The 60,948-nt window shown below is 38.6% G+C and overlaps 1 protein-coding gene across 1 annotated transcript; it reads right to left on the bottom strand.

Moving 5' to 3' along the window:
• Positions 1-11,288: 11,288 nt before the first annotated feature.
• LOC117327300 (thymidine phosphorylase-like) lies at positions 11,289-39,572 on the bottom strand. Its single transcript, XM_033884225.1, has 8 exons — positions 39,293-39,572; positions 24,452-24,654; positions 18,988-19,216; positions 18,443-18,561; positions 16,239-16,401; positions 15,780-16,007; positions 13,852-13,992; positions 11,289-13,267 (listed from the first exon to the last, which is right to left on the bottom strand). Exons 1-8 carry the CDS (start codon positions 39,414-39,416, stop codon positions 13,128-13,130), a joined length of 1,347 nt encoding a protein of 448 aa, XP_033740116.1. The 5' UTR covers positions 39,417-39,572; the 3' UTR covers positions 11,289-13,127.
• Positions 39,573-60,948: the final 21,376 nt, after the last annotated feature.

The following is a 60,948-nucleotide window of genomic DNA, read 5'->3' as shown; positions in this document are numbered from 1 at the left end:
ACTATTCTCAGTCAAATTATCATTTCAAACTTTATAAACTATCTGGTGATATGGAATTTCTAAATTTCATCAGTGGATGGCCAGTGTGATGATGAAATGGACTATGTGGCCTGTATCTGTTGGGATAAGGAAATTCAATATCATCATATGTTTATTCCATACAGTTTGTATGTTAAATTTTATTCAATTAGGATCTAAATGCCTATTCTGTCTTTTTGCTTTAAATAACTTTTTACCTATTTTAAAAGGCTAGAGTATTCTATTCATAAAACAAAATTAATACTAATCTAATGGAGCTGCCTCTTTGTTAAGCATTGAGATTGTAATATGTAATGTATTATATTATGTCCATGTTTGTACCATTGTGTATGTTACTGTTTTGGGAGAAGACTTATATAGGCTTTGCCTGCTGTCCAATCCTATTGTCCTTATGTCAATAAAATGTTTTGAAATTGAAATTGAATTATCAAGTCATATCGCTAAAAAAAAAAAAAAATAGTACACCGGAGCACGGTGCACTTACAATAGGGGTTCATATACACTTGCTGATATATTCGATGTAACTGGACTACATCAATATGGTGAGTGGGATATATTTAATATCCACATTTCTTTTAGGAATATTTCTCAGCGATGCCAGTACTTACCTAGTTGTTCTCTCTTCGACATTCGCTCTCCACGACTTTGACAAAGCTTTCCATCTCATTTTTTGTAAGAACGCCCCCTCTCGTCTTTTTCCTAATGAGTTCCAGAATGCTGTCGCCCATTGCACTATTGATACGGATGATGTTGCTCAGATGTTGAACAAAATCCAACTTAGTAGACTAGAATGAATTTATGCACCATGAAAGAAGCTTTTGGAAATTTACGTTGTTCAAAGACCGATATTCAACAAGACATCCACACTTTTACTTCTACTGACTACTGACTAGTCGTACATGGGTAGAATGCAGCTAATGACTATTCAGAAGTGTTCAGAATATATACATATATTTTAGATATTTACAAACATGATCAAATATCTATCATTTACCCACTGAATTAGATAAGCGGGGTTGGAGGGTAAGGCGGTGGTGTGGAATGTGGCGATGTCGCGATTGGGATGCGTGTGGATGTAGGGTATATCGGTAATGGGGTTGAGTGGCGGTGGGATGTGGCGGCAGGGACGGGTGTTGGCTTGGGGGTGTATCGGTGTTGGGGTAAGGGTGGTGTGCGATGTGAATATAGGGTATGTGGGTATTTGGGGATGACGTGGGGATATTGCGCGATGGGTGTGGGGGGGGGGGGGGAGGGAGGGAGTCGGTGGATGAGGGAGAATGGTGGTGATGGTTGTGGTTGTGGTGGTAGTGGTGTGGATGTGTGTGTGTGTGTGTGTGGGTGGGGGGGGGGGGGGGTCGGTGGGTGGTGGTGATGGTGGTGGTCGTGGTGTGTCTCTCTCTGTGTGTGTGGGGGGGGGGGGGGGGGGGGGGGGGGGGGGGGGAGGGGAGGTAGGAGTTCGCGGTGGTCGTGTAATAGTCTCTGTGTCTGTGTATATTATATTGTTGAATTATTGTAATAGGATCACAAACATTAACTTTCTTGAATATTATTAATAAGTCAGTGACAATGTCATTTGCCTTTGAAAATAACCCACTTCGATGAAGTTTCGGGGAGTGGCAAGGGAGGGACATATTTTTCAAAAATGTATTAAAAACTATTTCTTAACGATATACCATGATTTTATAATCGATGAATTATATCGTCCACATTGTTTGGTATTCTTTTAAAATATTAAAAATTTAATATAGATATATATATATATATATATTACAAAAATATCGTATTTTGATCATTTACAGGTCTTTAATTTCCGTAACATAGACTATAAGAGCATAATGATAAGTTGTTGTCAGACAAAATAATATTGCCCCAATTTCAAAACAATATCTGTCAAGTGAGTAGGAACGTATGGATGGCAATAGATGATAACGTTATTAAACAGAAATAACGCTACTTAAACGAAAATGAAAGTAGATTTCTGGAAAGATTTTTAATTACAATAAATTATGCAAATCGCTTATCGGAAATATTAATTAAACTTCTCTTTCATGTATTAGAATTGCAGATATAATAGCTATAAATTTTCAGCTGATATATTTACCTTTATTTTCTTGACAGGAGTTTGGGGGCCGCGGTGGCCGAGTGGTTAAGGTGTACCGACAATTTATCACTAGCCCTCCACCTCTGGGTTGCGAGTGTAACGGAAAGCGAAAGTAGGTCTTTTGGCGGGAAATGGAAAACGAAAGTAGACCTCGTCCGGCAGAAGCTTCAACGTTACGTCCCAGTAAAACATGTAAAAGACATAGATATCTATAATCACGTGGTACTTTCGTTAGTATAAATACAGGTGAGCTGAGCTGCTCGGGTTCCATTCTGATTCTGATTTCGACGAGTGAAGATCAGGGAACACTAGTAACGTTATACTATAGAATTGCATAGCATTACCATATACATAGGAAACAGTGTGGGCCTGAATAAGGCTGGAATACTAACACACTGTGGGGTTAGCGGATTGACAGGGTTACGGTACTGTACTTATATTATCACAGCGGTGATAGGGAGCCTGACAGTTGACTGTTGGCAGTGCACTGTTGGCAGGTTAGTGTACAGGTAACTCTGGGAGGCTGACCGACGTATAGCTAGCGGTCGGGTTGTTGTGTATATATGTGCGCATACAGGAGCTCGCTGCAAACAGCAGTGAGAACGGCGGTCTGACGGACTGGTGCTGTATGCGTGGTTAACATATACACAGGCTCTAGCAGAGTGCGTATTGCAGCGGTTTTACTAGTAACGCGGTAGCGGCATTCAGAATCCCTGTTGTTAGTAGTATAGATAATTACGTAGTGGTCAGACAACCACTGGATACAATCATACTCATTGTTTTTACGCCCGGGCGGCGTTACGCTCTTATAGCAGAACACATATATGTATATATTGTACTTAGGGTAATATGTAGTAAATATCTCGAATCCCAAGACGTGACTTGGTAACGAACCCCTTACACGTCACAAGATTTTGGTGGCAGCGGTGGGGATCCGATAATCTATGTATTTTTTACCCTTGGCTTTAGATAAAAGCTGTACTTTATATATAATAACAGTGTTTTGCTGTATTGCTAATTGTTGTTAAAATGGCTGAAGGAGGGTACGATAGTAAAGCTGTTGAGGCTGAGATAGAGAAACTTCGTGGGGAGCTTTCTCAAATACTGGATAGCGGTGTAGCAACCAACACAGCGCTCACTACTTCTACACCTTATGGCCCCCGGACCGGAGATGGGTGTAGACAGGATATGGATAACTCGGGCAGTGGTCGGAAGGACTATACCGACTATTATAGTAGCCCGAATTTCGGAAATTACGATAGGGATGGAGCGCGTGCTGGCCAGTATGATAAGGAAATGTATCAAGGAGTTGGTCCTGCACCACAGGATAGCTATCGTAATAACAGTCCTAGCAGGGGCTACCGTGTAGAGCAGCGTACGGATACCGGGAGAAAAACTGTTAATATAAAACCCGCGACGTACGATGGCTCCGGCTCATGGCGCGATTACCAGTCACATTTTGAGGCGTGTGCCAGTATTAACCAATGGACTATGGAACAGAAAGGATTGTTCTTGGCAGTATCATTGAGAGGACAAGCACAGGGAGTACTGGGTAATTTACCTGATGACCGGCAGCAACATTACTCTGTCCTGATTAAGTCTCTAGAGGACAGATTTGCGCCACCTCACCAGACGGAATTGTACCGTGCCCAATTACGGTCAAAAAGACAAAAAGCTGGGGAAACGTTGCCAGAGTTAGGACAGACAATACGCAGATTAACGACACTTGCGTATTCTACAGCACCAGCGGATGTGCTTGAAACACTGGCCAAAGAGCAGTTTATTGATGCTTTAAGTGACGGGGATTCGCGTATCAGAATAAAGCAATGCCGACCAAAGACCTTGAATGAAGCTGTACAGTTGGCGGTAGAGCTAGAGACATTTAAGCGAGCAGAAAAACGTAAGGATGACGGTACTGGTTTTCTGCGTCAAACTCTTACCGAAAATAACGAGAATGAGGACAGTACGGCTGGTAGCGAGCTGAAGTCCATGATAAAGACATTGACGGAACAGATGGAATCATTGCAGAAGGATGTCTCTAACCTGAAGTCTGGCACCGCTTCTGGAGAACGTAAGCGACCAAGGAAAGAGAACGGTGGTACTAAAGGCACCCAAACATTCCGTTGCTACTATTGCAACAAGGAGGGGCATATCAAGCGCAATTGTCCCAAGTTAAAGAAAAACTCCAACAAACAGGTCCCCGCCACGACCAGTGATAGCGATGATGCACGTCCAGTTGGAGCTGCCTCTTGTACTAAGGAGGCTGGTATGTTCATAAATGTGTCCATTCAAGGCAGTAAGGCTAACCTACTACTGGACACTGGGGCAACCGTTACGCTTATCTCGACCTCACTTTATGAGAAAATGATGGCTAGGCCAGCATTACACCAAGTTTCCCAGACAATCATTACAGCCAGCGGAGAGCCTTTAGATGTTAAAGGCAAAGGTAGATTCTCGCTGAACTTTGGCAACAACGAGAGGATGACAGATGCGGTTGTAGCCAAGATCAACGTTGATGGAATCCTGGGGTTGGATTTTCTCATGGATAATCGTTGCAGTGTAGACATGGACAAGAGTCAGATGATGATGGACGGCGTTATTGTGCCTACCCAATTTCGAGGAAAAGTAGGTTGTTACCGAGTGAGTGTGACTTCTAAAGTGGAACTCCCAGCGCGCAGCGAATTAATAATTCCTGGGCGTATCATAGTGCCCGATGGCATGTTGGAACCAACAAATGATCTCGTTCTTGAGGCATCAGAAAGTTTCCTGAAGTCAGATAGAGCACTAGTAGCCAGGTCTCTAGTCAAATACCAGCCTACTGTTCCGATCCGTATATTGAATACGGCTGATACACCACAGACAATCTATCCGGGTACTTGTGTTGCTAAGGCGACAGAGGGGGAATGTTTACAACAGAAGACAGGCCCGGAGGAAATGGGTGAGCAGCGACCAGACATCAAGCAATTGCTGGAACGATCAAAGACTCATTTAAGCGCAGAGGAAACAAGCCAGGCGGAGGAATTATTATTCCGGTACAGAGGTGTTTTTGCCGCCACAAACGCTGACTTCGGACGTACTGACAAAGTCAAACACCAAATAGACACAGGTATCGCGCGGCCTCTCAAACAACCAATGAGGCGCATTCCTGTGCATCAGTCAGAGGAAGTAGACAAACATGTAGAGGATATGTTGGAAAAGGGAGTCATTGAACACTCAACCAGCCCATGGTCCTCTGGTGTGGTATTGGTCAAAAAGAAAGATGGAACCACTCGTTTCTGCGTCGACTATCGTCGCCTTAACGATGTGACTGTCAAGGACGCATATCCGCTGCCGCGGATTGACGACTCGCTTGATAAGTTAGCAGGTTGCCATTGGTTCTCTACGCTCGATCTTTGCTCAGGCTATTGGCAGGTTGCAATGGACCCTAGAGATAAGCCAAAAACAGCATTTACCACCAGAAAGGGCTTGTTTCAATTTCGGGTGATGCCTTTTGGCTTATGCTGCGCACCAGCCACGTTTGAAAGGCTGATGGAATCTGTCTTGGCCGGGTTACAATGGGACATATGTCTGGTTTATTTAGACGATGTGATTGTTTTAGGTAAAACTTTCAATGAGATGCTGTTGAACCTTGGGAGAGTGTTTGATAGATTTCAGGCAGCAGGGTTAAAGTTGAAAACCAAGAAGTGTCATCTGTTTGCCAAACGGGTTGAGTTTCTTGGCCACATAATTTCCGACAAGGGGGTAGAGACAGACCCCAAGAAAACAGAGATCGTGAAGAAATGGCCAGAACCCTCAAGTGTAACGGAACTTCGGTCATTCCTGGGCCTGTGCAGTTACTATAGAAGGTTTATTGAAAACTTTGCAGGTATTGCCAAATGCTTGCATAAGCTCACTGAGAAGGGCAAGGCGTTTGACTGGAGCAAGGAATGCCAAGACGCATTTGATACCTTAAAGAACAGATTGGTGACAGCTCCGATTCTTGGACATCCACACTTTGACAAAGAATTTATTCTGGATACTGATGCCAGTAACAATGCTCTGGGAGCCGTTTTGTCACAGCGTGTTGATGGTAAGGAAATGGTCCTTGCATACGCCAGCCGCACATTGACCAAGAGCGAGAGACGGTACTGCGTCACCAGGAAAGAGCTTTTGGCAGTAGTACACTTCGTAAAGTATTTCAGACACTATCTGTACGGTCGAACATTCCTTGTGCGCACGGACCATAGCTCTTTACGGTGGCTGCTTAACTTCAAAGATCCGGAGGGCCAACTTGCCCGATGGCTAGAAGTGTTGAGCACCTACGACATGAGAATCGAACATCGGCGTGGAGTCCATCATGGCAATGCTGACGCTCTTAGCCGTATACCATGCAAGCAGTGTGGGTATCGTTCGGATTGGGAGAAACAGTCCCGGGGTGTCGTAAACACCGCAGTAGCTGCCAGCAACAAGAACATTGGACCTCAGTCATCAGAAACATCTTCCGTCATACAACAGCGACAGGCATCCGACAAAGACCTGTGTGTTGTAATAGAATGGCTTAAAGATGGCAAGAAACCATCCTTTGAGGATATCCAGAATCAGAACTTCGTGATCAAATCCCTGTGGTCACAATGGAATCAGCTCGTGTTGGATAAAGGTGTTTTATACAGAAGATGGGTCTCAGACAAATCCAATACAACGCTTCAAGCGGTAGTACCACTTGGTGAGAGAAGGGACATACTTCAACAATACCATGACGGTAGAACGGCAGGGCATTTGGGAGTTCGTAAGACTCTCTGTAAGATAAGGCAGGGGTATTACTGGCCTGGTCTGCAAGGGGATACTAGGAGGTATGTTGCCGGCTGTGAAATTTGCACCAGGCGCAAAAATCCAGTTCGGAAGAATAGAGCGCCAATGCAAATAGTCCAGTCAGGTTTCCCGATGGAGCGTATAGCCGTTGATATACTGACTGACTTACCTGAAACAGGAAACGGCAACCGGCATGTGTTAGTAGTTGGTGACTACTATACGAAATGGATGGAATGTTTCGCAATGCCTAACATGGAGACAACCACTATTGCGACTCTGATAGTGGAGGAGGTCATATCAAGGTTCGGCATGCCATACGCGATCCATTCTGACCAGGGCGCTCAGTTTGAGAGCAGGTTATTTGCAGAGATGTGCCAACTCCTTGGTACGAGAAAAACACGTACTTCACCGTATCATCCCCAGAGTGATGGTATGGTGGAAAGGTTCAACAAAACCTTGGTGACAATGCTTAGTGCATTTGTCAACGAGCATCACACAGACTGGGATGAAATGCTGCCGTACGTGACCATGGCATATCGTTCGGTTGAACAAGAAACCACGGGTTGCACTCCAAATTACCTGATGTTAGGGCGAGAAGTAACAACACCACTCGACATACAATATGAGATGCCAGTAGACGACAAATCCATACCTCAGAATGAATGGGTGTGGACACTTCAAGAACGCATGGAAGAAGCACATCGGTTTGTCAGGTTGCATACCGATGGCGAAATGAGGAGGCAGAAGAAATACCATGACCAAAAGGCTTACTGGAACCAGTACAAGCCAAATGACAGTGTTTTTGTCTTCTTTCCAAGAGTCAAACCAGGCAAATCTAGGAAGCTAACGTCCATGTGGCAGGGACCATTCAAGGTGATGGGGAAATGCACAGACGTTACATACAAGATACCTTGTGGGTACCGCGGAAAGCCGCAGGTTATACACGTGGACCGTATGAGGCGTCATCGGTCACAAGTATTACGCGGCGAGGAGCAAGTTGAAACTTCAAAGCACCAGGCAGATGAGGCCGGGCTTGAGTTATCGGAACACAAAATCGTTCCAGAATGCCAGGACTTAGCGGAGGACACTGATGTCGATACAGCCGTTGACTCGGGACTAGGACCAGAACATGGTCGCCCGCGTCGCAGCAGACATCCTCCGAGCTGGCACCGCGACTTTGTAGTATAGTCAGCTTATCAGAATATTCTCAACAAGAAGTTGGGAGTTCAGATCCAGTGACAGTAACAAATGACAGTTGTTTAAGGAGCAAGTAGTCCTTGTAGTTAGTTATTAAGATATTGTACAATGAAACTTTCACTTGTTCATAATTGGTATGTGGGGACACTTATACCCGGAGGCGTGGGTAATGTAACGGAAAGCGAAAGTAGGTCTTTTGGCGGGAAATGGAAAACGAAAGTAGACCTCGTCCGGCAGAAGCTTCAACGTTACGTCCCAGTAAAACATGTAAAAGACATAGATATCTATAATCACGTGGTACTTTCGTTAGTATAAATACAGGTGAGCTGAGCTGCTCGGGTTCCATTCTGATTCTGATTTCGACGAGTGAAGATCAGGGAACACTAGTAACGTTATACTATAGAATTGCATAGCATTACCATATACATAGGAAACAGTGTGGGCCTGAATAAGGCTGGAATACTAACACACTGTGGGGTTAGCGGATTGACAGGGTTACGGTACTGTACTTATATTATCACAGCGGTGATAGGGAGCCTGACAGTTGACTGTTGGCAGTGCACTGTTGGCAGGTTAGTGTACAGGTAACTCTGGGAGGCTGACCGACGTATAGCTAGCGGTCGGGTTGTTGTGTATATATGTGCGCATACAGGAGCTCGCTGCAAACAGCAGTGAGAACGGCGGTCTGACGGACTGGTGCTGTATGCGTGGTTAACATATACACAGGCTCTAGCAGAGTGCGTATTGCAGCGGTTTTACTAGTAACGCGGTAGCGGCATTCAGAATCCCTGTTGTTAGTAGTATAGATAATTACGTAGTGGTCAGACAACCACTGGATACAATCATACTCATTGTTTTTACGCCCGGGCGGCGTTACGCTCTTATAGCAGAACACATCTATGTATATATTGTACTTAGGGTAATATGTAGTAAATATCTCGAATCCCAAGACGTGACTTGGTAACGAACCCCTTACACGTCACACGAGTTCGAAACCTACGTGGGGCAGTTGCCAGGTACTGACCGTAGGCCGGTGGTTTTTCTCCGGGTACTCCGGCTTTCCTCCACCTCCAAAACCAGGCACGTCCTTAAATGACCCTGGCTGTTAATAGGACGTTAAACAAAAACAAACTTGACAAGAGCTAAAGCCGGAACATTTACGGGAAAACAACCCAGTTAAACAAGTTATGTTGAAATGTGTATTGTGTAATAATAATAGCGCTTTTGGATGAATTGATCTGATGAAAAACGAATTACTAATCACGGCATTCATGGGTAGTAAATACACACGGAAGTTTTCCTAAGCCTTATAAATATTAATTTTTAGTGTTCAGATATACCATTGACTATAAAATGCTTCATAATACCTACATATATTTACAACATGCTCACCTTCCTGTACAATATTTCCACACCGACCAAATAATATCCTCGCGATTCACTGGGTGTTAGCCAACTGTGATTCAAGCAGTTAAGACGTGTCTTTAAAAGCCCCATTCACACCGTAACTAAAAACTAGGTAGATCAAAAATAATTTCAAAAGGAATACTAGAAGTACGTTAAGTTGGACTATCCTTTATGAATGATCAACCAAGCGGAACATATTGCGAATTATACATACCTCTTAGGTCATAAAAAAGTCGAAGTTGATAATTTATGATAAAATCTTATATAATATCATTTCATCAGTTCATATTGCTATTAGCATAACGTATACAATTAATGATATTGTAAATTAAAAGTCTGTTAGACGTCACTTACATGGTCAGAGGATACCACTCGCACAGAAAAGTAACGTTTGAGTTCCTGGTGTGGGCACCTTTGCACGGACTCCTGCACGGGTGCTCTGATGTATGGGATTCATTAGAACCTTATTCTGCCTCAAGGAGTGTTAATGTATTTTTTTTTCATTCTTCTGTCAATAAGATGCAATCATGTGGAGGATTCTGACGTTTTCTGATATGCCTGATGAGGTCATACCAAAACAATGCTCAATGGGAAACATGCCTAGGCTATATAAAGGGACTGGGCATAAATATTATTGTGCCTTTTGTACCGTCCTTTGATATTGCAGGTGGTAGAAACTGCTGGTGGAGTTTTCAGTCCCCGAGGTTTACTTAAACCTGCTTATTATGTTTTAGTTTATTTGAATAGTGACACAATTCAAAGTTTACACATTAATGTTCCTTTAAAAAACAAATCCAATACCGATAATTAAGAAATTTATCGAATTATGGGCCTTTCTCATTCAGATTTTGACATTTCCTCCCACCTATTTTGAATGTTTGCTTCTGTACAGTCATACCAGAGTCATCTACACTCTCTTTCTTTTCTTTGAAATATATCACCAGACCGCCATATAGATTATGTCTCATCGCTATAAAGACGCCTTTCAAAGATGTGATTACATTAAATCATTAAGGAGTCGTTTTCACAACCATATTGTTCGTATTCATTTTTCCTGTTAGTTACGCTATGTTTGTTTTATATAATTTTCATAATGGGCTACAAGTCATTATTGCTTATTCATGTGATTGGATGCTTCAATAATAGACTGATAAACTGGAGAAATTGCACAATTCGTCATGAATTGCAATCACTGTTTAAGCTTTGATTACGGAAAATTACCAATATGTCTGTGGGAATAAAAAGCACTGTACAACACCGGACCATTGTTTGTTACGTTGACAGAATCGTTTTTTTTTCCTTTTAACAAATTGCTTTGTTCACTAATTTTACATCAGGTTCAAGAAATTATTAATTTGATTAAATTCATCAGATAACAAAAATGAAGCACATAAATCTTAACCTTTGCAATACAAATCAGAACTGTGCATATTCGCAATCGTGCGGGCTATGTGCCGTCAGATTTGACAGGGTCATCAGTCTCCTAGGCGGGAGTCGTTGATAAAGCAAAAGATCCATAACCTTCAAACATCTGGTCTCAATCCTTTGCATGCACATCTTTTTTTTCGCATTTTGTCTTCGTTTTGTCGGTTTTTAATTATTAGAATTAAAATTTCGTTTGATGAAGGTATTCTTTGATGACCATGTATTTATCGTTGCTGGTATCAGAGATATCGGGAATGTTTATCGCAAAGCAATTTAGCGAAATTTACAGAATGTATTTATTCTCGTTAACAATGACAATAAAACAATACAATCAAAATACAAAACAAGCGCTTTATTTCCATAACTTGGAAAAAAGGTATAATGATAATCAGAAAACAAAATCATAATTTGTGGCCTTCATAATAATCACAAACCTTCCATCATTCGAATTTATTTTGAATACTTACTGGTATTGAACTGATTAATTATGTTGAGCGTAAAGTTACAAACAATCTTCATAAGTTGAATTAAATGATTGTCATAAAGTACTAAATACGACCAATATGCGCAAACTTAAACACATAAACAAAACACCGAAGCAGTAATAAAGAGTATGGATACTCACTTAACACAAGTTAAATGGGATGATGTGATTCAAGGTACATGTGGTGAACAATTGAATCCAAACTGGTTTATCTTTTTGATACATTTATAATGATTTATTAAATATATATATATATATATATACAATGTATTATATTTGACTTGATTTTTTTGTTGACCTAAGACAGATCAAGAACTTTACCCGAGGTACAGATGTGTTCCTAATGTTGACGTCACAGCATAAACATTCACGCAACATAATTCACAAGTTACATATCTAGAACTTTTTGGCGTGAAATAACATGTCTTACCAATTGCTCACTGTCGCAAATCCTGTATTCATTAACAAACATACCCCCTTTAGCGTTGATAGATACATGACTGCCTTTGAGAATATGATACAAATTAAACTATATAAAATATTGATCTATTGGTCCATCATCCGCAGCCCAGAAGGATTGAGCAACTCATTAGAATGTAAAGAATACATTTCTCTCTTTGGGCACGTGATCAAGCAGGAGAGTTTGACAAATAAAAAATATGAATAGGAAACTATGTGTATGTATTAACACTTATTGGGATGCAGAGTTCAACTAGCACAGGATACTCAACTATAAATATTTAAAGATCATAAGTATCCATATATCATGAGAATAGAGCTTTATTCGAAAACTAAACACAATTAGTCAGGGAATTTTTCGGACAGGTGCGATAATTACGATATGACTGTACATTATACTGAGGTAAGTTAATGCATAATGAATTACATGACGGAGGAAAAGTGAAGCTTCATTTCGAGATGAATTACGCGAGGTTTTCCTTTTCCTTGATTAACTTTGAAAATTGAACTACAGTGTGTACGTCAAAGTTTTTTTGTCGATGACTGGAAGCCGATCACTATCAAAACTACAAAACCAAGAATCCCCAACTCCTTACTACAAAAACAACAAACAAGAAAGTTAAAACGAAAGTAGACTGGTAACTCACCGCTACAGATATTGATTACGACAAAACAACGTTTAACATATTTTGACAGCCTAAGAGATCATTAATTCTAGCTATTCTACCGACACTATATATATATATGAAATACAAAGTAACTTAAATGTATACCATGTGGCATGTATTTAATTCACACAAAACAATTGAAAACACACGTGATAATATGTTGTTGTCATTCGCCTGATTCGATCATATGTAACCAATCGGAATGAGTGGGAGGGAGTCGGCACAACGAAAAAATATATCTTGTACTTTGTACTCCCAAGGAACGCGGTGATATATATTTCAAATGAACCAAAGGAGGTACGTTTCAACCGTCATGCAATTCATTGTAAACCTGAGATTAAAATACACTCTGTATGCTTTAAACTTTAGCTGATGTATTTGTTTTTATTTCAGCACGCCTATGTCAGTTTTTTCCCAAACAACATCATGACGGGGCACATATCCATTATCCAACATCAATATTTTGAAGCGAGAATCTCTGCTGTTGTTAGAGTTAGCAGTATACATCACAGCCAATATTCTTATAAACGGTGACCACTTCATGTGAACACTTGGTGCCCTATGTGATGACCTTCATTACGCGTGATCCGTTTATGTTGGTCAGTTTCTGGTCACTGACCACTAAAGCCTTTTCTAACAGGGACAGTACCTCTGCAGGGATAGTGTCCGAATCGTGGTGGATATTAACCCATATATCACCTGTAACGAAATGACATCATTTTAAATCGGATTATATGTACCTATAATTAAACATACCAATCTTACATGTACATACCTATAATAACAAAACATTGTCTTTTGACCTAACCAATCATACAAAACTATAAAAAAGGACAGCATTGTCTCCTGACCTAAACAACTATTTATACCTATAAAACGATATTTCATTTTGACCTTAAGAATTATGTATATCTATGAAATGGCAATGTCGTTTGACGTTTTTGTAACACGTACCAATCTCCGTATAGGCCTAGTTACCATTATACTGAAGGTACATATATATGTAGGTTTGAAACTAGGGCCTGACAAATCATGTACACAACATACGTCTATTACGTTTTTGTAACACGTACTAATCTCCGTAAAGACCTAGTTATCATTATACTGGAGGTTTGAAACTAAGCCCTGACCGTTAGTAAAAATAACGTCCATTTGGAATATTTTGTGTTGAACTTTTGAAGTGAATTTAGGATGATTGTTGTTTTAATTATCCGTGTCCCGTGAAAATCGCTATAGACAGGTTTTTATTGTTTGTCAGTTTTATAGATTTCCAGATTGTTTACCTTTGTCAATAGTGTCACCAACACAAACTTGTAATATAAGGCCGACGCCGAACTGAATAGCGTCACCACTCTTGCTTCTGCCGGCACCAAGTTTACCAGAGGCAACCGCACACAGTTTCGAGTCGATTTCGTGGATGAATCCTGAAATAAATCAAATCTCATTGTGTATTGATTATATTCTTATTGCGGTTTATTCAATTGCACAAATAACACTAAGTCGCGTTAATATCTAATACACTCACCAATTATGAATCAAGGAGCAACATCCATATGGTTTGTTTGGATGCTATTAGGTCCCATCATATCAACACAGTAAGGTAATTTAAAGACGGTGTCCAAGAATTTTCGAGGCAATGACGGTCTTTTGTATAGTACCATCACATCGCAACGAAATATCATGACAAGGACGGGTGACACACCTACCGGACATATTAACATTAAGCTGACATTGGCAGAACCAGTCCATCAAGCCATATTGAAGTAAAGTAAGCCGATAGTGCCATTTATGTAGATTTAGTTTTTTCTCATCCAGAGCACATAACATAAAACCTTTATGATAGGGACAAATGCTAAACTAACAAGAGGCCCATGGGGCCTGTATCGCTCACCTGGTTGGATTAGACCAAATGTCAAAATATTGTTCATATTCAATTTGTTTAATTTGTAAATCTCAAACAATGCTATATATGGTTATAGTGTGGGAATCCGAACTGCTTTAAAGATTAATGAAGTCCAGACTCTCTAAGGTCTGAAAGACCTCAAGAATTGTTTTTAGAACATGCATTCATCACTTTATGACTAGTAGCGATTTAAAGGAATTACCACTATTTCCCCTATTGGGCCCCACCCCTTTGGCCCCTCAGGGGTCAGAGTCACCACTTACGCAAAATCTGTTCCCCTTCCCCCAAGGATGTGTCTGACCAAATTGGGTTCAAATCCATTCATAACTTTATGACTAGTAGCGATTTAAAGGAATTAACTCTATTTCCCCTATTGGGCCCCGTCCCTTTGGCCCCTTTGGGGTCAGAGCCACCATTTATGCAAAATCTGTTCCCCTTCCCCCAAGGATGTTTCTGGCCAAATTGGGTTCAAATCTATTCATAACTTTATGACTAGTAGCGATTTAAAGGAATTACCTCTATTTCCGCTATTGGGCCCCGCCCCTTTGGCCCCTCGGGGGTCAGAGTCACCATTTATGCAAAATCTGTTCCCCTTCCCCCAAGGATGTGTCTGACCAAATTGGGTTCAAATCCATTCATAACTTTATGACAAGTAGCGATTTAAATAAATTAACTCTATTTCCCCTATTGGGCCCCGTCACTTTGGGGTCAGAGCCACCATTTATGCAAAATCTCCTATTGGGCCCCTCCCCTTTGGCCCCTCAGGGGTCAGAGTCACCATTTATGCAAAATCTGTTCCCCTTCCCCCAAGGATGTTTCTGACTAAATTGGGTTCAAATCCATTCATAACTTTATGACTAGTAGCGATTCAAAGGAATTAACTCTATTTCCCCTATTGGGCCCCGCCCCTTTGGCCCCTCGGGGGTCAGAGCCACCATTTATGCAAAATCTGTTCCCCTTCCCCCAAGGATGTTTCTGGCCAAATTTGGTCAAAATCCAATTAGAACTTTTTGACTAGTAGCGATTTGAAGCAAATGTTGACGGACGGACGGACGGACGACGGACGACGGACGCTGCGCCATGACATAAGCTCACCGGACCTTTGGTCCAGGTGAGCTAAAAACTCAAAATAGTAGAGTGCCAAAGGAGACAGCAGACTGTTTAAAAGAAGAAATGGGGATAGCAGGCACAAGCATAACTCTTCCTCTAATGCAAAAATCTAGAAGCATATATGGTTTTACTGTAAACAGTTTCAACGAATACCTACGTAAGCGTAAGTCAAATAGTACAAAATGATAAACACAATACCTTTGTCCTCGCTTTTTAATCCCGTCACGTGTTTAGACTTGGGTAGAATGGTCCAAATATCAGTTTCAGGGTCACAAAGACGCTTTGCAGTATCTTCTGTGGCGCCCTGGGCAACAATCATTTTCCTGAAGCAGTCCATTGCCGCCCCATCACGTACACGTGCCTCCATTAAACTATGTGACTTCTCAATCGTCTCGGTCACACCAGCGCGAGACAATAATTGGCCACCTAGAATGAACACGGGCACATACAAATAATGGTCAGTTACAAACTAAGCAAACAATACACCTCTCAAAATACTCTCTCTCCCTAACCTTTTTTTAAAACAAATGTGTTACGTTATAAATAGAACGGAATGGACGTATTCTAATATATAATGTGACAAAAAGACAAAATAGTTGCAATGTGTCTTAGAAATTTACACTTAAATACATATCTCAATTTCATCTTTGTATGTACCCAATTGGTAGACGAGTTCCATGACGTCACTGGGCCCTTTATCGAGGAGACATTGGATGGACTCGGCTACCTCAAGAGAGTTACCAATCGCTTTACCAATGGGATTATTCATTTCAGTCAGCAATGCCACAGTGTTGATACCGAGACCGTTTGCAATATTGACCTAGATAAACAAATAAATATCAAATAAAATTTGATTTTAATGCTGCCTAAAGATAGATTTTAGACATCAAGAACGTTTCCTAAAACCGAATCTCCAGCGATATGAATTTTCATAAATTCATCTTTTAAATAATCTATTAGTCATGAACTGCATACCTGTTTAAATCCAAATAGTTTAGAAAAAAAGAGAGAGATTTTTTTTGTATTCTGTTCATGCGCCTGTCCTGCTGTTCTGGAATATTTGTTCTAGTTCATTTTGATTTCCCTGACTTTTCTTTTTAAATTCCACATTTAAGCACTATAATCACTCACTTACGACGAGCTATAGAAGGACGAAACAGTTCCAGTATATAGTTTTACATTCACGCATATATTGTATCTGTCAGTAATTTCTTATTGAGAAGTGCTTAATTATTCATGTGTTGGTGTGATAGAGAAATCTTCAACCCGCGGGGTGATATCCTAGGTTATTTAACCCAAGACTCTGTCGAGTGTAAGTCGACCAAGAATATTACCCCGAGCGTTGGATATTTTTCTGTCACGTTCTCACGATAGGGGCTGATTATTTTTGTCCCATTATATTATTTCTATTTATACAGTGTCCAGTTATTGCACTGCAATATAATGCTGAAGTGACGTGATTGAATTGTCGACGTGACGTCATTGAATTGTTAGCATGACGTCATTATATTGTCGTGTTGATGCCATTGCATACATGTAGTGAAACGGTAGATAAATCTGTGAATGATTGGAGAAAAAAATATTGTCAAAGCGTGTCATTGTGAGTGATCAAATAGTAATCTAAAAATGTATTGTTTAGAAATTATAAACCCAGCGTGATTGACACAGGATACAACTATTTATCCCCGTCAATCTCCTGATGAGTGCGGGTCCGGTTATATCAGATGATCATAATACGGTTGCAAAAACTGGCGCCATATGCGCCTCATCCTGCATTATCCGCATAGTCTTAAATATGGTAAGATAAATGAAAATATCAAGTTATTAAGGTTTTTATGACTTGCAATTAAATAACAATAAAGTATACATAAAAAGAAATTTAAACAAAAAATCAGTTTTCGAAATTATACTTTCTGCTCTTAGGAATTAAATCATTGAGGCAGTTATGGTAGGTTTTCTGAATTAATGTTTTTGAAATCTTAACACACCTAAATGTCATTTTTCTTTTGCATAAAAATCTGCTCGACTTTGATCAAAGTAAAGGCATTAGAATTTCTGGACCTTAATGCTCTGAAAACAATTGCTCTTGAAACCTTTGTTTTTTTCAGTATGATGCTAGTATACTAACAGGATTGGTCCCTGACAGCTGAATCCTTAATGCTTCACTTATTGTCGGTCTATTTTTATCAAGAAATTAAATGAGTTTTATTTCATTTTTCTGTTAATAAATTAAACTTAATCATATGTCAAAATCAAATATGAGTCATTTACGATAATAAAATGTGTGATTGATTTGTGTAAAGCTTATTGAGGCGAAAGACCGTTATTATACATGTTTTTTGACCGTTTTAAGCTTGAATGAGAAGAACAAGTATTGAAAAGGATTCTTGGTGGTTTGTAAACGAACAAATATTCTTACTGTAGAAAATCCGATAAAATGAGGGTTAAATACAGAACACAAAATATAGATTTGAATGAAGACGGTTGACAAAGCACAAGAATAATAAGACCGAAAGGAAGCGTTCTCTTTACTGTCTTCAGTCATCTCGATTCACTCAAGTCTTTGATTCTAACCAAAAATGTAAATATCGATAATATTTGGAATCGCCTTTCGTACTCAGAAACTCCCTGCAACATGCATTTGTTTGTCAGTTATACTTTTCACGTGAGCTGTTAAATACCTTGGACATGGATTTGAATTTTTCATGAAAAATATATCTATACATTAAGATAGACAAACATTACAATTATACATGCGTTACATCATTGGCTTTCTCTTTTGGTAGAATGTATTTTGGCCATTGGAGGTATATTTCGTACAACTCTAAGAGCGAACAATGATAAATGCTTAAAAGAAATACCATGCGAGCGCCCAACACCAAAGCATCTTCTTTCGAATTCGTACTCGCCCCTTTTCCACACTTTACATCCAAAATTAGAAAATCCAAATTTTCTGCCGCCTTCTTGCTAACAATGGACGCTAAAATATAAGTACACCAACATATTAAACGGATGTTAAGTGGATTTAAGAAATATTTTTTATGAAATCATTATATTAGTTCTAAGACATTCACTTAAATATTCATTTTTGTCCTGATAAAATTGGCAAATTCGTTATTCATCAGTAAGCGGAAAACAGCTGTAATTAAACTGACCTACTTCCAAGTGAAACAACGTTTGAAAGGCGAACACATTTGGAATATAGTTGATACCGCTTCACTAAAACGTACTTATCATTGACGACTGTTGCAGGTAAATAGAACACATGATCAGTGTCTTGAAATATAAGCTGTTTTTTTTTCGATCAGGACAGAGTTAACCTCACTAAAATAACCTTATATTTTAAGTCACTTAGCATGTATTCTCTATACATTGTCATTACGTTGAATGTTCGTTACTCCCTTACCTGATATCAGTCCGACACTCTCCACTGTGCCTGTGACATCACGAGTGGCGTATATTTTTTTATCGGCGGGTACCAACGTTTCGGTTTGACCGACAATACAGCACCCGACTTCCTCAAGTATCTTGGTCATGGCGGCCGTGTTGAAAGTAACGCTGAATCCTGGGATTGATTCGAGTTTGTCCAGGGTCCCACCAGTGTGTCCCAGACCTCGGCCAGACACCATAGGTACCTAATGTAGGGAAAGAGTGTGGTATATCATATCATTTGGGACATGGAAAGCGTCATTTGGGACACGGAGAGTGTAGTTATCGTTGACCAGGTCTTGATCTGACTTTTTAGACTTTCAAGTAAAAGCTTGCAATTTCAGATTGATCACTAGTGAGGTTTCTATATCCTCCATGGCTACTGATGTCTTCTGTGATCCTATGGTATTTATGGCAAGCCCTTTTATCATTCTATCTTATTTCCTCTAAAGCCTCCCTATGTTTTTTTAACGAGCGTACTAACATTAAACGAAGGTTGAGGTCACTCAGGGACGCATGGGTAAATATGAGAATGATGATGTTTTCGCAATGATTTCTGCTTCAAAGGAGACTATTTCGTTCACTAAGTGTAAAACAAATATAATATGAAACTTTATACTGGAATAATCAGGTAAATTTTCTCCAAGAGGAAATGGAATAATTAACAAGAATATAGGTAAACGATGGGAGGCGGGGAGGTGATGCTTCTGAAAGTTTTAATAATTATGAAAACGCAAAAATACATTAAGAACGTTTCCTAGACAAGCGTTTTACGGATATATGGCCGATCGGGATCGAACCAGAGACCACTGGGATACTAGTCTTACGCTCGACCGATCGAGCGAGCCGAGTGGTGTATTGCGAGGAGTATCAACCAGGGCTAGATACTGTTCCTCCAGCAAAACTCGTTATCGAGTTTTTTCGAGGGATATCACCCGTGCTTGTGGAGCAAGGCTGAGTTTTTCTTTTCCCGAGTCGCTACGTGCGAGCCAATGCAACAGGAGAGGAAACAATTGCAACGACCAGGCAGGGACTCGAACCCGGGACCTTTGAACTCTAGACGGACACTCTAACCATTAAAGCTACATGTACCTGGCCACCGCCGTTCAGAACTGTCAAGTTCAGATACATTCCTCCTCTCTTCAAGAATATATGTCAAAATCAATAAAACAGGTGGGTGACTATGTACATATGAGCATTAAACATATGGGAATCTTCTATTCTAAAGTCACTTGTCCAAATAATTTAATTTTGGAATCAAACGTAACTACATACCAGGCGATTTTTGAAATGGTGTAGTTGTAAAGTAACGGCAAACCGAGAGCTGATCCGAATAGCTATACCATTGGGTTACCCTCTTGACCGTCACTTTTAAGGAGGTATTGGAGATCAAATTAACTAAGAGAATAGATCTAATTCTAAATTCGAACACATATTCCAATATTATCAACTATGTTTATCAGACTGGTTTATGATGTATACTGACCTCATTTACGAGAATAAGTGAATAAGAAATTTGAGAGAGGTGAAGATGTGTATATTAGTTTCCCTGACAGCAGTAACGCATTTGATACAGTATGACATGCTTACTTGTAGTATAAACTGTATAAGATGGAATTAAAATCGAAATTGTGGATGGTTATGAAAGCAATTTATACAAATGTAACTAGTTGTAAAAATGTAGATTCTTACTGTTGTTCTACAAAATGTAACATTGTAATATTTTCAAGAAGAAAGAAAATTGATGAAAATGAAACAGTTCGTCTCTTTAATTGTCCTCTTCTGGAAAAAGACAAGTTGGAATAATGTTATAAATTTTATATTCGTCTGTACAAATAAATATAATAGTACTGAACACTCACTCTGTGCATGTAATAAGCTTCGTATCGGACGTCTAATATTGTCTAACCTTTTTACAAGTGCCTTTAACCCTATAACTACTTGTAAGATAATTATAAAGCGCATGCTCCAACGTTATACGGCTATGTACATGTACTTTGGAATCTCACAAACACAAACGTAGTATTGTTAGAGAGAAGGCAAAAATACATTTTTAAATCTCTTCAGAGGAGTTTCGTACGGAAGAGCATTAGGGCCATGAAGCAAAAAAAAAAAAAATTCATTTTTTCGTGTTAATAACTCGAAATTTCGACTTACTAACTCGAAATTTCGAGATAATAACTCGAAATTTCGAGATAATAACACGAAATTTCGACTTACTTACTCGAAATTTCGACTTACTAACTCGAAATTTCGACTTAGTAACTCGAAATTTCGACTTAATAACTCGAAATTTCGAGTTATGATAATAACTCGAAATTCGAGAAAATAACTCGAAATTTCGACTTACTAACTCGAAATTTCGACTTAGTAACTCGAAATTTCGAGATAATAACTCGAAATTTCGACTTACTAACTCGAAATTTCGAGATAATAACTCGAAATTTCGACTCAATAACTCGAAATTTCAAGATAATAACTCGAAATTTCGACTTAGTAACTCGAAATTTCGAGATAATAACTCGAAATTTCGACTTAGTAACTCGAAATTTCGAGATAATAACTCGAAATTTCGAGTTACTAAGTCGAACTTTCGAGTTACTAAGTCGAAATTTCGAGTTATTATCTCGAAATTTCGAGTTATTATCTCGAAATTTCGAGTAACTAAGTCAAAATTTCGAGTTATTAAGTCGAAATTTCGAGTTATTAAGTCGACATTTCGAGTTATTATCTCGAAATTTCGAGTTACTAAGTCGAAATTTCGAGTTATTAACACGAAAAAATGAATTTATTTTTTTTGCTTCATGGCCCTAATGCTCTTCCGTAGTTTCGAAACCCGATAACCGATATGTTTGCTAGGCTGGGCTAGACAATGAAAGAAGGTTATATGTATAGATACTACAGTGTATTAATATTTTCGGTCGGCTAAGCAGATTGCATAATGCGTCTCGTATACTATTCACAAAACTTGTTTTGGGTAAATGTGAATGCAGAAAATAATGTCAGGTATGGTTTTGCATGGGATATTGATAAAGTATAACTTATATGAACCGGATTAGGAGTATACGACAGTAAATTAAATTCATTTTCGAATTGGAGAGATTTGTTTTCTTGTGTAGCTCAAACCTTGAAGAGTTCTGAGTGTCCTAGGCTCGGTCATAAACGGAACAAGGACGTTAAGCCCCAGAGCTCTGTATAAACTATGTTTATCAGACTGGTTTATGATGTATACTGACCTCATTTACGAGAATAAGTGAATAAGAAATTTGAGAGAGGTGAAGATGTGTATATTAGTTTCCCTGACAGCAGTAACGCATTTGATACAGTATGACATGCTTACTTGTAGTATAAACTGTATAAGATGGAATTAAAATCGAAATTGTGGATGGTTATGAAAGCAATTTATACAAATGTAACTAGTTGTAAAAATGTAGATTCTTACTGTTGTTCTACAAAATGTAACATTGTAATATTTTCAAGAAGAAAGAAAATTGATGAAAATGAAACAGTTCGTCTCTTTAATTGTCCTCTTCTGGAAAAAGACAAGTTGGAATAATGTTATAAATTTTATATTCATCTGTACAAATAAATATAATAGTACTGAACACTCACTCTGTGCATGTAATAAGCTTCGTATCGGACGTCTAATATTGTCTAAATTTTTTACAAGTGCCTTTAACCCTATAACTACTTGTAAGATAATTATAAAGCGCATGCTTCAACGTTATACGGCTATGTACATGTACTTTGGAATCTCACAAACACAAACGTAGTATTGTTAGAGAGAAGGCAACAATACCTTTTCAAATCTATTCAGAGGAGTTTCGAAACCCGATAGCCGATATGTTTGCTAGGCTGGGCTAGACAATTAAAGAAGGATATATGTATAGATACTACAGTGTATTAACATTTTTCGGTCGGCTAAGCAGATTGCATAATGCGTCTCGTATACTATTCACAAAACTTGTTTTGGGTAAATGTGAATGCAGAAAATAATGTTAGTTATGGTTTTGCATGGGATATTGATAAAGTATAACTTATATGAACCGGATTAGGAGTATACGACAGTAAATTAAATTCATTTTCGGATTGGAGAGATTTGTTTTCTTATAAATTGTGTAGCTCAAGCCTTGAAGAGTTCTGAGTGCCCTAGGCTCGGTTATAACCGGAACAAGGACGTTAAGCCCCAGAGTTCTGTATGAAGTCTGCACAATTAGATGTTCGAATGATAACGTCTTATTACAAATGACACATAATCTTATACTGATGATTGTCAAATGATCAAAAGGGCCTGAAATGCTAACTTGAACCATAGCCCTATGTTAATAATATAGACTTATTGTAAAATACACTGTACATACATGTATATAACAAATTGTATCAATTAATGCTTATGTGACGATTGTATAACAAATGTTAATGTTATGGTGTTATGATTCCTTTGTGATACTCTATCTTCTATTTTAGAAGAAATAAAGAACATTAATGTAATTTCGTCATAATTCATTCCTGTGTTTGTTATGAAAACATAGAAAGGCTTTAAGATAAATTATACTGTGAATTTATTTCACTTAAGGTGAATACATTGTTTGCAATATGTTTTTTTCCCATTTAAGTGAAATTATCTTTCACCTTGGTAAATAAGAATTTGATGGTTGTGTAAAAAATATTCTCGTAAGTGGAAATATAATTAAATCTGAAACAGCTTACCATAGGTATCTGATAGACATATAAGAGACATGCAGTTTATTCTATTTGATTATGTGCCGCCGCGTTGTGCAGTTTTATGAGGTATCATGGGTTCATACTCGTCATGATTTTGCTGACTCTCGGATTTTCACATTTTTGACTCCAACAGTAGCGTCACTGACACGTCATATAAGGACTAAACAGCTGTGCTGTATGATACAGTTTAATGGTCCTTAACATACTATATCTATCACTAAAAATGTGCAGAAAGACACAGAAGACATTACTAATTTCATTCAAAACAAATTTGTGTTTGCTATAATAGAGCCGAAAATAAATTAAACTGCATCATACAGGTATTTCGTCCTTGTAGAAAGCGAAAGTGAAGCTAAAAGTCTATAGGAGGGTAACCAGAACTCGAAACAGGTCAAAAGAAAGAAATATGATATTCCGCACATGTATGCCATCGTCAATTCTGACATGATATTGACCGATTCCGTATGAAACCGTTTTTATGCGCGTGAGTAACAATATTTGATCTACGAAACATCAAAACTGGCGTCGACTACACATCGAATAAGATGACGATTTATATTTCAGGATGGGCAACTGGAAGGCGATATTGCAATCGTCATAGTCCGTGCTTCTGTCAGACTTATATTTCCGAGAGTATAAATTACTATGCTTTATCTTGTTTAAATAAAGACATTCTTCAATACGTTCTTAAAAGTACACAACCTTCAGAATGTTACCTTCATGCCACAAGATGCTAAGATTGGTGCCAGAACGAGGCTGATTTTGTCGCCAACACCTCCTGTACTGTGCTTGTCCACAATTTTACCGCGCCAACTTTCCGGCCAGCTCATAACCTCACCAGAGTTCATCATTGCACGTGTCAGGCACGTGGTCTCAAAGTCATCCAGGCCTTTCAGAGCAGTCGCCATTAACATGGAGCCTGAAATAAGAATGAGTTTGTATGGAAATATTTAAATAACTCTGAACCTTTTTTTCGTTTCAATAAAAATATTTCTGTTCCTTCTTAATTTGTAATTGGTAAGGGTAATATTTCTGTTCCTTGTATGTAAGGGTAATATTTCTATTCCTTAATTGGTAAGGGTAAATCTAGGTGAAATGCGTGTGTGTTCGAATATTTCAAATCACAATCAAACGAGTCTAAGGATGGTGACAACGGAACCACTAGGTATAACAATAAGCATCAAACACGTCTGACTTAATATCACATAAGGAAATAGAGTATTTCCAAATGAGATCATTATATTCCAATATGTATACGTACTACGTTTATGAGAATCACAATTCAACATTGGACTTATTTTTGCATATACTTGCACAATTCCCACTGCATACTTGCGAACCCATGTCAGTTTAAGAAACTATATGAATCTTGTAAATTCCTTCACACGCATCCATGAATGTACGTAGATTACGATCCAGGTATTCATGTCATCTAATTGACGACTTGTTACATTGATCGTGTCACGGAATCGGGAGGACCATCACTGCGCCATTGCAACGTTCCCTTTTGAGAATGTGTTCAGAGAGTCATCCACTTCATGTATGACGTCATCATCGGACTGGAAGTGGGTTTCAGCTGTTTTCAGTTTTGGAAATAGATGAATATCTGATGGTGCGAGATCAGGTGAATTAGGCGGATGCTCAATCAATTCAAGGTCACAATCGTGAATGGCAGCCATGGCAATGGCAGACTTTTGAACAGGAGCATTGTCCTGATGGAATAACACACATTTAAGTGAGCTTTCCACGGCTATTATTTTATTAATATTTTCCGGTAACTGTCTCAAAAGTGAAGCATTGTATGTGCCATTGATTGTTTGTAACTTTTGTAGATAATCTACCAGCAGAATACCATCTGCATCCCAGAAAACTGATGCCATAACCTTCCAAGCTGATAGAACAGCATTGGCCTTCTTTAGCGGGGAGAGCAAGGGTGCTTCCATTGTTTCGATTGTTGTTTGGCCTCTAGAGTAAAATGATGGACCCATGATTCATCGATAGTGACAAATCTCTGAAGAAAGTTGACAGAATCTTCCTAAAAAAGATTACCACGCGATAATGCGCGCCTGGTGTGATTATGATCAATACGAGGGTCACAACATATCAATCATCCCTCGTATGTCTATGAGATATTTGTCTGTATAAGATCTCTTATTTAAAGTTTATGACATACCAGATATAAGATATCCTAATAAAGGTCTCTTTATAAGATGTCTTATTTTATATAAGATATCTCTTAAATTTGATAAGATACGTTTTTGTATCTCTATTATATATTTTTCTTTGAAAGATACCTCATGAACAGTATTTAATAAGAGATATCAAAAAGAAAAAAGATATCTTATAACGAAATTATGACATAACTTATAAAAAACAAAATATCGCGAGACCGACCAAGTAAAAACGTAAAAAAAAAGTGTCTGCTCCAATTTGGGAAAGACGAGACACAACATCGCGGAGAATTGGCGACGATTTACAGGATCAGGCAAAATCAAGATAGAAAAGGGCCGTTATAGAGGTGAATATGCATATATAATCGAGCCTTTAAATTTTGTGAGTCAAGTTTTCTTTTTTTTTTATTGAATGGATACATATATAAAACTTAAAAAGTCAATTTAACAAAAAATATATAAATGTTCTTATCAGTTCGCTGAGGATTGAAAGAAAATGAACAGGATCGGATTTAATTGAAACAAACCGATATCATTGTGTACCACTAGAGGGCTTCGCCTCTTGTACAATTCTCCTGCACTATAAAATATTCTAAAAATGAAATGAATTATAACCACATACACTGCTGAATGATTTAATTGTTTTACAAAGATATTATGAGAAATCTTATATAACAATACATTGAATATTTGATAAGTATATAAGTTATCTCATATAAAGTATATCATAAGATATCGTATAAAGTATATCAGTTATCTCATATAAAGTATATCAGTTATCTCATATAAAGTATATCATAAGATATCGTATAAAGTATATCAGTTATCTCATATAAAGTATATCAGTTATCTCATATAAAGTATATATAAGTTATCTCATATAAAGTATATATAAGTTATCTCATATAAAGTATATCAGTTATCTCATATAAAGTATATCAGTTATCTCGTATAAAGTATATATAAGTTATCTCATATAAAGTATATCAGTTATCTCATATAAAGTATATCAGTTATCTCAAATAAAGTATATCAGTTATCTCATATACAACATTTTATTGTAAGATAAAATATTTTATGGTAAACATTGCTTTTGATTTTTGGGTAATTAGTGGTGCACACATCTTTGATGCGAGTTGTCTCCCTTGTCAGAAACCCTTTTACAGTTTCCGGTTACAGAGGCAGCGGGTGGACGTTGAATAGCTCCGCTCGCCAGTTTACGAAATACAAGGCATCCAGAGGACGTCCACAGTGTAGTAAGATTGTGTATGTACAGTAAAGGTAAAGTATCGTACTTTTTAGAGGTTTTTCATGTTTAAGAGGTTGTCAATCTAACCAATACAGGTCCAATATATCACGTAGTAGCTAGGCACATGGGGGTTTTCCCGCCGCTTTGGCTCACCGGATATAGATACATGTGGTCATGATCAGCAGCCGGCAAACTTTATTGACTTGTCATCTCAGCAAAATGAAAGTTCTAATAATCGGACATTCACTTACACGTCGTCTGGAACGTTATGTGACTTTCAACCCAGAATACGACAGGAACCTGTCTATGGCAAATGTGAAGTGGACATTGTTTATTACGGTCGGTCGGGTGGTACGTTACCCACTAGTAAGAATGCATTCACTAACCAAGTGATCAAAGCTAAACCTGACATATGTATTTTGCACATCGGTTGCAATGATTTAGATAGTGCGGGTGTTGAACCTGAAAAATTAGCACAGCATATATTTGCATACGCGGAATTTTTACACGCTGGTTTAGATGTCAAACATGTTATTATATTACAAATGTTACAACGTAGGAAAACACGTTCAATACAAGTGGAAACATTTAATAATAAGGTGATTAAAGCCAACCAACGTTTAAAAGAACTCTGTAAAGATCTTACATGGGTTAACTATGGGAGGTTAAGATGTTTGAAGAATTCCCAGAGGGAATTTATGAATTCAGACGGAGTTCACCTGTCCCAACACATAGGTATCCCTCGATATATTAGCAACATCAAGAGGGCCATAATTTTCAGTCGTGACAGGATCCTGCCTCCCAACTATGGTAAATACAATCTGAGGTGTATTTGGATTGATAAAAACTACTTGAAAAAAAAAAAAAAAGAGGCAGGTATTGATTATAACAATTTCTACCACAATACCCTGTGTTATTCAACTCTCAGACCATCAGTTAATCATTACAGCTGTTGATTAACAATCTGTTTATACCACACGTGGTATAAACTCTGTACGCATTTTGATTGGCTAACACGGTGAACTTTGACCCAAGCTGCAATTGTTATTGACGTCATCAATAATCTAATGACGTCACATCACCGGGTCCCGGACGTCACCGGTACACTTTATTTGCATACGCGAAATTATACTTGGCCTCGTTTCCCTTTGATTCAAGCCGATATTATTGTGGTAGAAACAGGTCACACGACTCGAAATTGTTGGATATGGAATTTATTTCACACTCGTAAGTTATTTTTTAAAAGTTGCAAAAAACACTCGCTAAAGCTCGTGTCTTTTGTAACTTTTAAAAAATAACTTACTCGTGTGAAATAAATTCCATATCCAACAACCACTCGTTGTGTAACCTCTATTTATCCCATAACTACGCTTGTTTCAAAACTGAAATGGCACGTGATAAAATTCGTAGCAGTGTGTTATTGTTTTTGTTTACACACCGCAGTGTGTAACCACTTTCTAAGCCTCCGATTGGTCATTTGTGATCTTCAACAAATCTGATTGGCTAACCTCTGGCCTTTGACCACGGACTTTTTTTATTACTGTCTTTTTTTTTTGTCGTCTGTCTTCAAAAGATCAGCATGAACGCGTTTTGTGGATTTGACGGTGCTCAACATTAGCATTACTGGGTGAGAGGGGTGTCCTCATGGAAATGTCGATTAATCTGGGGTTCGAGTCGTACGAGTTATAATTTGATGATAGCAAAATAGACGACGCACGGAAGCGAGATATTTCATCGATTATAGGCCTAGCGAACCAAAACTGACACCCCCTTGATAATGATTCTAGATTGCAGCGGCCCCCGATAGCCATGAATGAATTATCAAAACAATGAACAAATGTAATACAAAATAGTTAAATAGCTGTCTCTAATCGTAGTCATTTGAATGAAACGGTCGCAGCATCTAACGTTAACTGTTAGGCAGCTTCCCCTTTAGTTGGGTATCATTCGGTACGGTATTGTACCAGTAGCAAAAAAAAATCAACGAATAAACACTTTCTTATCATTCACTTACCTTTATTACGAATAGATTTATCCCAAACACAAAAATGTAAAAATCATCTTGGAACATTTGTCTCATGTCAGTAAACTGACGAGAATTCGTGTAAACACACTGACAAACGTTAGTCTAGGCCTATGACGTTATTGCTCAACACTCCAGCTGTGTTTCTGAAGTATTTGTTGAAATGAACGATGTCTTGAATGAATAAATCTCAGAATGAACATTTTACATCACAATTACCAGTAACCAGTACCTACGGAATCCAGGAAAGGACCAATAATTGAATCTGACAATGATTAGTCTAACATTCAGCGGTGACGTTCGACTTCGCGATGACGGTGTCGTCATCGAATATTTCGAGCGGAGTTATTTAAACAAGTTACCTATTAATAAATTACAAAGACATAAGGACTTTCAGACTAATATTTCGTTTGTAAAATAATATCATTTACAAATATAGTACATAAGATATGAGTCGTGCATCTAAAATAGATGAAAAGCTTTCGTTCATAACGACCTATATTTTGTCGGGTAGTGATTTGGTTCACGGAATGGAATTTAGTTGCCACGTTGGGAGAATTTGAACATGACTGGCTTACATTTGTAATTAAAGAAGTTATGGGATAAACAAGTTCCCCTACTCGTTATGATTGTCATTTATATCCAACTCTCGCTAGTTAATTTTCTAATTTTGAAAAGAGTTGGATAAAAATGATAAACAATCTCCACTCGTTGGGGAACCTCTATATATTAATACAACATATATGTGAAAATATATCCAGGGGAAAATATGGCAAGGCAATTAGCTACGTCATCCATGTTTTAAGTTAATAAGTGGCTTCTATGTCAGGTCAGAGGTTACATGACAGGGCCGTTAGTCATATCATTCATTCAAGTTTTAGTTGGTAGGCCCTGGGTCATGTCATAGGTAACATGGTGGGGCTATTAACCATGTATTCTTTCTAGTTCAGCTGGTAGCCCCTGGGTCATGTCATAGGTAACATGGTGGGGCTATTAACCATGTAGTTCTAGTTCAGCTGGTAGCCCCTCTTTCATGTCATAGGTAACATGGTGGGTCTATTAGCCATGTAGTTCTAGTTCAGCTGGTAGCCCCTGGGTCATGTCATAGGTAACATGGTGGGGCTATTAGCCATACCTGTAGGACAACAGGTAGACCTTGTATGTATAATGCCACCGAACTTGTGGCATTAAATCCATTGGTCAATATTAATGTCGCATGCATTTTTTCTCAAAAGCATTTTTCAATTACATAGGCAAAGTACAATGCTTACCAGAAAGCGGAAGCAGCCATCTGGCTCCACCAAACAAACAAAGCAACCCAGGGTTCGACGGACACACTCAGCAATACCCATAGCCAACCAGCAGCCACCACAGCCACAGCCACAGCCGCAGCCTGTACCAACAGCTAAAGAAATAGCTCAAGAGCTATTTAGCTTAATGACAAATAGCATGCAAGATCCCAGCAAGGGCACAACACCAACCCCTACACCAACTGCCCAACCACTAGCACAAGACCAGGAGATATCAGTAACCGATCTTCTAGAGGAGACCACAGAGGACACTCCTGTGAGCCTTATACCTGAAATAACAGTGACAGGTAGCAATCGACCGCTAGATTGCAACATTGACCCCAAAACTAAGAGCCAGATATGGGCAAACCAATATGTAGATTTGAGGACTTTAGTATTTGAGGCCAAACCCCAGGTCTTGGATATCCAAAGTACCTCAGGGAAGTTTGGCCTTGTCCCTAGGTATAAATCGTATAGAATCAACACCATAGAAAAATGGAATGAGGCTTTCAGGGTCTTTGTTGCAATCTATGCGCAGAAATAGTATAGTTCCATGGCAAATACAATAGCCACTGATAAAGGGGATTGGCAATTCTATGACACTAACTTTAGGAAATGGAAGGCACAGGAAAACCTACAATGGGGTAGTTTAAATACTGAGTTGTATACCCAGGCAATCACTAAAGGGTTCACGAAAACGAATAATTTTCGAGGCCAACAAGCTAACGAAACCACAAACACCAACAGCCGCATGCGTAAAGTTTGTTTCCCCTTCAACAGAGCAGTATGTTCCAGACAAAACTGCAGATTCCTTCACAAATGTGAGCAGTGTGGGGGAGATCATTCCAAAAAATCCTGTCCAGGGTCCACTGGCAAGGCGGGGTCAAGCGGTTCCTCCTCCCAGGGAAATAAAAACAAATAACCGTAATACTGGTATATACAGCTCAGCCCCAGTAGTTACTCCTATCAATGTACCTAGGCTTAAATATTGGCTAAAAGGTTATCCCTCACATTTAGCAGACAATCTCATTGAAGGGCTTACCAATGGTTTTCATCTCCATTTTTCTGGTCCAAGATTATTTAGAGATGCAGATAACTTAGTTTCAGTAAAACAACATCCAGAGATGTTACGGGCTAAAATAGATAATGAAAAATCCTCAGGCAGGATTGAGGGGCCTTTCGATACCCCACCATTTCAGAACTTGCATGTTTCTCCTCTAGGTTTAGTACCAAAAAAAAACCCTTATGAGTTTAGAGTAATCCACCACTTTAGTTACCCAAAGGGTTCTTCTATCAATGATGGTATTCCTTAGGAGGAATGCTCAGTTCAATACCAAACCATTGATCATGCAATATTCCATATCTGTAACATAGGAGTAGGTGCTATAATGGCTAAAACCGATATTGAATCTGCATTTAAATGTATACCTATAAATCCTGAAGATCATGAATTATTAGGCTTTAAAGTAGATGGAAAATATTATTTTGACAAAACCTTACCGATGGGAGCATCTGTGTCATGTAGTTTATTTGAAAGTTTCAGTACTGCACTACATTGGGTGGCGGAGCATAAATTGGGGATAAATTCTTGTGTTCATGTGTTAGATGATTTTTTAATAGTTACCTCCCCTGAAACAGCAAAATGCCAGTCAGTTGGACAGTTAAAGGTCCTTCAACAATTATTGTATTTTTAGGGATTGAACTGGATTCCATTCTTATGGAAGCTAGGCTACCCATAGACAAAATAAACAATTAAGATAAGGAACAACATCAATCACATGATCACTCGTAAAAAAGTTACTCTTAAGGAAATACAATCCTTGATTGGTCTCCTGAATTTTGCGTGCAGAGTTGTCGTCTCTGGTAGAGTATTTCTCAGACGTTTGATAAACTTGACAAAAGGGGTTAAACGCCCTCATCACTGGATTCGAATCACTCAAGAGGCTAGGAAAGATTTAACAATGTGGTTAAGTTTTATCACAGATTTCAATGGTAAAACCATGTTTTTAGATTACATATGGGAAAATTCAAACCAGCTCCACCTTTACACTGATTCCAGTAATATTGGCTTTGGGGCAATTTTTCAAAACTTATGGTTTTGTGGAAGATGGGCTGAATCTGTTCTTCCTTGCCATATTTCAGTGAACGAATTTTTCCCATTAGTATTGGCCATAGAAACCTGGGGGCCCAAGTTCCAAAATAAATGCATTATGTTTCACTCTGACAACTTGGCTGTAGTAGAAGTTGTTAACCGTCAAATAGCTAAGGACATTAACCTAACTTCCGTAATTCGCAGATTGGTTTTAATATGCCTAAAGAATAACATTCTGTTTAAAGCATGCCATATTCCTGGTATCCAAAATACTGCTGCGGAAATGCTCTCACGATTTCAGATCAGTGCTTTTCTGAGGAACCATCCCCAAGTCAACAGAGAGCCGGAATTCCCCTTAGGCCAACTCTGGACAATCTTCTGATGCATAAGGAATTGTTACTAACCAGTGCACTTGCTCCACGGTCACGTAAAGTTTACGAGAAAGCATATCGTGAGTTACAGAACTTTGCTAACTCAAACGATTTAGAGTCTGAACTGTTTCCCACTAGTGTTCAGTGTTTATCCTTATTTATTGCTTATAGTTCTACACGAGGCCTGGCAGCATCAACAATAGCAACATATGTATCAGCCATAGGGTATTATAACAAACTGGCTGGTCATCCTGACCCTGGCAATAATTTTGTTATTCACAAGATGTTGAAAGGTTATTCAAAGTTAAATCGAGCTACAGATTTACGCCTGCCCATTACTTACCCTATCTTATGCAAGTTATTAACAGGTCTGAAACACACTACGGGTAGTCGGTATGAACGAACTCTGCTGGAAGCCATGTTTCTCTTAGCATTCCACAGTTTCCTGAGAATAGGGGAGATAGCTCAGAGGTCTAAAAGTGATGATCCCTGCATCACATCAAACGGTCTCATTTTTACCAAATCCAAGGGGATTATTTCCCAGTTTAGTTTTACATTACAACATTTCAAAGGTCATTATGGCAACCCAGTGACCTTGAATGTTTTGGCCAACTCTTCCATTAACTGTCCTGTTAAAGCCATGTTAAATTATGTAAAGATGCGTGGGGCCAATTCAGAGCCCCTTTTTGTCTTACCAGGACAGATACCAGTTCCCCGGACTTGTTTTTCCCACCACCTTAACCGTGCCCTCATTTGGGCGGATCTGGACCCTGCTAGATTCAAAGGACACAGTTTCCGTATCGGCTCGGACACATCTGCTCACATCGCGGGAATATCTGATGATCAGATACAAGTTATGGGCAGGGTGGAAATCGTCTGCATACAAAAAGTATATTCGTAAGCTGGGTGGGGGGTACATCCGCTAAGGGCAAAATGACCTTTCCGGATGTACGGTGGCGGTATTGAACCCCACCTTCGTGGCAAATGCATATAATTCTTGAAATATCTAGTCAATTTGGTATCTAGTCAATTTGCTAGTAATTTGTTAACCAGACTGATTACATAAATGTTGTGTCTCCCTTGGGATTATTGGTCTCTGGGTGACTGGATAGTTCTTCTAAGTCATGAAAGTCTAGTCAATTTTTGTATTAATTGATGCTACTACAATCATTTGACTCATTACATATTTTGTTGTATTACCCTTGGGATCATTGGTCTTTGGGTGAATGGCAAATACCTATGGAGAACTGTAAATCTTCAATAGCTAGGTATTTGGTTTTTTGTAATTGAATTGTACCATTTATTTGGTCACCCATGGGATTATCGGTCTCTGGGTGACACTGACGTCGTTAGGAGTTTAATAAACGACCTTTTTCATTCAGTACGTTTTTGTCATTTCATTATTGGCCACGAACTAGCAGCTTACGGTGATTTAACATAAAAAGTATATAAGTTATCTCATATAAAGTATATCATATATATGGTATCGTATACAGTATATAAGTTATCGTATAAAGTATATAAGGTATCTCATATAAAGTATATTATATAAGGTATCTCATATAAAGTATATTATACATGTATAAGTTATCGTATAAAGTATATCAGTCATCTCATATAAAGTATATAATACAAGATATCTTCTATAATTTGGGTGATAACTGGATCAACATCGCTCTATTAATCACTCATGACAGCTTGAAATACCATAAATAACAATTCTTTTGTAATTCTGATTTCATTTTCAACTCACCCAAACCGTTTCGAACACTTAATATATATTTTCTGATGTTTTAATCTGAATAGTTGACAATGTTAGCTCAGGACAGAATTACTAGCTCATTTTCATCAATGTCCAACCAAACCTCATATTATCAACTCAGATCTTCTCATCGGGTTGAAACCCTCGGTCTTATCTCAAAGGGGAAAAATAAACATAATATATTAATAATTTGTCGGGTTGAAACGAGGGATTCGTCTTACATTTATGACGTCACATCAACAATACAATCGGCATACCGTTCGTGAGCGAGGCAAGCGGGTTTCGCAACACGTGTTAATATTCTCAGCTGCTAAACGCTCAGCAAATCAAGTTACCCCCTTCAGGTCTAGCAACCCCTCATCATTTATCTGTAGGGGATCTATTATCCTTTAATCTTCGATTGTTTCCACGACGCTCGTTTTTGACTGGAGACTCCGTCTGCCTCAACTAGCCAGTCAGTTTTTAAAACTGGGATCAAGATAATCCTGTCAGTGGATCTTTCTGACTGTGTCAGATTCTATTAATCATTACAGATGTTTTTAAGCTGACATGTTGCCTTAGACCGGGCCATGAACTCCAACGTGATTGACGGTGACTGGAGCTAGGTTACGTAACAACTTTGGGCTCTACCAACCGAATTACTGATTAGCTCCATTCACAGAGACAGAATGTTATCTCGGCTCACATTTATTTACAGCCAAGAGCAGATCTTATCGGTGTTGTTGGAACTTAAAATGTTCACAACTGCAATGAAAGAAAAGAAGTCCGTAGATATGTACCTAATCTTTAGATACGGTCGCTATATACATATGTACATATTATTTACCTGTTCATTATATTGTGTTTACACCAGGACTCAAGAAAATCACGTATTCACAATGCGTTCATACATATGGTTCTCTATATGCATATCACATGTTTTCTTTGAATCATGTACTGTAAACCCTATGCTTCTGATGGTTAAAATATTTGCGATTTCACCGAAAGTTTGAAACAAAAAGCATATATTAGTTGAATAGAGGATACAGTTGTCTATTAACCTTACCTGTATTTTCAAGGTTCGGTGTTTATTTTTGAGATATTTTTTATTCTATTCATGAAACTAAGGACGCTTCAAAACCGTTTACCGGTCGATGGGCTTTCTGAAAGCGCAGTTAAACAAATACATGTTTGCCTATATGGATATTCTGGGATATCTCATTCTAGTGCAGTAATACATGTTTTGAGCAAGTGTGTGACCAAATGACTTCGCTTGTTGCAGTCAATAATTCTCTTGACAACTAATTCGCAAGCGGTCTAGTGGAAAAGCAATATTTAATCTAAACACAGCTACCGTGTAACTATAAGGTTAATCTCGCTTTCAAACCATTGGCAACTGTACATGTTTTGCCCCATGCATATAGCCTTTAGTAGGTAAGGCACGTTTATAAGTTTGGTCATGATCTATGTGAAGAAGTGATTTATGCTAGAATTTGCCTGACTATGAATCTTAATCATGTGTATCTTGTGAAATAAATATTTAACATTTATTCAGTAACATTCATTTCCTTTCGATATCTTGCTATAAACTCATGCTACCTGGCATACCCTCTCCGATGTACATAATATATTGTAGCTGCGATAACGTAGCTCTGGACGACGGACGGACAATTTCTGACAGATGGTCCTGCCGGAGAGCAGTGTAGGCAGGTTATGAATATTCGTTCTAAATATATTGATGTTTTTTGTCCGATTATTAGTCCCTTGCCGTTTGAAAAACGGGGGGACTTTAGGTTTACCCTCCATCTGTCTGTCTGTCTGCCTGCCTGCCTGCCCGCCCGCCCGTCCGTCCGTCCGGCCGTCCGTCTGTCTGTCACGCAACAGTTGTGCATCCCACATTTTTTTTTTTTTTTTCGAAAAAACATTTTTCAAAATGGCCGCCGGCTTCTCATTGGTTGAGGCTTGTCCGGACAACTCCTCCTAAAGAACTTCTCCGATTTTAACGAAACTTGGTATACATTATCAGTATAACATGTAATTGTGCATTCTTTTTTTTTTTTTTTTGAAAAAGAATATTTTTCAAAATGGCCGCCGGCTTCTCCTTGGTTGAGGCTTGTCCGGACAACTCCTCCTAAAGTACTACTCCAATTTTAACGAAACTTGGTATACATTATCAGAATAACATGCAGTTGTGCATCCCATATTGTTTTTTTCAAAATGGCCGCCGGCTTCTCATTGGTTGAGGCTTGTCCGGACAACTCCTCCTAAAGTACTACTCCGATTTTAACGAAACTTGGTATACATTATCAGTAGTAGTTGTAATACATAATACATTTCTTCTTATCTTATGAAGGGGAGCATTGCTCAAAAAGAAAACAAAATAAAAAAAAAACCAAACTCACATCTCTATTTCTGTTTTTTTTTTTTTTTTTTTTTCTTTTACTAAGCGAAACTTTACATAAAAAACCTTCTCACATTTACTCTCAATTTTTATATTCTTTTTATTATTATCTTTTACTAAGAGACATTTTACTTAAAATATCTTCTCATGGTTACTGTCAAGCATTTAAAAATGTCAGTAAGCAGAAATATTCGGAAGATGCGGTATTAATTACTCCAGCATTTGAGTGATATGAGGAATAGAATCTGTTTTTATTATAATAACAAACTCGTATAATAAACTTGCATCAGAATTTGTAAACACACAAGCAAATATTACTTTAAGTTGTAAATACCGAATTACGAATAGTCCTAGAGTTCGTGAATGATGAAATAGGAAAAAAATATGGAATTCCAAAAAGCATGTCAGAAAATCTCAAAAGGCATGAACAAAAACGTTTATCATTTATGCATGTTTTGTTTTAAATTTTTAAATGGTTGAAAGACGTTGGTCAACTGATCTGAAACAAGGATGGATAGTATTGCAACAGCAGTACAAAGTCCCCTGCTTGACCTGGGAGTGCACCTGTTCATTTCCCATTTTTTAAACTGTTATACTGATCCTGTATACCAAGTTTCGTTAAAATCGGAGTAGCACTTTAGGAGGAGTTGTCCGGACAAGCCTCAACCAATGAGGAGCCGGCAGCCATTTTGAAAAATGGTTTTACGAAAAAAAAAGGATGCACAACTACATCTTACACTGATAATGTATACCAAGTTTCGTTAAAATCGGAGTAGTACTTTAGGAGGAGTTGTCCGGACAAGTCTCAACCAATGAGAAGCCGGCGGCCATTTTGAAAAATGTTTTTTCGAAAAAAAAAAAAAAAATGTGGGATGCACAACTACATGTTATACTGATAAGGCATACCAAGTTTCATTAAAATCGGAGTAGCACTTTAAGAGGAGTTGTCCGGACAAGCCTCAACCAATGAGAAGCCGGCGGCCATTTTGAAAAAACAATATGGGATGCACAACTGCATGTTATTCTGATAATGTATACCAAGTTTCGTTAAAATTGGAGTAGTACTTTAGGAGGAGTTGTCCGGACAAGCCTCAACCAAGGAGAAGCCGGCGGCCATTTTGAAAAATATTCTTTTTCAAAAAAAAAAAAAAAAAAAAGAATGCACAACTACATGTTATACTGATAATGTATACCAAGTTTCGTTAAAATCGGAGAAGTACTTTAGGAGGAGTTGTCCGGACAAGCCTCAACCAATGAGAAGCCGGCGGCCATTTTGAAAAATGTTTTTTCGAAGAAAAAAAATGTGGGAAGCACAACTACATGTTATACTGATAAGGCATACCAAGTTTCATTAAAATCGGAGTAGTACTTTAGGAGGAGTTGTCCGGACAAGCCTTAACCAATGAGAAGCCGGCGGCCATTTTGAAAAATGGTTTTTCGGGAAAAAAATCTTGGATGCACAACTACATATTATACTGATCATGTATACAAAGTTTCGTTAAAAATCGGAGTAGTACTTTAGAAGGAGTTGTCCGGACAACTGTTGCGTGACAGACAGACGGACGGACGGAGGGACGGAGGGACGGAGGGACAGACAGACAGACAGACAGACAGACAGACAGACGGACGGACGGAGGGTAAACCTAAAGTCCCCCCGTTTTTCAAACGGCAAGGGACTAATAATCGGACGAAAAACATCAATATATTTAGAACGAATATTCATAACCTGCCTACACTGCTCTCCGGCAGGACCATCTGTCAGAAATTGTCCGTCCGTCGTCCAGAGCTACGTTATCGCAGCTACAATATATTATGTACATCGGAGAGGGTATGCCAGGTAGCATGAGTTTATAGCAAGATATCGAAAGGAAATGAATGTTACTGAATAAATGTTAAATATTTATTTCACAAGATACACATGATTAAGATTCATAGTCAGGCAAATTCTAGCATAAATCACTTCTTCACATAGATCATGACCAAACTTATAAACGTGCCTTACCTACTCAAGGCTATATGCATGGGGCAAAACATGTACAGTTGCCAATGGTTTGAAAGCGAGATTAACCTTATCTGTGTAAAACAAAACCAGGCCGTCAACAATTTGAGTTAAATTGACCTAGACTCTTTTTCTTGATATATGTATAAGACCTGGTATACACGTGCAGTAACGGCATGGCGAGCTGACAGATTAACATGAACACAGCACTATCTACATACCCAGCTGTTCCTTAGCTATGGCATCGTCAACAACTCCCTGTACAAAATACTCAATCTCCTCTTTACTGAGAGCCTTCCCTTGTTTCTTCTTAAGGATTAAGTCTAAGATAGATATTGTAGCCATTCTGTATAGAACTTCTGCTCACTGTTTCGGAGCCTCTTGCTGTTGTGCAAAGTTCCCGCCAAAGTTTTGGTATACAGATGCGTACACACAGTAGTCCGTTATCGGGGATACATCACCTGAGAAGTGTAGTGCTTTTGGTGTGTAAGGTGGAGTGTGAGGAGCTGGCCTGTGTACGTAGTGTTAAGGGCGAGTAAGTGGGAGGGAATAATGAACGACTTTCGTCTGGAACTTTGCCAAATTTACCAAATCTGCCAGACCGTTATAAATGTTACTGTTTTGGACTGGACATATTTACAATGCTATTGACAACGGCGGTTGGTCTTACAGGATACGAGTTTTCAACTTGAATATCCTGTTTGTTTATTCTATTTATAAAAATATATCTAGTGACAATTATTAATATTTGAATTTCAAACATCAATTTGTAATATACATATATTGTAAGATTACGTTCCAAAACATACATGTGGGAAGAGTGTCACAATATACTAGGCCTATATTATGTTATACATGTATTATAAGTACCAATGTATACGGTATATCTAAATGTATTAGAAATATGTTTTTCGCTATTCTGTACAAACTTATATATCGTATAATGCTGTTGTAATTTTTGTTGACCTCTTGTTGCACAAAATAGCTTGCCTAAGTGCTAATAAAAAATCTTGAAATCTTGAAATCTAAATTACGCAGAAGTAACCTTAAATTATTCGGTATTACATACGCTGGCTTTCACTATTACCTTTCCATGTGTTTATTTTCAAAATTTCTTGTCTTCCTCTACAAGCTGTTTTATAGAGATTCCAGTTATCACTGACAAATGATAATCCGTCGATGGAACAAATAGAGGTTACACAACGAGTGGTTGTTGGATATGGAATATATTTCACACGAGTAAGTTATTTTTTAAAAGTTACAGAAGACACGAGCTTTAGCAAGTGTTTTTTGCAACTTTTAAAAAATAACTTACGAGTGTCAAATAAATTCCATATCCAACAATTTCGAGTCGTGTGACCTGTTTCTACCACAATAATATCGGCTTGAATCAAAGGGAAACGTGGCCAATTATAATTTCGCGTATGCAAATAAAGTGTACCGGTGACGTCCGGGACCCGGTGATGTGACGTCATTAGATTATTGATGACGTCATTAACAATTGCAGCTTGGGTCAAAATTCACCGTGTTAGCCAATCAAAATGCGTATAGAGTTTATACCACGTGTGGTATAAATAGATTGTTAATCAACAGCTGTAATGATTAACTGATGGTCTGAGAGTTGATTAACACGGCGTATTGTGGTAGAAATAAGCTTCATCCCCGGACCGAAAAGTACAGGTAATGCATTAACCCTGAAATTCAACGTCACCTTTAAATTGTTATATCAGATACTGATAAGGTTTATGAAATGATGAAGATGAACGACGGCGAGGAAAATGTTCCATTAAGTTTTAATGTTTTTCAATTTACACTTAGGTACAGTCGAAATCAAAATACATACACTTATTATGTATCTTACTTAGAGATGGATGTATACAGTAATGTACTAAAGAGAGTACAGTTGTCCGAGCGTAACCTCTCGAGCCAGATACTCGGCTAAATAACAATTTTCTAATTATGCATTCAATTTACATAACATACCATGTAACAGAGCGCATGATTAATTAAAATTTAAATCACTGCCTCCGCTAGGGATCGAACCCGGGACCTCTGGCTTACTAGTCTTACGCTCAACCGATCGAGCTAAAGAGAAGATCTCTCTAGCCGAGCGATATATTGCGGCTAGTATTTACCAGGGTTACATACCAGGTCATCGCCTTAAAGCCGCATACTCCCAATTAACCTAAAATTCTAGTTTCACACATGTATTAATGGCAATCTCAGATGAGATGCTCATTCACGCTCTCCTAACATTAAAATAACCATTGGACAGGAGACATGACCGGGTAAATTCTTGCGACATAAGTGTATAAAAATAACTCGTCGCATTTATTTCTAGAACGAGGCTTCAACAACGTACACAATACACATGGTCATTTCATATCAGCAAAATATTCTCGTAATAACTCATAAATATAAATAAGCTGACAGCTAAATACTTAATTTTAAAATATAGCAATATGCATACAAAAAAACATCGATAAAATTCAGTTATGTAAAGTTGATAATGTTCGAGAAAAAGCTTACCAGCAATCCGATAATCGTTCGGCAAAATCGGAATTCGAGTCTATTCCTTGTTGTTCTCTTGCTAAGTTCCAACGAATCAATTCTTCATCTCGGAAAATCCTTGGATTTTGCCGATTCCAGTCCCTTTTACCATTTCTTGGTAGAATCGGCCTGCGTTTTGGCACGTCAACGTTTTCAGCGTTTCACCATTTTGTGTTGACTGATAATCCGCACGTTGAATTGTGGGACTAATTTGCATACAAACATCATCCGTTGGGCCCAGTTATTATTTATTGGAATTTCCCGTATACATTTATAATTACGCATTTGCTTCCTTTTTGTTGATTCGCGATAATTTTTTAGGTATCTGAACTGTAAAGATGTAAAAATGTAAACATTTTAAAAACAGGAGACGCTTTTCCACTCCGGAACGCATGGTCTTAGCCTCCTTTTACTTGTTCTATAACGGAGGAAGGGGGTACGTTTAATGTTTAATAAAAAAAGCGATATCGTAAAGATGAAAGAAATAAGCTTACGAAAAAACATTGATCTCTAATATGTTAAAATTAGTTCAGTTGATGAGAACAGATAAAGCAGTTTATTACCTCAAAATGCAGGATAAGATTGTAGATGCGATGCCCAAGTCGTAGACATAATACATTTGATGTAATTTTAGATAAATGTAATGCAAGATGCCCTTTTACACTATACATATATATGATAATGTTTCGTCTGCTTGTACTGTATATATTTAGTTGATAAAGAACAGAACGACGGGGTTCGATTTCCCGGTCGGACGTAAAAAGGTTCGGGATTACCTGCCCGACCACGTCTACTCCGGTTTCCTCCTGCATAAAGATCCTTCGCTGTTTCGCAGTTCTTGTTTAATAAATGAAGCTGATACATAAGTACATATAAGTATTAAACTAACAGGACATAAGACCGATATATCTGTGGGTTTAAACTTCAAGTCTATTCTTCTAGCTTTTCCACTCAGATGACGGAGAGAAAACCCTAACCAGTAATTTAAGTTCAAGAAGGTATTATTGTACTAGAGAAAAATTCACAAAATGTGGCAAATTACACATATGCAAATTCTGCTGTCTACAGTCACACCATGCCCATGTCAATATAAATGTATTATATTGATGAATCTAATAATGTATCGGGCAACCAGATATAAACTCAGGAAAACACAACACATATTCCTACAGGAATTTATGTCAGCTAATGAATCAGAAAATAAAGTGTTATATTCTGAATGACGTTCAGTTAATCAAAGGGAAATAACCTGTACTGAAAATGGATATCCTCCACTCATACAGACCACTTACAGAGGCCAAAAGCTGCACTACATAAGCTTAATTATGAGTGACTACCTAGCCAAAAAAATAAATAATTAGATATCAAACAAAAGCCAAGAGCCGCACTCTAGAAGGGTATGGGTGTCTAACCTAATCTAATACTAAGTAAGATACTAACGTCGTTGTCGTGCGCAGTAATACATGTCGGTACCGGTAAAACAGAGAAGCCCACGCCCAATGTGTTATCCCTGAAGTGTTCGTGAACATTTGCCTTTGTTTGAGGCCACGTTAGCATACTAGAGTTCTAGATAAAGCATATAAAATACACATCGTATGTTATGCCCGATTGTCTGAGATATATATATATATATAAAACAATTGTTACAAACATAAAAATGAGCCCAAATAATATCAGTTACTCTCGATCTCTGAAGTATTTATTAACTTAATTTATAAGACTATTTTAAACATAACGTCGCCCATGACAAACTTCAAACAAACATTGACTAAAGAAGTATATCAATTGATCGACACTACATATCATCGTTACGTAAAAACCTGGTAAATTCATCAAACATCTTACCATTTTAATCTCTAATATAGATTAAATCTAGATATACTGTTAATCTGCTATAAAAAGACCTAGACCTGATGTATTAGTCTATTTCATCTTCCACTACCCATGCTATACTTAACATGTAATACAATGTAGTTCATAACATACCAGATAATATCAGAGTGGCAATGCTCATAATTTTTAGCCATGCTTTACCAAGATCGTTATTTATTCCGGAATCTTCAAATTACGAAACGTAAACAAAACTGGGTCACTTCGACCATATCAGTTGGACGAGTGTCTACCCACAAAAGCAACAGATTATATCCATGTGTTTGTTACAATATCTGTAAACAAAATAGACAAATTTGTAATGATTGAAAATGAAATGTCTTCAATGATTGAAAATAAAGATATCTAGAAAGGAAATAGTCTTCACTTTTAGAAATATTTAATTTGGCAATACAACTATCTTAAATTTTATAAGGATACTATTTATCAAAATAAAAATGGATAATGAAACACAGCAGCCCCTAACTGAAACATGTCTGTCGTTTTTTGCTATGAAAATACCTGTTAAACAGATTTCGCCTGATATTCGGGCGATTTCTGCAGCCCTACTGACAGGGGACAGGCTAAGCGGTTTTCAGTCTCATGACTGGGAATTATCCCAAAGTCTCATGACTCGGAATTATCCCAAAGTATCATGACTGGGAATTATCCCAAAGTCCCATGACTGGGAATTATCCCAAAGTCCCATGACTGGGAATTATCCCAAAGTCCCATGACTGGGAATTGTCCCAAAGTCTCATGACTGGGAATTATCCCAAAGTCTCATGACTCGGAATTATCCCAAAGTCTCGTGACTGGGAATTATCCCAAAGTCTCACGACTCGGAATTATCCCAAAGTCTCACGACTGGGAATTATCCCAAAGTCTCATGACTGGGAATTATCCCAAAGTCTCACGACTCGGAATTATCCCAAAGTCTCGTGACTGGGAATTATCCCAAAGTCTCACGACTCGGAATTATCCCAAAGTCTCACGACTGGGAATTATCCCAAAGTCTCATGACTGGGAATTATCCCAAAGTCTCACGACTCGGAATTATCCCAAAGTCTCACGACTGGGAATTATCCCAAAGTCTCACGACTGGGAATTATCCCAAAGTCCCATGACTGGGAATTATCCCAAAGTCTCATGACTGGGAATTATCCCAAAGTCTCATGACTGGGAATTGTCCCAAAGTCTCATGACTGGGAATTATCCCAAAGTCTCACGACTCGGAATTGTCCCAAAGTCTCATGACTGGGAATTAAATATATCAAAGTCAGGTGAACGAACAAGGTTGGCATAGGCGGCAGAGGGTGTGGCGTTCTTTGTCTTGATTGACTTCAGGGCTGGAGGCGTCAACGTCAATCGCTTCCTTGAAACCACATTGGAACCAGACTTTTGTCTGGTCCTGACTGACACTGTACAATGTATATACAAATGTAGAGTGGGGGTACGCAATTTCGCACACTTTCGGTATGTTTTGAAATACATTTCCGTCAAATCAATTTCAAATCAAGAAAGAATACGTCACATTGTTAGATGTACAAATGCTTCGTAACATACATGTGTGCAACTTGATATGCGCACACGTATCACTGCGCAAGGGAGCTGTTGTTAACTTGAGTTTATTGCTGGGTTTGAAGACGATCGGGTACGTAATTTCGCACACCCATCTAACTTCTTTAATTTTGTTGGTAAAAATAGTTTTCAGTCATTTTGTAGACAAACAACATTCTAAACTAAGATAAAGCCCAATGCCATAATAAAAAAAAAATCTTTAAAAACAAAATAATGTAAAATTGGAAAGTGCCAATTTACCGCCATTTTTGCTTTTAATAATGACCGCTCCCTACGAAGGTAATGTAAACAAGGCGGTGAAAATGACGGGGTGTCTGCAGGTCAGCGCTGTTATTAGTTATACTTGGTGGATTTGTAATAAGTTTTGTTTATAATCTGATCAAATTGTATTTTCCTTAAATATTTGCGAATTCACATGCCAATCAACAACTGGGATTATTTTAAATAAAATATTTAATCATCCGGTATCCATTTTATCGGACGAGAGTCGTATCAGTTAAAATTTGTTTTCAAAACGAACTTAATCTGAAAAGATGTACTTAAAACGGCAAATGTTCCATTAAAGGTTGGCAATAGTCAACATATAAACAAAAAAGCACAGTCCTCGACCACTTGGAGGAAAAACGCAAAAAATCGTCAGGTGTGCGAATTTACGTACTGTGCGAAATTACGTACCCTTGCTCTATATCTACTTTGCAGATTTTTCATTTGAAATCCTTAGAAACTCCTCCTAACAATAACAAAGTAATGTGTCCCTTGGGTGATTGGCGGTCGCTTGACCGTTCAGTTGTTCCGTCCTGCTGCTAGGAAGGTCTGCTACACTGAAGACTTTCTTGGTTTTCTTCATGAATGTTAGCCTCGTCTGTGGAGTATATACAGTTTACTCACATATGTTTTGTACAGAAACAGAGATGAGAAATGACGGGATTTGATGAACATATTTGGTGGAATATCAGGTAATACAATATTGACATATTGCTGCATTTTACGGGGTCTAGAAACTAGCCCTGAGGCGCTGCAGACAATAATGAGTTCGTAATCTCCTAGATGTCACTGGGAGGAGGAAAGTAAACAATGAACGAAGTAAACAAAGTTTCCTCGTCCCAGGTCAATCCGAATTTCATAAAGAAATAACAAACGATTTATATAGAATAATCGTGTTATGTTTATTATATATTAAAGTAGATCTAGTATTTATATGTATGTACAGATTACATAAATAATATAGTCGGGGCCACTGGTCGGCATAAATGTTGGGGACCGTAAGTTGGGGACTTGGGGCTTTCCCCGAGAATGTTGGGGGGAAATCCTCCTAATACGTCACTCCCATTCGGGGCATCCGATTGGGGGACTATTCGGCCTACTTGGGGCTACTCGGGGCAACCCCTAGCAGACGAAGTAAAAATAATACTTTAAATGAATTATTAATAAATGTAACGTGTCTGGTGCCGTTTAACAATTTAAAACATGTAACAAAATTATGGAGCTTCCAAAGTGGTAAAATATTACCTTGCTATCTGGCGAAACAATAATACTGCCGCACAGATGACTGGAGTGGAGGAAGACTCCCCGATGCGACTGCTGAGACAACAGACATGCGCATCGGAGGTCTAGCGTAAAACCGACCGACCAATGACCCGACGCGATAGATACAATCAACCAATGATATCCTACGTATGTACTTCCATAGCTTAACACAGCGGCAGATAAACAGAGATGTCAGCGCCCAGAAGAGGACGTATTAAATCACTTCTGACAGCATTAGAGGATACTTAGACGTAAATATGACCTAGCGATTGCTGTTATAACAAAGCTTAGATACTATCCTAGATTTAATACATAGGAATAGCGTAAATACTTAGTAAAACAACAATTTAGATAGCGAGCTACAATCAGCTGATCTAACACTACTGTAACAGTAGACTAACAATACACACATTTTCGTAACACTGCCCTCCTCCTAGACAACATTTGGTCTCCAAATTAAAGAGGATAATAAGATAACGACGAAAATATCTACCTATAAAACGATAATGGATGTACATACGACAGGTATGCCCTATAAGAATCCGTGACTCGACACTCGCATAACATTTAATAGCATGTAATGTCTTCCGAGACAAAATAAGACACGAATATTTAAAAACTGTCATAAATCTTCTTACAGTAACAACATTGCCATGAATGTCACGCAGTGATGGACATATGGAAATTGAAGCATTTAACTTTATATTAGAACACAACTTTGATCACTTCAATTTCAACTGTAATAACAATATCATTGATTATAATTAAATTCAATAATGTAAAGAGCATTACTATTGATAAAATGTTAATACTGAATGTTTCAGTAGCTGCGAATAATATCAATTAACCAATAACAATAACATTGTAGTACCAAACAATAACATCTCGATACTACTATAGATACTATCCAACTGTTTACAATTGCATAGTGTAACATTAACAACAAATGATATTTAATATCTTCAACTGTTTAAGAGAAAATAGCATTGGAACTCTTAAATTACAGTTAAATTAATATATAACACTTTTACAAGAACAGGTTGTATTCAATACATGTTCTGCCCATTCCTGATAATAAGTTAATTAACAATAACACAACTTCAAGATATATAAAACTATTATGACAAGCATAAGAATTTAAGAAAACAAATGAATTTCTAATAACAGGTACTGTAAGTTAACATAACAACAGAGTAGCTTACAATGTAGTTTAAACCTGTTATGTATAGTTTAATATCCCCCGACTATCCCAGATGTTACAATATGACTAATATCTAAATCTAAAATTCCCAAAAATATGTACAGTATGTATCTCCAAATGTAACTGTTTAGCCTAGATCTAACACAAAATATCTAATTTTTTCAAGGATGTCTTCAAGGTCCGTGCATGTCCTAGGGCGTTTGGCTGGTGTGATCTCCTGATTGGTTACTGGCTGTGGAAACTTTGGGAACTCCTCTGGCTCCTTAGCTTTTAAAGATGGTATGCGTCTACGGAATGCCTCCAAAAGGGCACCCGCCTCTGCTCCTTGTTTCCCCGTCTGGCGGCAGTACAAAATCAAGTTGGCAGGCTTGATGCCATTGCGGCAACCCTCCTGGTTGGCATATGGACGATTGAATGTCCTTTGGCATACTGGGCACATGTATCCCAACATGGAGTGCTGCTCCAGGAGATGGCGCCGGGCATGGTCCATCTTTGTGAAAGTTTTGAGAGGGCACAAGGTGCACTTAAGTCTCATCTGAAAGATGATGAGGGACTGGGTAAGTTATATATTTTCCTTAAGACATAGGAATTTTCATACAATGTATACCATTATATGTAGTTTTACAGTACATATTTATCTGATTACAGGGAAATACTCATTATCATTAGTATGGATCTGCTCCATAGTATAGTATATACAATATTGATTTGACAATTAAGCAATATAAGCTGCTTGAGTATTAAAACTCCTGACAACTAACTGTGATGTTCATTCACATTATATTTTAAATCAAGTTCATGTGAACTTTTTATCACACTTATTCACCTGTTTTCAGGTAATTGTAATTGAATAGTGTCTCATAACAACAAATTTAATAAAACAAAACTTTTAAACACAATTAAGAAAGTGAAAATTGTTCAACACAACAATTTCATATCATTTCAACCAGTGTTTTGCTGTATCACCTTGGTAGGGTTTTAAATTATCATGATGGACTACCTTAGGTTTTGACCTAGGTGTCTCTTGGTATATGACGTCATTCAGAGCGTCAGTAACAGTATATGGTCCATGCCATAAGTTTTGTAATTTCTGGCATTTACCTACATGTCTTGCAGGATTGTATAACCAGACTAAGTCACCTCTATTATGTGTAGATTGTTTACTTTTACTGTCGTACTGTTTCTTCATTCTAGTGTGTGACAAATTCAGGTTTTGTCTAGCCACTTCATGTACTTTCAGTAAGTGATCTAACATATTTCTAGTGTACTCTGATGTTTTATTTGTATAATTCTCTTTCGTAGGACTGCCATAACATAGATCTACAGGAAGATTGATCTCCCTTCCAAGCATCAGTGTGCAAGGACTAAATCCTGTGGCTTCATGCTCTGAGGACCTGTAGGCCGTCATCAGCATAGGAATATACTCATCCCAATCGGTTTGATTTTTCGAAATAAAGTTTCTCAACATATTTACAATCGTTTGATTGGCTCTTTCTACCATGTCATCAGATTGGGGACGATAAGCTGTCATTCTAGTCTTATCTATACCCATGATCTGACACATTTCCTTAAATAGGTGCGATTCAAAATTAGTTCCCCTATCTGTGTGGAGTTGCATTGGCACTCCAAATACACAAAACACTCTTTCTACTAACTTTTTGGCTATTGTAATAGCCTCTTCATTGGGAACTGGAAACGCATCAACCCACTTGGTGAAATAATCACCTACAACAAGAAGGTATTTGTTACCTTTCCTACTGCGTGGAAGTGGACCTAATATATCCACAGCTATCCTTTCCATTGGTGCACCAGCACCATATTTTTGCAAGGTGGCATGTGGCACTTTGCCTCGCCTTTTCCCTGCAGCACAGGAATCACACATTCGACACCATAAGGTGACATCTTTACGTAAACCACGTTCTGGCCACCTGTAACACTGTCATGCAGTTGTTTAAGTACAAAAGGTCTGTGCTTCAGTGGTAGAACCACTTGCCAAATACATGATTTACCATCATTTGTTTCCCATTTCCTATACAATATCTCATTCCGTAGATGCAGTGAATCCCATCTAAACCAGTAAAATTTCTCTGCCTCACTATGAGAGTAAACAGACGACCATGATGGTCTTTCATTTTTCTCTTTCCAATGGTATACAATACTTATATCTGGATCACATAACTGAGACTCTCTCAAATCTGTCAAACTGTTCAGTTCAGGACAATTTCCTGTTGTATCGGTATCTATATTCTGTGGAGTTTGTTTTGATGAACCAAGGGTTTGGTCATCTATTGTCTCTCCTTTTTCAAGTTTCGATCTTTGCCTAGTGCAAACATGTACATTACACGAGTCATCACTAGATGATTCTGTGTCATTAATAGAATCCAGAGTAATATCTGGAGATGTTTGGAGAGAATCAGGACAACTTCCTTTGCAACATGAATTTGGTTCTTGCGATATGACATCGCCCATATTCTGCTGACTAATTTCACCACCCGCTGCCTCTCCATGGTGATAATCAGTGTTAGTAGAACCCTTAAAGTCAAAGGTTACAAATTCTACAATACTCTGATCAACCATGCTATCTTGAGAGGTCCTCGTAGCAAGTATAGCTGGTGAAATATTCACCTCATTTGTTTTATTTCCATTACATTCTAGCTCTACTTCCTGAATAGGATGTTCTGACTCTACTAACTCAACACTATTACACAGCTGTGTATGAGTTGTCTCCCCTGACTGTAATTGTTCTTTGGCTTCTGCACGAGTGCAGTGTCCACAGTTTTTTTTCAAAACATGGTCTTCTAGAAAGGGCATCTGCATTAGAATTCAAACGACCAGCTCTGTGTTCTATTTTGAAATCATAGGTTGCGAGAACCTCGAACCATCGAGCTATTTGACCCTCAGGGTTCTTAAAATTTAACAACCACCTCAAGGCACCATGATCACTCCTCACGAGAAATTGTCTCCCATATAGATAATGATGAAAATGTTTGATTGAGGCCAAAACAGCCAACAATTCTCGTCGAGTTACACAGTATTTCTTTTCTGTTTTTGAGAATGTTTTACTAAAGTAACTAATCACTTTTTCAGTGTCACCTTGAACTTGAGACAGGACTGCTCCCATGCCTTCATTGCTTGCATCAGTATCAACTATGAAAGGACCCTCAGATGTTGGGTATCCCAGTATCGGAGAAGTTGTCAAAGCAGTTTTTAATGTGTCAAAAGCTTTCTGATATGGCTCTGTCGATGAAAATGGACGACCCTTTTCTGTTTGCTGATGCAAAGGTTTGGCAATATCTGCAAAGTTTCGTACGAAACGTCTATAATACGAACATATACCAAGAAAGCTTCTAACATCTTTCACATTCTTTGGTTCTGGCCAGTCTTTCACTGCAGCTATTTTCTTAGGGTCTGTAGAAACACCCTTTCCACTAACAATATGACCTAGAAAGTCAACCTCTTTCTGAAAAAGTGTACATTTCTTTGGACTCAACTTGAGACCAGCTTCATGAAGTCTGGTAAAAACCTCATCTAGTCTTTCTAACTGTTCATTAAATGACTTTGCAAAAACAATGATATTGTCCAAGTATACTAGACATGTCTTCCATGATAACCCACTTAAAACATGTTCCATTAAATGTTCAAAAGTGGCTGGAGCATTACAAAGTCCAAAACTCATGACATTAAACTGCCAGAATCCACCACCTTGTATTGAAAATGCTGTTTTGGGTTTGTCTTTTTCAGCCATTTTCACTTGCCAGTAACCACATTTCAAGTCGAAGGTACTGAACCACTGTGAGCCAGAGAGGGCACAAGTGTATCAGCAATCCTAGGTAGAGGATGAGAATCTTTGATTGTGATATCATTCAACTTTCTATAATCTACACAGAATCTGATACTATTATCCTTTTTGCGGACCAGAACAGTGGGAGAGCACCAAGGACCAGAGCAAGGTTCAATGATATTACTCTCAGCCATATCTTTTATTTCAGCCTCAGCCTCATTCATTTTTACCAGAGGAACCCTTCTTGGCCTCTGCTTGATAGGGGGAGCATTACCAGTATTAATTGTATGTTCAACCAAGTTAGTGCAACCAATATCAGTAGATGACTTGGGAAAAGAATGTTGATGTTTTTCCAACAACAGCTTAAGTTTTTCTCTTTGTTCAGTGTCAAGATTTTCACTACTCTTTGTATACATGTTTACCAAATGTTTTGGCAATTTCTTTCCACATTGTTTAATATCACTGGTTTCATTAATATTGATATTCCTGATATTTTCAGTTCTGAACACCATATCTTCATCTACTTGTTCACTGACTGCAGCTACTGTATATTTAAGAAATAATTAACGATGATTCGTGTATTGTTGCAGGATATACAACGAGGACGAAGATATTTTGCAATTAAATTAATAACGAAGGCCGCAGGCCTGAGTTATTAATTAAAATTGCAAAATATCCGATTCCAAGTTGTATATCCTGCAACAATACACGAGTCAAAGTTGATTATTTCTATTCTACCATGTACTGTTTAGTTCTGAGATCGACCTCTTTCTAATAGAAAACCAGCAAAGAAACCCCAAGAAAACCTTGTAATTTATTTCTTGAGTATTGCATTATTTGTTGATGAAATATACAGGCAATACAGTACTATGATCAAAAGCATCAATTATATGGCATTGATTTTGAAAATTAAAAAAAAAAAGGATAAAAATAAAAGAAGAAAAAAAGAAAAAAAAGGGGGGGCCTCCGTAGGATTCGAACTCGCGTCGTGATAAAAATAAATTGAAAGACTAACCCATTAGCCCACTCGGCTATAGTTACCTTTTATAAAAGGGGTGAATATTAGATATATAAAATTGTAACAGCCGTGACTCACGACTGTGTATTATTGGCACGAGCGTGGGTTATTGGAAAGTAATACATGGTTTTAAACTAATCAAAACTGGCGTTGCATAGCAAACATGGTAGAATTATGAATAACCCGAGGTTGTTCAGATAGATTGATTACCCGTATGGGTACCACTCCTTTACAGGGATCAACTAATGATTTTGCTACCAGCAACCCACTCCGTTCATTAAATGAAGGAGCTGTTTCTAATACACCACTCTTTCCACTAGACAAGGTATCAATTGGTCTACCTTGAATTATCATCTGAGCCTCGGGAGGTACAGTCACCTTTTGGTCAATAGCTATTCTACAACATGTAAGAACATTTGAGTCTGATATCTGAAAGCATGGCACTTTATGACCATTTATTGACAAGCAGTTCTTGCTTAACAATACATCACATTTATGTTTCTCCATAAAATCCACCCCCAATATGACATCATTTTTAATGTCTGCTAATAACACACAATGTTGCATTTTATGATTTCCTATTTCTATAAACATATCTGCCTTCCTATAGAATGGAGAAGACTCACCAGTCGCAGTAACAAGTGTTGAATTAACATCTGTCACTTCTATATCAGAAATATTTGGTATTTTCTTGAAAACTTCAGGTTTCATTATTGTGACATTTGATAGAATCAATAAAATGATCCAGTGACAAAACATCAATGACAGATGATGGTGCTAAAGGATATGCCTGTCTTGTAAGTTTCTTTATTGCTTGAGCTAAATCTGGAATGGTCTCATTCTTCCCTTTAACTCTACTTTGTAACTGTGCTCTGAATACCTCTGCTTTGTTCGCAGATCCATAACGACTGTTGAGTGCATGTACTAAGCTATCATAGTCTCGTTGCTGAGCTGAGGATAACTCACTAAGTAATGCACGAGCAGAACCTTTCAAACTACCTGCCAAATACAGTGACTTGACAGGGTAACTCCAATTGTTAATTTCAGACAATATTTGAAATTGAGTTAGATAATCTTCAAGATCATCTCTACCATCATATGATTGTGGTTTCAAAACACTTTTCACAGAGGCACTAGGTCTCTCTGTTCTATGGCTTACATGTGAACCAAAGTTAATATAAGGCTCATTGTTCTGAGCATTATTGAGATCAGTATGTATTTGTGCCCGAACACCTTGTGGAGTGCTATTTGACATTTCATGGGTGCCATGCCGGTTTGTATTTCTATCAACACCATGTTCTACAACAAAACTTCTGCTTACCTCTGAAGAATTAACCTGTGGCGAGTTCTGTTGAGACTGATGAGAAGAATTTTGCATTTTCGAATCAGTGTCTTTGCAGAAAACAGAAGTTTTCTTTCTACGAATATTGTCCATATCTTTTTCAAATTCAGACAGCTGTTTTTTCATCATTTCAGTCATACTGGACTGAATTTCATCAAACTGATCTTTTGCATCATTAACAAATGACTTTAATTGATTCATCAGTTCAATACCAGCTAAACCTCCATTGGAGTGAGAAGCTTCACTCTGATCATAATTATGATCAAGACTTGCATTTAAAGAATCTGTCTCATCAACAGTCTCATAAAACTCTCCATTGTGTAAATTAGGGAAACTTACAGTCCCAGACCCATCCATTTTGTAAATGGTTCACAGTTTCACAGGTAAAAAAACAACTTTTCAACAAAACAAATTGTTGTAAATATAACAAACAAATAAATAATATTAGCACCAGGCGTCAGTTTACACTTGTTTATAAATTCAAAGAAAATGCTTCCATCGCTGCCACCAATTGCTGCATTTTACGGGGTCTAGAACCTAGCCCTGAGGCGCTGCAGACAATAATGAGTTTGTAATCTCCTAGATGTCACTGGGAGGAGGAAAGTAAACAATGAACGGTGTAAACAAAGTTTCCTCGTCCTAGTAGGTCAATCCGAATTTCATGAAGAAATAACAAACGATTTATATAAAATAATCGTGTAATGTTTATTATATATTAAAGTAGTATTTATATGTATGTACAGATTACATAAATAATATAGTCGGGGCCACTGGTCGGCCTAAATGTTGAGGACCGTAAGTTGGGGACTTAGGGCTTTCCCCGAGAATGTTGGGGGAAATCCCCCTAATACGTCACTCCCATTCGGGGCATCCGATTGGGGGACTATTCGGGGCTCTACTAGGGGCAACCCCTAGCAGACGAAGTAAAAATAATACTTTAAATGAATTATTAATAAATGTAACGTGTCTGGTGCCGTTTAACAATTTAAAACATTTAACAAAATTATGGAGCTTCCAAAGGGGTAAAATATTACCTTGCTATCTGGCGAAACAATAATACTGCCGCACAGATGACTGGAGTGGAGGAAGACTCCCCGATGCGACTGCTGAGACAACAGACATGCGCATCGGAGGTCTAGCGTAAAACCGACCGACCAATTACCCGACGCGATAGATACATGTACTTACGTAGCTTAACACAGCGGCAGATAAATGTAGTGTCTCGGGCCGAGTTGACCTGATTGTTTACGCCGGAAGTGCGTGACGGTCAACTGGCCCGTGTCGGATAAAGATCAACCCCGTGAACCGTGTAAGCGTCTCTTCACACCTGGTCGGCCGCGGGACCACACGTGTGTAAGACGTCCTCCGTTTTTTACGGAGCCAGTATTCTCTACGTAAGTAGTGCCAGTTTCCTTAGTGCTCTGGGCTTTTAGCTAGGACACTAAGCCGGTATATTCTATATTGGACATGTATTCGACTGCTATATCATCACCTTATCCTGACCTGTCCAGCGATCCGTGGTGATATACATGTAGAACGAATATTCATACCCTGCCTACACTGCTCTCCGGCAGGGTATGAATTCCCTCCCATTGCCGATAGTGTAGCAAGCCCCGATGTGATTCACATCGGGCAGTATTAGCAGTGGCAAAATTTTTCTCGGATAAAAAAACACACGTAAATTGATGATTCTGGTATCTATTATGAATATTCAAGCAACAAACCTGCACATTACTTCAAATGTTTGACAATAAATAGTAAAATCCAAAACGAGCAAGACACACGGAGATATCAGTTCAAACATACCGCCATCTTTGATACAAGTGTAAAGGTCAATTTCCTTATAAGGAAATCAAAATAAATTGATGCTAATGAGGTTTCACGCGAGATTTCAACAGAAAAACAGATTCGGAGTAATATATCTCGGTAAGGAAGGTCAATTCATTCTGAAATTATTTAATTACGCAAAGTAAGATTCGCTTTCTTCACAAGAGTTACAAAAGAGTGGTTAAATATCTCTGATTATGTATTTATTTATCGTAGTAGCTTCATCCATATATGGATTACGGGTTCCATATTTGGGTTAGAATCCTCGCGAGAGTTCTTCGAGAAGTATCATGGCGGATCACGGAGACAACTCCGAGCAGTAAGATATCAGAATATGCGAATTAAAGATTTCTAGATTAGACGGTAGGCTAATACATTGCAAAATTGTATTAGAAATGTTTAATTATACGAACTATTACTCCAAAATTAAACGATATCCGCTATTTGTAGCATTTTCGAGGTTCACTGTTTTGCTACATTACGAGCAACGGGAGGGAATCGTAGCTCTGACGACGACCATCTGTCAGAAATTGTCCGTCCGTCGTCCAGAGCTACGTTATCGCAGCTAATATACATGATGTACAGTGACTTCCATAGTGAACCATTCCACGTGCTCTACAGCGAGGTAACTAGCTTGTAGTAAGACAGCAACGTTACTTTAATGGTGTCAGAAGTCTTGGCTAGAAATTGATAAATTAATGCACTTTATTCATTTAATCCTGTGTTTATCAATTTTCGCGCAGTTTTCCTGATTTTTCTGTGGTTTCAATTACGATTTTATCGAATTGTTCCTCAGCCAGCAGTCACGTGGGTTCACAGATTCATGATACCGTTCCCGTGTGTTATTTTATAATACGAGGATTAATTTTGTATCATTTTATTGCACAACATTATTCTTAACCACATATTCCAGTGTTATTTTATAATACGGAGTATTTTTTACGGTGGAATTTTGTGATTATTGTATGCCTATTTTTTTTTAATAAAAACAAATTCAACCCAATTGTTTTCCAGTAAGTCTAATGGGAACCTGGATCTTCTAGTATCCCGTACAGCTCGTAATGCCAATACTAAGTCGTCGTTTGTTTGGTAAATTTAGGCGACAGTTTTAGGACCATTATAATAAGAAAGTGGAAATACTAGTTAACGCTTTTGAGGTTCGGGGTTATTTTAACCCGAAACAGCGGATTTTATTCGCTCCGATATAAGCGCCAGACCTATTCAGAGGCATACAAATGATAGAATAACAAGTCGCAATGTCGGCGAGTCAGACCAAAATAAAACCTCGTCATATACTGGAAAGGTACCCGAGCATCTCCACAGTATAAGGACTTAGTTGAACTTCTCCGTCATTATTCGGACGTTTTCGCTAAGAATGAATTTGATCTCGGGATTTTTGACAAAATTGAGCATGCAGTGGACACCAGCGACGCCAAGCCTGTAAAACAGCGAATGCGGCGTACGCCAGCATCATTAGCCGGGGAGGAGGAGGCGCATCTTAAGAAAATGCTGGACGCAGGTGTCATCCAGGAGTCCATGTCGGAGTGGGCGCCGGCACCTGTATTTGTTGGACAAAAGGACGGCTCAATGCGTTGGTGTAGTGATTACAGGGCGCTCAATTATGTCACTGTTAAGGACACCTTTCCATTACCGAACATGTTCGTATGGGTTTTGGTCTGACTAACGCTCCCGCCACATTTTCTCGTGCAATGAATCTCGTCTTATGGGGTCTCCCCTGGAAAACAGTTCTTTTTGGACGACATCCTAGCATTAGGACACACCTTCAGGGAACACCTCGATAATTTGAGAGAAACGTTGGAAAGATTCAGACAACATGACCAAAAAAGTGTCTACTTTTCCAACCGGAAGTCAAGTTTTTAGGTGGAATAGTCGGGAAGGACCAAATAGCGATGTCGGAAACAGACACCAATACGGTAGCTAATTGCCCTTTACCAGCGTCCTCTAAAGATATGGAGCGGTTTCTCGGATAGGTGAATTATCACCGTACCTTTATCAAGGATTTCGCCGAGTTAGCTCAACCCTTGTATAATCTCACAGGAAAGAACAAATTTCATTGGGACATGGAACAGCAACAGGCCTTCGAGAGACAGAAGAAGGCGCTGACAGAACCTCCCATCTTAGCGTTGCCCGATACTAAATAAGGATCCATTCATCTTAGAGATGCCTCGGATGTAGCAATTGGAGAGGTGTTGAATCAAGTACAAGACAGGGTTGAGAGAGTCACTGCTTTTAGCAGTTTCCCTCTTACAACCGAACAAAGGATACTACACCACTCGGAAGGAACTGCTTAGTATTGTGAGATTTACATGACAGTTTAAATACTACCTTTAAGGTAGACAGTTTACCGTCAGGACGGACCATTCAAGTCTAACATGGCTGTTACGATTTAAGGAGCCGCAGGGACAGCTTGCACGATGGATGGAAGACCTTTCTCAATACCATATGATTGTGAAGCACAGACCCGGAACCAAACATGGAAATGCGGACGCGCTATCCAGAATCCCGGATGAACTGACTCCATGCCCATCGTACATAGCTGGAATCAAGCCTGAAAACTTGCCCTGTGGAGGCTGCAGTTATTTTGAAGCGTGCTGACAGACAGTGGGGCGAATTCTCACTGGAAGTAGACGACGTAACCGCCCTGACGGGAAGTAATACTTGCGGTGATAAGGGGTACCTTATAGGTACCAATAATGTGGCCACATTAGCGAATCCGCAAGGCCGGTTAGGGGACTCTAACCCTATAGAGCCTCCTAAATGGACAATCAACTCGACACTCATGCCAGGGGTCAATTCATTCTTGAGTGGTTAGAGTTACCTTGTTCACCCTCCAGGTGAACATGACAGCTATCTTGCATGTCAAGGTACTCATGACAGTCTTCCTGCTAGCGATCAACGCCCGTACGAAAGTGCCACGGCTGGTTCCGTGTGTAACTCTGCCGGTATAGAAAATAAGCCTACCAGTTTCCTTGAGTGTCCCCTGAACATGCATGCCAGTAAAATATCTTCTGAGAGTCAAACTCCGGGTAGTCATCAGGTAAATAGGGCTACTCCGGTTTTCCTTGGTTATCCTCACCCTGATTGTGGTAGCCATGACAGTGGACTTAAAGATGCCAGTTCGACCCAACCCCCTTCTGCAAGTCAAACTCCGGGTAGTCATCAGGTAAATAGGGCTACTCCGGTTTTCCTTAGTTATCCACACCCTGATTGCGGTAGCCATGACAGTCGGCTTAAAGATGACAGGGCCATTTGTATTGGCCAACCACCTTCTGCGAGTCAAACTCCGGGGAGTCATCAGGTAAATAGGGCTTCCTCGGTTTTCCTTGACTATCCACATCCTGATTGTGGTAGACATGACAGACGACTTAAAGATGACAGATCACACGGATAGATCAAGTTTCGATATGAGCTTCTAGACAACCAGCTCCAGGTTAGGAAATGTGCCATCTTGTTGGGGGTTCACTTACCGTGAACTCGAAGATGAACAAGAAAAAGATACAGACCTCCAGTTTCTCCGGAAATATCTACTGCATGGATCAGAACCTGGACAAGGAGAGCTATTTCTAGCCTCCGCAGAAGCTAAGTACTACTGGTGGAATAGAAAAGTTTGTAAACTCAGATGGTGTGTTTTATCATATCATTGCCATCAAGGTCAGGATTACACCCATGTATTTTACAGGGTTGTGTGTGATTAGAGACAATCCACACCTTAATCCATGATTTTACTGCAAGGGATTTTATCCCTACTTATTCCTCCATTTTGGAGGAACCAAACACCAGTAGTACCCAGAGTGACTTCATCACAACGGTTTTAGTGTGCAGAGTCAATTTATATAGGAATTTGATCAGGACTCGGAAGATCTTTATATTACCATTACGAAGCCTCTGACCATCAAGGACTTTCATTATAAAGTTCGGAGGAATGTAGTGTCTCGGGCCGAGTTGACCTGAATGTTTACGCCGGAAGTGCGTGACGGTCAACTGGCCCGTGTCAGATAAAGATCAACCCCGTGAACCGTGTAAGCGTCTGCTCACACCTGGTCGGCCGCGGGACCACACGTGTGTAAGACGTCCTCTGTTTTTAACGGAGCCAGTATTTTCTACGTTAGTAGTGCCAGTTTCCTTAGTGCTCTGGGCTTTTAGCTAGGACACTAAGCCAGTATATTCTATTGGACATGTTTTCGACTGCTATATCATCACCTTATCCTGACCTGTCCAGCGACCCGTGGTGATATACATATTAAATGTACAGTGACTTCCATAGTGAACCATTCCACGTGCTCTACAGCGAGGTAACTAGCTTGTAGTAAGACAGCAACGTTACTTTATAGACAAAGATGTCAGCGCCCAGAAGAGGACGTATTAAATCACTTCTGACAGCATTAGAGGATACTTAGACGTAAATATGACCTAGCGATTGTTGTTATAACAAGGTTTAGATACTATCCTAGATATAATACATAGGAATAGCGTAAATACTTAATAAATAATTAGTAAAACAACAATTTAGATAGCGAGCTACAATCAGCTGATCTAACACTAACAGTAGACTAATAATACACATATTTTCGTAACAATATTATTAATTAAACAACAGAGAATACCGACATTAAAACGAGACCGTATCACTTACTCGAACTTAATTTATAAAACGAAGGAACATACATGTATGGACATCATTCTGAATTATTTGAAGAATAAGACTAAGCGTGTATACGTCTTTTGCTTCATCGACGACATCCGCAATACAAATCTAGGACACGACGAAACCCGCCACACAAATCTAGGTCACGACGAAACCCGCCATACAATCTAGGTCACGACGACACCCGCCTACAGATCTAGGACACGACGAAACCCGCCATACAAATCTAGGTCACGACGACACCGGCCATATAAATCTAGGTCACGACGACACCCGTCATACAAATCTAGGTCACGACGACACCCGCCATATAAAGCTAGGTCACGGCGACACCCGCCATACAAATCTAGGTCACGACGACACCCGCCATACAAATCTAGGTCACGACGACACCCGCCATATCAAGCTAGGTCACGGCGACACCCGCCATACAAATCAAGGGAAAAGTCTCATTCTCAAACTAGGGTGTTGACTTCTTTAATTTTAAAACAATCGCCAAACAAGTTCTACCAACT

Source organism: Pecten maximus, chromosome 5 (genome assembly GCF_902652985.1).
Source record: "Pecten maximus chromosome 5, xPecMax1.1, whole genome shotgun sequence".
Taxonomy (NCBI): domain Eukaryota; kingdom Metazoa; phylum Mollusca; class Bivalvia; order Pectinida; family Pectinidae; genus Pecten; species Pecten maximus.
The sequence above is the reverse complement of the archived record's forward strand: the minus strand, read 5'-3'. Positions and strand labels throughout refer to the sequence as shown.

What these genes read in the sequence shown, in the direction of transcription:
- LOC117327300 (XM_033884225.1), bottom strand. Translation starts at nt 39,416, where the DNA reads ATGGCTACAATATCTATCTTAGACTTAATCCTTAAGAAGAAACAAGGG. An exon ending in CATAGCTAAGGAACAGCTGG is followed by an intron (nt 24,655 to 39,292) that starts GTATGTAGATAG and finishes TTCTTATTTCAG; the next exon opens with GCTCCATGTTAATGGCGACT. An exon ending in ATTAAAAAGCGAGGACAAAG is followed by an intron (nt 13,993 to 15,779) that starts GTATTGTGTTTA and finishes GATTTATTTCAG; the next exon opens with GATTCATCCACGAAATCGAC.